The 72,089-nt window shown below is 39.7% G+C and overlaps 2 long non-coding RNA genes across 4 annotated transcripts; both read right to left on the minus strand.

The window, feature by feature from the left end:
• Positions 1 to 18,936: 18,936 nt before the first annotated feature.
• Positions 18,937 to 22,318, minus strand: LOC146693738 (uncharacterized). Of its 2 annotated transcripts, XR_014914796.1 has the most exons (4): positions 21,813 to 22,318; positions 21,284 to 21,436; positions 20,837 to 20,922; positions 18,939 to 20,263 (listed from the first exon to the last, which is right to left on the minus strand). It is a non-coding gene; the product is annotated as an uncharacterized LOC146693738 (long non-coding RNA). The 2 variants fall into 2 exon arrangements; XR_014914795.1 differs by having other exon boundaries at positions 18,937 to 20,263; positions 20,837 to 21,436.
• Positions 22,319 to 43,552: 21,234 nt separating this feature from the next.
• On the minus strand, positions 43,553 to 52,085 carry LOC146693739 (uncharacterized). Of its 2 annotated transcripts, none has more exons than XR_014923863.1 (4): positions 51,757 to 52,085; positions 50,498 to 50,605; positions 44,321 to 44,401; positions 43,553 to 44,139 (listed from the first exon to the last, which is right to left on the minus strand). It is a non-coding gene; the product is annotated as an uncharacterized LOC146693739 (long non-coding RNA). The 2 variants fall into 2 exon arrangements; XR_014923862.1 differs by having other exon boundaries at positions 50,498 to 50,609.
• Between the last annotated feature and the right edge of the window lie 20,004 nt (positions 52,086 to 72,089).

Here is a 72,089-nt window from a genome sequence, read left to right on the forward strand (position 1 = left end):
CCGAAACACAACAGTACATAGGCACACATTAAGAGATGGAAGTTTCCATCTGAAATGCACTTGCAGATTACAGAGTTAGTAGGGAAATGCCAGTCAATACTGCGTGCATGAGTGTGTACATGTACATACGTTTGTCTTTGCTTGTGTTTGCATGCACCATAGTGTTTAGGTGAACCCCATCTCTCATGCCTGGAGGCCTCTGTCATTGTCACTTCGGTCCATTCCATATTTCTCCTGCCTATGCACCTGGGACGTTTTATTTTATTTGCCTGCCATAGACCAAGGTCTGGATGATTGATGGACCCACATCAGCCACTCTCTGCCCATTTATCAAGTAGCCGGTGTTCAGGGCAGGTAAAAACCTTTCTCTCTCCCCCTCTCTCTCTCTCTCTCACACACACACACACACACACACACACACACACACACACACACACACACACACACACACACACACACACACACACACACACACGTGATACTTAATATTTACAAGTTCAGCCTAAACCAAATGAAGATTTAAATCGAATACTGAGGGTAACACTGAATGTATTTCTGGTTAAATCAGAATTAATCTTTTAACAGCTGAGCTAAAATACCATTTATTTGTTTGTGAGTATGCGTACTCATACACAACATTAACATTTCTTACGGTAGAATTCAGGTTCACTTGTGTATGAGCAGTCTGTCTGTCAGTGGCTGGCAGGGCTTGATTGGACAGGTAATCTGGCATCCCGGGCATTTTCCCGGTGGGCTGACTCACTTTTGGGCTGATGGGCCGGCCTGAAAGGCTGCTGTGCACTGACTGTACAAGCACTGACAGCAGCCCATTCGATAATTCTCATTACTGAGACTGGATTGTCCAATCAAATCTCTTAATGCGACCGGCCCCTCCCCTACCTTTGCTGTGTGCTCATGCAGCTCATAGAAAAAGCTTAATGTGGAAGAAGTGGAGAGAAGGTGGAGCTGAAAAGCCAAGAGAAAACTATGAACAGCTGTACCAGCAACAACTAGTAACCAGGCCTCACAGTCACAGGAGACAGCTGCTGCTAGCACCAGCTGTGGAGAAGTGAGTAAGAGACAGAGGACAATGAAATTAACCTGGTAAGAAAATAGATCAAGGAGTATAATTACAAGAGGAGAGATTCAAGTAAAACGAATGGCTACTTTGACAATGCGCTACTGCTAATAGCTAAAGTAAAATAGCTAAACCTTTTAACTGTCACATGCTGCAGTGTAACTAACCCAACAACAACTGTACTAACCTGATTAAAACCAGTTTCAATATCCAATACCAAGCAAAATGAAATATGTGTATGCATATGTATATATATATAATTTTTTTATTTTATTTTATTTTCCTTTTTGTCAAGGTAAATTATTATTATGCTGTGTGGGCCTAAATCTTGATTAGGGTTAGTCAAGTAGTAACCTGGTTATGGTTAACATTAAAGTAATTAGCCAGCAATTGAATCTAAATTAGTGTAATGCTTCTTGGAGACACTGGAATACCTCCTGTGCATGTTCATGTAAACTGGACAGACTGAATTTTACTGTGCTAGTGCCAAAATATGCTGCTTAATTTGGAGTCTTGCAGAGCTGGAATAGATAATAGCATCACTATTCTAAATGCCAAGTGTTTATCAGCCATTTATGCCTAATAACCTTGAGTTCATCACTATTAAATCTAAACTGAAAATCAAAGTGAGAGTGATAGTCGAATGGAAAATTCTTCCAAAAATTCTTCCCGTCATTTATTTATTCACTGATAAATAATAAATGGCCATTATCATCTAAGGTAAATTTAAGGAATGGAAAACCACACAAAATTTTAAAGAAAGCTACAGTGTGATATTTGTGAAGGAGATGAGGAGATGACAGTGTAGAATAAGGATACTGCTTCTCACCATCATGCCTCATCAACACTTTAGTATAGTGCTGTTAATGGAATTTGGTTTGTCCTGCAGGTTAAATGATATGATGCTTGTCATGTTCCATGAGTGTGTTTTGACATAAGAGGTGCAGATAAGGTGCCATGAAACAAATAGGAGTCAACGAAAACAGGGAAACAGACAGTGTTCGAGCAGCCACTTAGTGTGAAGAGTCATTAATAGGCAATGACAAGTCTGTGTGGAGTGGATCTCTCTGCCAGTGTCACTGGCCTGAAGGAACATCAAGCTGAGCATTTCAAATTACTTTTTACAGTGAGACAGGGAGACAGGAAGATTCTGCTTGGTGTTATTATGGTTTTGTCAATGTCAGAGTTCTCATAAGATGAAGTCTTTTACTTCAATAGAACTGCGTTTCACTATATAATTTACACCGGAAGGAAAATTGCATAAAAGTATGTTCGGGTTTGGAAATCTGATTTTTGAAGATCAGTGACTTCAGTAGTCATTTTTGCATATTGCCATCTGTTCTAAGAGATTGCAAGGAAGTTTGGTCATAAAATCATAATGTCAATGATTTTGTCAGTGTATTTTCTGAAATTTTATGATTCACTCTTTTTCATGTAGTCCCTCTTTTATGGTATCCTCTGCTCCACTAATAAGATGTCCTGCTCTGCAGAACTGGTCTAGTTAACTTTTATGTTTATGTAATTTCATACAAAATTCAATAAAAAATGGTTTAAAGAAGCAGAATTACAAAAAATAGTAAGTAAAAGTATATTTTAAGAATCTTAAATTGGCAAAATTTGGAAGGTAAGCTTCAATAAACTTAAGACATTTGACATTTGTGAACCACAGATGTTTAAGTGGCGTAAGCATCATTGTTTATATTCTGCATACTATGGTTATAAGTTTCGGCTATTTATATATTTGTTATTAGTTTGGGTTTTTTTAAATAAATTAAACCCCACTAAACAAAGTTACAGTGGTAACTCGGGCAACATTTGCACCCACAAATTATGAAAGGGCCTTCAATGAGCTTACCATGAGAATGCAATACGTGTAAGTGGGAGTTAGTCAAAATGTCAGTTTAATCCGAGTACCCAGGAGACATTGGTATATTTTGTTCACCTGGATGTACCCTTGAAAACCCAGCTGGCTACAAAGGATTCACAGGCAATCAATAGGCAGGTGGGCAGAGATTACTCTGGATAATGATGGCAATAAAAGGATTGAGGAAATAAAGACACGACAGAGAAAGCGAGGGAGTAAGAGAAATGGGATAAGACAGAAGGGGCAGGATGGGGGCACAAGATGCTTATACATTAACAGTCTGAAGCCAAAGTCACCTTCATTACAATATTGCATTCATAATATCGTTCTTGTATAAGTAAATTCTACCTTGCTCTATCTAGGGAGATCATGAGGACATTTTTGCCAAAACACCCTGAGTAGAGTTTTTTGCTAAAGAGTGAATGCACTATTAAAATCCGTGTCGATGTTAGAGATTTGTGACCTTTGCAAGCTCACAAGTGTGTCTATCCTTGTTAGAGGTCAACTGTGCTAGGAGTGGATAAGTTTCACAGTGGATTTTGGGGGATTTTCTGATGCCAGATACTTCTTAAACCTATTGCTTTACTACACATGATATTTGGACATGTATATGTAGGTGCTAATGTTATGCAACAAGTGTGTGCAGATGGTATATCAGTAACATGCACTTTACCCCAAGTGTGCACAACACAGTAATTACATCACAATAATTACATCACCTGTTATTGCTAGTAATTAGTTGGCAGTATTTTTCTATCAGCGAAATGGAAAAATCTAAAACATACAAAATCTACAGGATTTTGGTCATTTTACCTAGTTCTTATCAGCTCATAAGATTAGGTAAATGTGAGATGAACAACAACACATGTCATATTACAAAAGCCTCACATTTGACTCTAGAGAGGTAGGTAGTAGCTAGGGCATCCAGTACAGGGAAGATCAGTAACTCTTGAATGTTTTCAACTTGTGAATGATTTTTCTCAGAACGACAGACTTCATGTTATTTGACAATTGCCTTTGTGAAATGCCCCAGACTGGCAGTCAGCAATACCACTTTTTAAGATCATTGCTGATGTCTTTTCTCCTTGATATTGCATTAACACCTATCTGAATGCTCCAGAGCACCAAATTCACCAAACATTTGCTTTTATAGTGGTGGTCACACTTGGTGATTATCAATTAAACAATTGCATTTGATTAGCAACACCTTGCTACACCTAATTTTTAAGAGCTACTATTGATCATATTATATTATTTTTATTATATTATGATATATAAAATTTTGGACTGGAAAAAGGGTGTACTTTCTTTTTACCATGATTATATAGTGCCCACACGGTGGGATAATTTGCGCTTTAATTTCTCCATGTCATCCCTTACACCTTTGTAGAGGTCTTGTGTGGTTAAGGAACAGTATAAGCTTCAACTCCGACATAACAAGCAAACGCTTGCTAACTTCTAAATGCTGGCTATATAAATAAAATTGACTTTAACTGAACTGAATTGCCTACTGTCTTGTGACTGCATCATGTGGTTGGGGATAAAAAAATATGGTTTGTATACTGTATGGGACTAATTGCCATCTAGGTTTACAAGATGTTGAGGATGTTGAAGATGATAGGATTTAGATGGGAGCGACCAGGAGGGACAGGATTCAAATTTGAGCAGTTTGGAGAGAATGTTAGAGAGGCACATCCAAGTTAGTTTCAGTGTTTGCAGAGGAAGGACAGTGGATATAATGGGTGATCAATGATGAATATGGAGCTGCTAGGTAAGAGGAAAAGAGGAAGGCCACAGCAAAGGTTTGTGGATGCAGTGCGTAAGGACATGCAGAGAGTTGGTTTGACTAGAAGACTAGTCAGCTCATGCAGAGGGCAACAAGTCAAGCATGAAATGTGTGTGAAATAAAACAAAGTTTAAGCTGTAGTTCCTTGATGACTAGCAAATTGCTTAGACTTGGTCACTCTGATATTGCTGATATTGTCGAAGACAACTTTGAAGGTAATAGCGATTTATATGTAACTTATAAAAGCCGAGTTTTGTGTTTTACTTGGTAGAAGGAAGGCTGAAAAGCTTGTTAGAGGGCTAACTATGCTAATAAAACAAGTGCTGTAAGCAACACAACCATGTCATGAAGTACAGTGGAAAGAAATGAAGTGATAACAAATGTACCATTAAATATATTCTCGGGGGTGTCTTCCCCATCTCTCCTTCCTGTATTTTGCTTCTCTTTTTTTTTTTACTTTTTACCTCTCAGTGGCTCTGCAGTGGGACCAATCAGTGTACATTTGCTGACGTGCAAGACTCTGTATATTAGAGTTTGTATAGTTGACACTCCAACACAGAGTTGTTTCAGGTATCAGAGGCGGGAGTGTTCTGAGCCAAATCCTTTGAAGTAACTCATCTCAGTGTCAGAGGACACCATTAGATGTGTGTGTAAGATGTGTGTGTGTGTGTGTGTGTGTGTGTGTGGGGGGGGGGGGGGGGGGGGGGGTTGTATACTGCACATACATCACTAGTATACACATTTTTTGTCAGTGTGTTTACCTACATGTTTATGGGTCCTTGCTTAAATATGTAGAATGCATGCAAGAGGTGTTTCTTAAATGTCTGAAACACTGCAAACACAACGTACTTTGACAGTCCGCGTGATGTCAGTATATGTGTCTATGCACCCGCTCTATGGGCAGTTTTCCTGACCAAAGTAGCTTTTGAAGTTTCAGTAATTAATTAACGACTTTGTAACGCCTCTGTCAGTGCGCCCCAGGGTGGCTGTGGCTACAATGTAGCTTGCCATCACCAGTGTGTGAATGTGTGTGTGAATGGGTGGATGACTGGATATGTAAAGCGCTTTGAGGTCCTTAGGGACTAGTAAAGCGCTATATAAATACAGGCCATTTACCATTTACCATTTACTTCTCTGATCTCATACTAATTCTATCAGTAAAGGCCATTCTTTCATCCTTCTAAAAAAAATGAACAAAAAAACATCATTGATATTATTTGCATTGCAACATTACAACAGAAACATACTAATAAAGATGTTAAAGATGACCCATTCATGCTGGAAGAGTACTCTGCCATAGACTGCTTAAGAGTAAAACATTTGTCACTAAGTCCTGGACTACTTGCCATAGTTGATGGAACCATGAATAGTGCAGAAGGAGAATGTCCTGCCATCAGCGCATCCCCTGAAGCTCAAGCACACTTGGGTTATGCAGCAGGAAAATAATCTGAGAGCAAGTCCACCTCTGGATGGCTCAAAAAGTTGAAATAAAAATTAAATGTTAATGAGGTTTTGGAGTAGCCTAGGCAAAGTGTATCCATCCATTCGCTTCCACTTATCCTTCTCAGGGTCGCAGGGGGCACTGGAGTCTATCCCAACTGTTATAAGGCGAGAGGCGGGGTACACCCTAGAGGTCGCCAGTCTGTCGCAGGGCTAACACACAGAGACAGAAAACCATTCACGCTCACATTCACACCTATGGGCAATTTGGATTAATCAATTAACCCATCCCCACAAACTGCATGTCTTTGGACTGTGGGAGGAAGCCAGAGTACCTGGTGGGAACCCACGCAAACACAGGGAGAACATACAAACTCCACACAGAAAGACCCCGGCCTGATGGTGGAATTGAACCTATCCAAACCAAAATGCCAGGTTGGTTTGGATAGGTTTCCCCCCTTAATAAATGGAATCATAGTTTAAAAAATTTATTTGTATTTACTATGGTTCTCTTTGTCTAATAATTTTTGCTAATAACATCCTATATTGAGAGACTGAGTTACAGTAGGGTTTTGTGTAACATTATATAATGGTAGAGGCATTAAGTCAGACAACAGCAACTGTTTTCCATTTGTGCCCATATTGGATTCTTCATCCACCTGGGTCCAGAAGACAGGGTAACCCCATTATTTTAACCTTTATAGCCAATCTTAGCCAAACCACAGAGGGACACACATTTCCAAATGATTTAGATCTAATATACACAGATTATGAACTGTCATCTTCCTGGTGTTAAATATCTAGTTGAGTGCCAGTCAAAAGTTTGGAAACACCTTCTCATTTAATGTTTTTTTTTTATGACTATTTACATTGTTGATTCTCACTGAAGGCATCAAAACTATGAATGAACACATATGGAGTTATGTAGTAAACAAAAAAGTGTGAAATAACTCAAAATGTGTTTTATATTTTACATTATTCCAAATAGCCACGCCTTGCTTTGATTACTGCTTTTGCACACTCTTGGAGGCCAGGCCATCTGGCACAGCACTCCCTCACTCTCCTTCTTGGTCAAATAGCCCTTACAGAGCCTGAAGGTGTGCTTGGGGCCATTGTCATGTTGAAAAATAAATGATAGTACAACTAAAAACAAACCGGATGGGATGGCATGTCACTCTAGGATGCTTTTGTAGCAATGCTGTTTCAGTGTGCCTTCAATTTTGAGTAAATCCCCAACAGTGTCACCAGCAAAGCACCATCACACCACCTCCATACTTCATGATAGAAACCATGCATGTAGAGACCATTCATTCTCTGCGTTTTCTCCGTTGCAGAAAAACATGGCGAGTGAAACCAAAGATGGACAAATCAGACCAATGCACAGATTTCCACTCATCTAATGTCCATTCCTTGTGTTTCTTGGCCCTAACAAATCTCTTCTGCTCATTGCTTTTCCTTAGTAGTCGTTTCTTAGCAGCATTAAGGTCCGATTCACACAGTCTGCTCTGAACAGTTCATGTAGAGATGTGTCTGCTACTGGAACTCTGTGTGGCTCTAATCTGAGGTGCCGTTAACTTGGAATGTCTGAGGCTGGTGATTTAGATGAATTTATCCTCAGTAGCAGAGGTGACTCTTGGTCCTCCTTTCCTGGGACGGTCCTCATGTGAGCCAGTTTCGTTGTAGCACTTGATCATTTTTGTGACTTTACTTGGGGACACATTCAAAGTTTTAGCAATTTTCCGGACTCACTGACCTTCCATTCTTAAAGTAATGATGAACTGATGTATTTCTTTACTTAGTTGATTGGTTCCTGCCGTAATATGAATTCTAACAGGTGTCAAATAGGGCTTGTTATTGTTATATAATATTAGATTGTTTTAAGTTTGCAATTACCCCACCTTGATTTTTCATAAATAATCATTCTGCTTTAGATTTTAATAGTTAACAATTTGAAACAAAACTATTTTGCTCTAAACTTACATTTAGCAGTAGAGTGCGGTGGATGAAGTAGAAATGCTTTCAGGGCTGTGTTGAAATCACAAACAGTAAGCAGAAATGTAAATGTCAAGCATTATCATGGCAATTGTGTAATTTTCCATTCACAAACTTTTAGTTATTTAAATACTAATTTTGGAACCTATTTGGTAGCTAAATGTAGATGTTATAAATGGCTGATGTCTCACATAATCGTTGGATTTCCTTCTGCTTTAACTTGCAACGTTTTGGTTGTTTATAATCGAACTACTTATTTTCACCTTTCTTATTGTCATGACCACAAAAATTGGTTGGAGTCAAACGCAAGACTCCGAAGAAAAGGTTAACAAGTTAATTTACAACAGTAAAGTTCACAGGTGTTGCTAAGGCAAAAGGTTTGTGGTTAGTGGAGTCCAGGTTCCAAATAGCCAGGGAGCTCCACAACTTCTTTTTTCATTGAATCTCAAGGGTTTATGCACAGTGGAAACCAGCTTTACTAACTGTTTTCTGTTCTACTGTCCAATGAAGACTGAAGCCATTCTACAATTCTACAACAAGTACTGGCAGGAGAAGAGATGATCGCAAACAGGTGAGTTTGTTATCTCCAAGTGCCCTGAGTCAAACGGCAGGAGCCCAGGACAAGTCCCACCCCTCAAATACACAAAATACATTAACACGGACAGAGGAGAGCGAGGGAAAGAGCAATGAGAGAGAGCGAGTGGTGGTCCAGCACAGGAGAACTCAGGGACCATGACAGTTGTGGTCTTTTGCTCTGAGTATACATTTGATAGATTTTTTTTCTTCTTCTCAGATCAAAATATGTTTCTTTTTCTTAACTTCACCACTATGTTGTAGTTTAATATTTTGTTATTTTATTTTGATTTATTGGACATTACATTTTTTTATTGAAATGTCCAAAAAGCTAAGATGCAAAAGGCAGTTTTCTATGCAAGATGTGAGTGAAGTTTCAGAAGAATTACACACATAGTAGTTTTTAAATGTGAGTGATAGAGATTTTCTGCTTTTGTGATTGCACTTAATTTCAGTTCTGAGTTCAAACACACTATTATGCAGCAGGCCCCACATCATAAAGATAGTTAAGAAACAAGAGGGGCTGAGAGATATGTATCCAGAAGTCAAATGGGTTTTTTAAATGTAGGGAAGCAAGAAATTGGGCATTTCATCAAGTAGTACAGAGATCTAGAAAAAATAGAGACATAAAAAAAGAATAATTGTATAAATGTGAGGAACGTGTACTTTACAAGATACAGAAACTTTGGGGCAGATAAACAAACATGTGTAAAAGCACATTTGCAACATGAGCTGAATTGTGAACCTAGAGTGGTCATGTGCAGTCTACTGATCACTCTGAAAGCATCGTAAGGCTGAATTACATTTGAATAGAACCTATAGCCACTATAATTACTAACCAAATCCCATGGGGAAATTGGTTGAAGAGCACAGGAGAAGGGCAGGAGAAGAGATACTGTATTTGTGAGAGGGGACAATAGATGATAGAGGTTCTTAATAGCTTATATGCTATATAAGTAAAAGCTTAAGACTGAAATTAATAGTGATATGGTGATATGGTCGGGGTGACTTTAAAAGATTGACTACATAATTGACACTTTAACTGGTTAATTACTGCACTGAAAAAGATGATACATTTATATTATGTTTTATCAGTTTTAAAACTCACTTGATACTTTAATCAATATATATACTGGATTGTGAAAAATGGTAAACTTAAAAAGTGAACTGCAATTGTCTTTTTGACCAAGTTGGCACACACATATTTTTGCATGTTTTTGTTTTTTAGCAATTATAACCATGTATAATAATAATAATAATGAAATAATCTTGCTATGTTATGACATTGTTCTTATTAAGTTTTGAAATTTGATCTGTGTTTAATGTCCTCTTTATGTTAAACTAGAGATTGTTATTTGTCACGTTTGCAGTTACACCTTGTTTTTTATTATTTCCTATCCTTTCTAATCCTTGAAAATATTGTCTTCGTCAAAGTTTCGATCGTCAAAATCCTTTCCATACAAATTAAGCCAAACTTTATCATCTTTCACAAAGGGAACTGATCCTAATCCTAATTTAAGGACATCATATTATTGTGACATATCTATTCTGTCACTTTTTGAATCAACTTACTTTTTACTTTTTTATTCTTCATGTTTGCAAACTAATTTTTAAAAAAAATCACATTCAGATTTCAAAAATATAAGGTCTTGGGCCTTGTTTGCCTCACATATCCAACATCCTATATCACATTGCTCTGCTCTGACTGATCATGGTCTCAAACAAAGTGACAAACAAGACTGCTAGACCAGATCTGTGGCTTGTAAACTGTCAGTTCTCAGAGCGGTGTATCCTGGACAACTGTTTAACTCAGCTTGCACTATAGTATTACTATTTCATAAATACATAAATAATTCATTGTGACTTTGTGTTCATTTCAGGTTAGAAATATTTGATTAGCTTTCGTCTTGCCTTTTATCCACCACACTTGATATTTTTGAATCCAAGTCTTTTGTTGCACTGTTACATAAATAATTTACTTGTTAATATTACTTGTTTTTATTATTAAAGGATTCATTCTTTAATTATTTCCTTATATTATATCCTTTTTTAATGCACCCTTGTTTCAGTTGTATCTAAATCAACCTGAAATTAAACTGCCAAATAAGTAGGTCTTGGATCCAGAGAACTCTGTCCAACTCAAGCTTTCTGAATTGTGCTTGAATTTTTAAACCTTGAGCAAAGAAAACTGCTAATAAAAACTAGAAAGCTGCCTAAAAGAGCAATGGTGGACTGGCATTCAACCCAGACAATGTGTGAAAGGAAATAAAAAACAAAGGGAATCACAGACAAAAAAGATGTTCTGAAAAAAAAAAGTTGGTATGAAAGCCTGAGAGAGTCACAGGGAAGACGAAAGAAATGTCTTATCCTATTACACATCCTTCAGTAGTAAGTTCCTGAGGTTTGGCCTGTGAATTATGAATAGAAATGCATTAAATATGGATGGATCACTCCTTACTTCTCAGCAGGAATGTCTCTTGCTCGTATGTGTCCATACACAAACAATACTACATACATGCAAACACAGAAAATCAAGCACAAAAACATGCCAAGTCACTATAATAGATACAGTCCCAATCTGTATCTTTTATCCCAGTCACTTGAAAAATGGCAAAAAAAAAAAAAAGAAAATCATGTTTTGCATGGTTGGATCTTAACAATTCAATTCAATTCAATTTTATTTATATAGCGCCAAATTACAACAAATGTCGCCTCAAGGCGCTTCATAGATACAGAGAAAAACCCAACAATCATATGATTGAAGGTTCCAACATGCAACAAGAAGAAATGGGAGTGAGACAAAACACTTTTTGAGCATGCAAAACAATGCTTAAACTGAAACAGGCTGATCAAAAGTTTAGGACCACACCTCCCAAAAAAACCTGTACCTGTTCAATCTTTTTGGGTCTTCCACTTGAGTTTTTTGTTCCATAAACCTCAGGAAATTCAAAATGAATGTCTTACTGCATCCCACCTCAGCAGCGATGGCAGACCCTGCTTATACAGTTCAACAACTCAACCACGTTGAAAAAGGGAATTGTTTTATGCTTTTGCCATCAGAACGTCATGACAGTGAGACTACCTGACAGAAAATGACAATGAATCCACATTTTTGCACAGATTTGGCCTTTTAAAGGCATGTGGTCTTAAACTTTTAATCAGCTGTAAAAAAGCCAGTTTCAGTTTAAACATTGTTTGTAATAAATTGCATGCTCAAAAAATTGTTTTGACTGTATGTTTATGTATGCCACTCTGAACAACACAACACGCAGTTTTTTTGGAAAAAAGCCCTTCACAAGACACATTAATATAACACAAAAATACAGCCAAGAGGGGTTTTCTTTAAGGTAAAAGGGAAATATTCAAATAGTCAAAACTCTAGAAACATTTAGTGGGTACAGTATAATTGTATTGTTAGGCCAATCTGTTTTGAATAAAACAAAACAAAATGCGTAGGGAATATTTGTACCACACATCACATGATGAATTAAATATTAAAAAACATTCAAAGTTGAAATTGCTCAAGTGTTCCCTTAATTCAAACACTGTATATGCAAGAATAGAGAAAGCAAGAGAGACTTGAGACTAACCACCATACTGAAAAGCGCTGCTGATGTACCATATTGCTTCATGCAAACAAAGATTAACAATCCAAATGTACACTGAGGCATATGTTATCGGAAATCTAAAGCAGAAAACAATAACTGGAATAAGCCAGCCGTGAATGGTTTGTATTCATTGTAACAACTGCAAATGTTTCTGACTGGTATATAACTTATCCTATCCAAAATCAGAAGCACAAACTGTCACATGAAACTGAACACTTAACAAGAAAAAATTGCTTTGGTTTTCTAGGTATATGAGCAGTGATTATGGAATATTAAAAAAATGTTGAATAGATAATACAAAAAAATCTTCTTATTTAATTTTCTTCTTATTTAAATGTTATATTTAGATATTATAGCTGCCATCTTACCTCAGTTCTCAGTGATTCCTGAGATTATGGACAAAACAGGTTTTAATTTTCTAAAATATATTTTTTTATTTTTCAAAAACATATTTACATATAATTGTTACACAAAGTTTTGGCTGTCTCACCATGTTTTGGTACAATCTCCCACGTGTAACATTTTTTAATAATTTATGTTTTTGTTGGAGAAGTGCAAGGTTTTTGTCAACACCATCAGACAAAAGAAATACAAAAATATCTATTTTAAATGAAGTTGTTTCACCTATTTTGACTATTAGCAGCTTCCCTGTTCTACTGTTTATGCACATATGTTTTCAAACTAATTATACCACGTTTAAAAGTAAGATTGTTTTGGCTTTTTATTATTAGAGTTACAGTCATACATATTTAATCTCTATAAGAAACAATCATATTTAGCAGCATGCAAATGAAACATTTATTGAGAAAATTACGTATTTTTATTGGAAGATCATATATGGTTCTTCAAAAGAAAACAATTAACAAAAAAATCCATATTATGGAGTTGACAAATCTCACAGTGGTGACACACTAGTAGAAGACAAGATATTATTTCTTTCAAAATGACCATTAAACCTTAACAACCTTAACAACTTATGTTTTTGCACATGTCAAGTTCTACATCTTAATAGTTCACCAGCAAGTAGCTGCCTACTACTTCTTGATTCCTAAAGTACTCTGTGGTTGTGTGTTTAGACCCTGCTGGACTTTCTCTCCTTTTGTCTCTGTGCTTCTTTCCAAAACCTTCTCTTCTGCCTTTTTTCTCTTCAGTGATCTCTTCAGATCACTGATGTTCTTTATTTTTCCCTCTTTCACTCTATTTATAGATCTTTCCCTTTCCTTTATGAGAAACTCTTTTTTCAACTCAGGCTGGCTGTTAATTTTTTCTCTCCTTCCCTGTTCCTTCTCTTTCCTTCCTCTGACAGGTTCCCCTTTGCCATTCTAGCCTGAAATGTACCATTTTGTAATTACTATAATCTTTCTGAACCATATGCATTTATACAGATTAAGGATGAATATTCACAACACAGTTATGTATTAAGCAATAGAGATGCTATCTGGTCTTTAAGTCTGACATCATTAGCCGTTTCCAGGTCCAAACTCCCATCCCAAAGTCAAAGGAACTCTGCAGCATCAATGAGAGTTACAAACTGTCTAAATTCTTTCATCTTTAATAAAATGATCAGTGTGGCTCAGTTAGAAGTTAGCTAGCTGGTTTAACCTACATTCCAACATAAATGAAGACAGAAAACTAAACAGCAGTGACTTTTGTCGGGTTACTGAAGTTGGACTAGCTGGTATATAATGATGTGCTAGGCGATCGCTAGCGACACAGCTATGTTAGCATAACATAAACACAGTAAAGCTGGAGGATGAGGATGAACTTTTTTCAACTCGATAAAAGTTAATGCAAGGGTTTCTGATGGTTAGGCCAACAGTGATCACTCACTGTTTTTAGGGGCTTGTTCAGATTAAATAGAACAAGATAAAAAGCATTAAAACATTTTAACAGCACAACAGGCTTAATAAGCACAGAGTAGTTTGGGCCCGGAAGCAGGATTCATACATCATCACTGCTGGCTCTCGGGGCAGAGATAGCTCAGTAGATGCCACATGATCGGAAGGTTGGGCGTTCAAATCCAACAAACAGCGGCTATCCTGGATTTGTAGCGGCCCACTGCATCACTGAGTGAGTGGGTTAAATGCAGAGGACTAAGCAGAACACCATTAGAAAACAGGTCAACACCGTCAGACAAAAATCCTGATGGTGTTGACATCTGATGGTGTTGACAAAATACCCTACTTTCTTTCATAACACATCTTTTTCTGACAGAAGCCATTTTGTTTTTCATCAGTTGCTTATGGCCTCTACAGTCTACTTAAATGAAGCTCTTTTTACAAAAAGAATAAAATTAAATCTTGCATTTCATCGACTTTGGTGATGAAGCACTGTGGTTGTGAACACAGAGTTTTATCAGAAAGGTATGTCATAAATGAAATAAAAAAAATAAATAAATTATCACAGCAGTGACCTCATGGCCTGTGTATCAAACAGGAAGTGGTACAGGGGTCCTCAGAGTGTAAGCTACCCACAATAATTCCTGATTTTTTTGTACTTTTAAAAAAATCTGATGGTGTTGACAAAAAATCTGGACACGATTTTGATGACTTAAAAATATGTAAAAATAAAATTTCAATTGCATATTTTGATATTATATAAGTTATTGACTTAAATACTTAGTGACGAGAACCATGATGTTTAATTTTACATTAGTTTAAATCTTTTTTTTCTGTATTTTAATATTATCACACCTGTTTCTGGACAATGGATTTTTAAGGTACTGGTAATGTATTGTACCATTTAAAATAAATATATATGTATAAAAAATGCAAAATCATACTTTTGTTGTATAAACATTGCCTTGGTTTGTCTTTTAGTCGCTTGGGTTAACACTTGTATTCATATGTTTAACCCCAAAATTGGGTTTTATCTGGTGGAAATGTTTTGTCCCTTTTGTCAAGAATCACTGCTCTACTATGTGTACAAAAATAAAAAACATTTTAATTTTTTTTTTCAGTTGGAGTATCTATTCCACTCTTTCTTGATGATTTTGCTAGATCTTGGGGATGTTAACATGATTCACACATATTCCAAACATCATTCACAGTATTATTCTGTCAGTACTACAGCTGTATGGCCTTTATCTGTAGCACCTTAAATCATTTTTTTTCAATACTCCTGGATGCTCTGCAATGGTATCTGCAAGCACTGCAAAGATCACTGAACAGTGGAATCTCTATGGATTACCTGTTGGTTTCGCATAAAATCTTCTTACACTTGGCTTGTTCTGTTCATATCGTGCACAGATGTACAGGTAGTGTAACTTTCAGCTTTAAAGAAGTACACATACACATGCACACAAACTTATTTTTTCTTTATCAAATACAAAGAAAACAGAAAGGCAGAATACATGTACCTAAATGTATGTACTTAACCTATGTTTGCAATGATTTCTGGCTCTATTGTTGCAAGGTATTGTCCATTAGCTGCAAGCATTTGCATGTTATCAGAATTCTGTGCACCATCGCTGTCTTGGTTACACTCAGGATATGATATTTTGGTCTATATCAGAAACACAGTGGGATGTGGAAGATCATCTGGAAACCTGATGCTCATGCCACTGAATAAATAAATGAGGAAACAGAGTTCATTAATCTGCCCTGATTCTCACAATAATTAAATGGGAATTGGTGTGCATAGTTACCATTTCCATGGGATGAGATACAACCTACACTATATTGCAAAACGTTTTCGCTCACCCATTCAAATCATTGAATTCAGGTGTTCACTTCAATGGCCACAGGTGTATAAAATCAAACACCTAAGCATACAGACTACTTCTACAAAGATTTGTTAAAGAACGGGTCACTCTCACATGAAATCACACAACGGGGTCTGTGGATGCTGAGGAGCAAAGTACACAGAGGTTGCCAACTTTCGCTACAGACCTCCAAACTTCATGTGGCCTTTACATTTGCTCAGAAACAGTGCATCAAGACTTCCATGATATGTAACCCTTCGATTCTCCCACTGGTCCAAAAGTGCTTCAGCCACCCTTCACCCACAACCCCAGACAGTAGACGGCTACCCATTCCTTATTCTGCTGGAGGTTTCTTCCTGGTAAAAGGAAGTTTTTCCTTGCCGCTGTTGCCTCTGTGGTCTGCTTGAAATTTTTTTTTTGATTTTTTTGTATTCTTTTATTTTTCCATTTTTGATGTGTTAACAGTGGTGTTTATGGTTTTTCAAAATATCCAGGCATCATGTGTCTTGCAGATGTGAAACTGCAAAAACAGATTCTAAACAGATTTGATCAACTATTTCAAACTTCTCACCTTTCAGTGCTATTACTAAAAAAATGTATGTGTTGCCTAGATTACACATTAAGTATATGCTTTGACGTGGGTAAGCCTTTATATATAAGGTAACCGACTGGTTTTCAGGAACTTTGTGGTACCATAGCTGGAACAGCAGTGAGAGAAACAACTGCTCTTCTTTTAACATTAAAGGAATATTCTTAAGGTAAATTATTGCTAACAATTTTCCATAGGTTATGTATTAATTTTCTCAGCCCTGGCACTGAATGTGAAATATCCATCAAAGTTAACGAAGGAAGAGTTGCCATCTGTGCTTATTGTCTGCTGTCAAAGGCATGCACGCTTCAGCTACCAATGGCAAGCTGTTGCTCACACCTCATCTGTTTCTACCTTCTTTTCTTCTCTCTTAGTAACATGCTACCTGTCTCCTCTCTCTCTGTTGCTCTTCAGCCCCTTTTCTTTCTGCTTCTGCCAGGTAATCATTTCTCTCCTTTTGGAAAGAAATTATTACAAAATTATTGCTGGGCAGATGATTGAACGGCACAGCTGATATTTTTCTGCCACTGCTATACTGTAAAAGGAGAACAGCACAAAGGCCTTCAGTTTTGAAATGCTATATTTTGTGCGATGCTTGGGTAGGAATGTTTTGTAGACTCATTAAAGTTGATTTCAGTTCTTGCTGGGTGCACCTGGTTGTGGATTGGTGTAGTGTATGTGGAGTTATATACATTAACAGGGGGAGGTACAACCTTTGGTGGGTAATATTGTGTAGTGTAAAAAGAAAGCACTGAGATTAAATTGCATGTTTAAAAAGGTCTTTGAGCAACTGCAGTTTAACCTATTCTTCTTAGCACATACTCTCAAAGTTCATTAGATTGGAGAGATTGTTTTATTTATATTCATTCATTTATTTGTATTCAGTCTTGGTTTTTACCAGTTTTCTCTGCCACTGAGAAGCACCATCAGAACATAATGGTGCCACTACCATATTTCACTATAAGTAGAGATAATATTATCCATACCATCTTATTTTTGACTTGTTTTTGACAACAGTTTTTGACCCCATAGTTTACTTTAGCTTTTACACATAATTTAATAACATTTCCACAAGCAGGCTAGATTTAGGCACCATAGTTGCGTAACAAGCCAAAGATCCATCCAGTATAAAACATTCTGCCAAATCAAACATATAGAGTTGCCTGCTGTGGTGACCTCTTGCAAAAAATGGAGCAGTCAAAAGTAGCTTCTTCATATATACCTATATGAGCAAAGACAGTTTTGAATGATCTCTATGCAGTCCTGTGAAAATCAAAATATACCCTTCGAAAGCTTGTGGAACAACTTTTGGGAGCAATAAAAGAGGTAATTTTTTTCTTCTGCATGACTTTACCAATCTCTCACATCTTTGTAGAATAATTTTAGCCACTCTTCTTTACAATATTGCTTCAGATTATTGAAGTTTGCAAGCAATTATTTGTACACAGCTCTCTTAATGTCCCTCCACAACATTTCTTTTAGGATGAGGTCCTGACTTTTACTCAGCTATTACGACACTTTTTTTTTTCATCCATTCTGTTGTAGATTTGCTGCTGTGCTTAGGACTATTTGGACTGTTATCCTGTTGGATGACCCAATTTCATCTTCAGCTGTTGGACAGATTTCTTCACATTTCATTCCAGAAGGATTTGGTATACAGAATAGTACATGGTTAACGAAATGACTACAAGGTGCCCAGGTCCTGTGGCTTCAAAAAAGCCCAACTCATCAGCCCTCCACCACTGTTCTTGGAGATGTTGATATACCACTGTTATAAGTTGCTGATATTCTGTATTTAGTTTTAAGTAAATGTGACCATCAAGGTCTGACATTTCCACTTTGGTTTGGTTGTTCCAGAATTAATTTGAATGGCTCAAATAGAAATCAAACCCATTTGAAGAAGCTTTCACCTGGGTTTTGAATTGTACTACCATTAACTTTAAAATTTAACCTGCAGAGGCCTGAGATATTGGTCTTTAATTCTTGTCATTTCTCAGAGAATACAGTGTATTGTTAATATACTGTTAACATCTCAACACTGTCACATAAATGTTCTTTGTCCCCTAACCAAAGTGGATTAGAAATGGCCATGAACACTGAAAAAAATATGTTGTTGGATTTACTTAATTCAATGGTGGACATTTGTTGCACACAGATGTTTTGCTTTGGCAGCAACTTAAACAATTGAGTTAAATTAACACAATTTATTCATGTTCAATAAACCTGTGCAATTTGTGTTGATAAAATGTGACTTAAACATGTTTTGATGAAGTAATTTGAGCTCTTGAAATATTTTAATCCTTCACAATTTTCTCACTTTATCCCAACACCATTCAATAACTTTTACCCAATACTACTTGGTCACTTAAATACTACATGTTATCTTCAAATTACATTTTGCTATTATATTCTAGTATCAAATACACAATTTTCAAATGGAGGCCTTATAACAGATTATATTGTCCTCTTCCAAGATGGTTGCTGGCATCCACCAGTAACCTTTCAAAACAAAATGTCTAATTTCACTGCATTGACAGTAGGTAAAGAATTAAACTGACATTACTCCACTACTGAATCTACATAAATCAACAGTTAAATAATGTCAGTTCTTCCGTGTTCTCTGGAATCAATCACAGCAAAGAAATTAGACTCTTTCTTTTGAAAAATGTTGGGAAAGAACAAATCAAAACATTCTATTTAAGGCCTCTGACGTCAAGATTCAGTTAAACAACAATTATAACTAAACAATTTGAGGTAATGTTAGTTTCCATTAACATTAAATTAGGTTACTGAATTGGCAAACACCTTCCTATTAACATTACCCATTTTACCCCAATAACTAAAGAAATTAGCACTTGCAGGTCAAAACCTTTATTCAAGAGATGCAAAAATAACATTGATACAGTGACTGTCAAAAATTACAGCACTGATCATACTGTGACATCTTGGTTCAAAACAGCACACTTAGAAATATTCAACGTTCCTTACTTCAACTGAATGAAACTGAAAATACCATTTCACACGGCCCATATGGGATATTTAGACTGCATAACTGTTCATGCTACATCTCTTCACTAGTAAAAGAAAGAAAAAATACAAAGAGAAATTTAAAAATGCTGCCAAACAGAGAACTTGTACAGAGCAAAAGGAAAAACAAACAACAACAACAAAAAAACGGCTCGTCCTCATGGCAGTTGCAGTGTATATAAAAATGAACCCTGCGATCTGTTCCTGGAATTGAGCTTCAAAAATGCAGCAGAACAAGTGTGAGATTTAAATGTCTTCTCACCTAGAGCTGGTCACCTCACATGCATAACAGTGAGCTTTCCTTGCAGGAGCAGTTTTGTCTTAGTTGTGAACTTTTCTTGAGAGCTGAGTTGCTTCCAACTCCATTACCACCCTTTGAATCACCTCAAAAGTGTAGCAGAGTTGTGATGGGTAACTCATATTGAAGGAATAAAAAAGGTCCAAACAGCATGGCTACTGCAAAGGTCACGTTATCCAGATCTTGAAGAACTACTATACCCTCGATGATGATGCCAACATCAGAAAAGTCATTGCCTGGTGCATCCTCTGGAGACAGATGTTCATTGTGGTTTTCTCAATCTGTGCAGTGGCCTCAGTCAAGTCCTGGTTAAACACAAAACATTTTTTTAAGATTCCCTTTTAAACTCATCTCTTTTGAATCTACCAGTTCTAATGTTAGAGTAATTTAAACCAATGCAAGCAACATAGTAAATAGCTATAGCCAAAGAGTGGCCTGCCATGCTGCCATTCATGGTCTAACAGAGTTTCTAAGAGAGGGTGAAAAACACAATTTTACATTAGTTTTTGTTAGAAAGACACCGGCCCATCAGAAATCCAGGTTTTGTCACTCAGAAGATGTTAGAATTTAGACTTTCAGCCCCACAATTTGGTTAGCTGTTGGTCTTTTTTTTTTTTCAAACAAAAGCTAATGTAAATATTGGTGGGATTTTCCTTTGTTCACTAGAATGACAAATTTAACGTTTTTTCACACTGATGTGACCCCTAATACAGGGGTGGGGCCTCAAGGGCCGGTGGCCGAGTTCACTACCAGGCCTCATGTGAACTTCAAATTATTAAAGAGGACTACTGGTCCTAACCAGTCCAATGAGGATCAAGTGGATAACTGAATGCATTTTTAAATGTTGCAAAGCCACAATCTACTCATAAAACACTCACCATGAACTCCTGCACCAAGATGTTGCAATTGTCTTTCACACAGATGCGGAGCACTTTGATGAGGGACTTCAAGCATTAATGTCATCCTAAAGTATTATAACAAAGAAAACAGAGATTTGTGAACTTTTCAGTAGCACAGAAGAAAATGATCCCAGACAAAAACTTAAACCAGTCAACATGCAACACCAGCATCTACAAAGCAATATCAAAAGTTCCTGTTTGACATCAACTTTATGGATATATAGTTTCCAGAACATTTATTTTTTTAAAAAGATCAATTTTTCTCAGTGGGCCAGTAAATGCATGACGAAAATTATGGCATCCTTTCGGTGGAATCAGTACTCACAGGTAATAGTTGACTGTTTCAATGGATGCAGCATAAAAATCTTTTACTGACCTAATGCAATACATATACACTTTGTAGTTAAAGAATTTTAAAGTTCTTACTGTCATTATGGCAGCTACATCCTTTAGCTTTGTGCCCTGTTCCCCCGATCACTTTGCAAACACTTTCAGCAGACTGTCAGAGAGAAACTCAGCTCCGTCAGAAACCTTGACTGTAAAGGCATGGTTGGGATGCACTGGAATGCTGCATTTCATCTGAAATGACATAAAATTATTTTGAAATAACAGCAGGCACTGTGCTTGGTTAATAATCAGTAATGTTTTGTTGAATAAAAACTGTGTTTCCAGATCTTATGGGATTAAAAAAATCCAAAGATGTTTATTTCTGATTTGCAACCCAAGAACCCACAAGTTACAACCTCATTTTAGTTCAAGTGTGCATTAATGTGAGTCCAGTAATCACCTTTCTGACAATACATACAGGTATAAGTTAAACCTATGGCAGATTTTGGATTTCTCAGTTGTATTAATAGGGTGGTCTATTTGAGTATGCATGCACCTAATAATTATAAAAAACCTATTATAATTAAGTTACAGAAACCTTAAGAGAAAATAGAATATACTTTCTTACCATAACACCTTGAACCCACAATCCATCAGCTGACTCCTGGTGAAATGCAGAATAGATGTGGTCTCTCAATGTGCATCAACAAAAACAAAAACAAAAACAAAAGGACAGCAGGTGAGGGCAGGAGGGGTAGGGATGTAAGCTAGCATAATACCGCTGATGATATTAGCTAAAGCTGTTCAATGTCCAAAATCTCACTAACACCACGGTGCAGTAAATACACAATGTAACTGAAGAGTCAGTTGACAAATCTATTCACACAGAAAACCAAATTATGTTATGAGTGCCTCGCAATTAGGTTTAATGTGATATTACGGCTCTTGTGCCAAAAACAAATTCAAATGAAAAAGCGCCAATTCTTTGACAACAGATAAAACAGCAAATAAGCTAACGGCTCTTTTTTAGCATGTTACATGGCGGCACTTTAGACGTTTAACTACATTTGGCTGAAATATGGTAAACATTAATTCAAAAAATCAAGACATACCAAAAAACGTAGAGTTGGCTTGACTTGACTGAGATGGATGCATTTTTTTAAACCACGATCCAAAGCCCGCGAGATGAAATCACGCGTGGTTTCACGAGATTTAACGTTGCTATCTTATTGACTTACTTCACCTGAACATGATATGAACAATTTAATACACCCTTTCTGCATATCATGTAGTTTTTACACTATATCGTTACATTTATCTTTAAAACATGAGGCAATTGTGTTAAATACATGCAAGATGCTTACATAAATCCAAGAGATGGCCAGTCCCTTTTTTTCAGTGAATAGAATTGTCCTTCTTTGCTTCATTTTATTTACACACTGGAGGCCAAGATGTTAAATTTATTTTTCAAGTTTAAAGGACAGAAAGTTCTGTGACCATTGTGATAAACAGACTTTTAAACTGTAGAGAAGTTCTTATTGTACTTTCAAGGTACTATGGGAGAGTTATTCTATTGCAGATTGTGTGGTTTGTATGTACAAGACAAATCCCAGCCAGTGATTGTTCCAACCCTGAAACAAAATCCAAGGTTATTTATTTTCCTTATGCTAGGTGAAATAAAAGCAAAGATATACTGCAAACAAAGCGCGATAAAAACACAAAAGAAAAACATTTATAGCTTTGAATGAAATGTCTGCATGATCCTTAGTGCGCATGCGCCAACCAGCGTGCAGCCTGTTACAGTCGCTCCTGCTTTTCTCTTAGTTTAGCTCTTTTTTCTTACGTATTCTTTTTTTTTCTGACTTGTATTTTCCTCCGTTTTCTATCTCTTACTCAATCATGTGGATTGAGAGAGTTTTTGTTCTTCTGGTGGCCGTGGAACTGTTACTTTTATCATGGAACGGGACCGCGGCACATCTCCTACACGCACGGACTGTTTACTCCAGAGATCAGCTGATCGCCCTGATGCCGGCCGGCTCGCTGGCCAGGCCCGCAGAAGTGCCCGCAGAAGTACCAGCTGAAATTTGGAGTAAAACACATCGGGGATGCAGAGGTCAAGGACAGAAGAGAAGAAAAAAGGTGACGGTGAGACAGCGGAGGCTCGAAGCGAGGAGGAGGTTTAAACCGTGTCTGCCGTCTATCGTGATGGGAAATGTGCGATCGTTGGCAAGTAAAATCGACGAGCTCTCAGCACTGGTACGGAGTCAGAGGGAATACCGAGAGTGTAGCCTGATGTGTTTCACCGAATCATGGCTGCACCAGGTCATTCCCGATGAGAATGCTTCCGTGGAAGGCTTCCACACTGTTCGGGCGGACAGGGACAGCATCGCTAGCGGTAAGCGGAAAGGAGGTGGGCTTGCTGTTTTAGTTAACAACCGGTGGTGTAACCCTGCCAACATAACAATCAAAGAAAGGATTTGTTGCCCGGACACTGAACTGTGTGCTGTTGGACTCAGGCCGTATTATTTACCCAGGGAATTCTCTCACGTCATCTTGGTGGTTGTTTATGTTCCCCCCTCTGCTAACCCCACAGCTGCATGTGACACTATCCACTCTGCCATAGCTCTGCTACAGACTCAGCACCCGAGTGCCTTTATTGTGATCTCGGGTGACTTCAACCATGTATCACTGGACAATACACTACCAACATTCAAACAATATGTGGACTGTCCCACCAGGGGAGAGAAAACTTTAGACTTACTGTATGCTAACGTCAAGGATGCATACAGCTCCTCCTCCCTCCCCCCACTTGGTAGGTCAGATCATAACCTGATTCACCTCACCCCCCGCTATGTGCCAATTGTGAGGAGGGAACCTGTGACCACCAGGACTGTTAGGAGGTGGTCAGAGGAGGCAATAGCGGAACTACAGGGCTGTTTCGAGGTGACCGACTGGGAAACACTCTGTGAGCCTCACGCCGAGGACATCAATGGGCTTACTGAGTGTATCACAGATTACATAACTTTCTGCACCGACTCCATTGTTCCAGCTCAGACTGTTCATTGTTACCCAAATAACAAGCCGTGGGTGACTAAGGACATCAAAGCCCTCCTCAACAACAAGAAGAGGGCTTTCAGAGGGGGCAACAAAGAGGAGGTGAGGAAGGTCCAGGTGTTACTAAAGGACAAGATCAGAGAGGCTAAGGACAATTACAGGAGGAAGCTGGAGTGGAAACTCCAGCAGAACAGCATGAGAGAGGTGTGGAGGGGCATGAAGACCATCACTGGATTCAGGCCAACCAACAGCAGGGGAGCTGAGGGAGGTGAGAATAGAGCCGACGAGTTGAATCTGTTTTTCAATAGATTCGACACCACAGTGTCTGCTCACACCCCCACAACCTCACCTGCAGTCAGCCTGGAATCCAGAGCCACACCACTGTGCCAGCCTCTCTTTTCACATGTTGCCTCCTGTGAGATTCCTGACACCCCTCCCCCACCCATCACCTTCACTCAATACCAGGTTGAGATGCAAATGAGGAGACTTCACTCAGGCAAGTCTGCTGGACCAGACGGAGTGAGTCCCCTTGTCCTCAAGGCCTGTGCCCCCCAGCTGTGTGGAGTCTTTCATAAACTGTTTATGCTGAGTCTGAGTCTGCAGAGGGTCCCGGTGATGTGGAAGACATCATGCCTCGTCCCTGTACCAAAGACGCCTCGTCCCAGTGGCCCCCAGGATTATAGGCCCGTGGCACTGACCTCCCACATCATGAAGACCCTGGAAAGGCTCATCCTGGACCAGCTGCGACCCATAGTAAGACCACATCTGGATCCCCTTCAGTTCGCTTATCAGCCTCGTCTCGGAACAGAGGACGCCATCATCTACCTGCTCAATCGTGTCTACACCCATCTGGACCAGCCGGCGAGCACTGTGAGGGTCATGTTTTTTGACTTTTCCAGTGCTTTCAACACCATCAGGCCGACCCTCCTGGGTGATAAGTTAGCAGCGATGCAGGTGGATGCTTCTCTGGTGTCCTGGATTGTTGATTACCTGACAGGAAGACCACAATATGTACGTCTCCCACAGTGTGTGTCTGACAAGGTGATTAGCAACACAGGGGCACCACAGGGGACTGTCCTCTCCCCCTTCCTCTTCACCCTCTACACCACAGACTTTGGCCACTGCACAGAGACCTGCCATCTTCAGAAGTTTTCTGATGACTCTGCGGTGGTTGGATGCATCAGCAGGGATGATGAGACAGAGTACCGGGCTGTGGTCGACTCCTTTGTCACGTGGTGTGAGCAGAATCATCTGCAGCTCAACGTGGCAAAGACCAAGGAACTGATCGTGGACTTCAGGAAGACCAGGAAACACTTGACCCCTGTTTCAATCCAGGGGGTCAGTGTTGACATTGTGGAGGACTATAAATACCTTGGAGTACACATTGACAATAAACTGGACTGGGCTAAAAACACCACAGCACTTTACAGGAAGGGCCAGAGTCGTCTCTATTTTTTGAGGCGACTGAGGTCCTTCAACATCTGCCAGAAAATGCTGAGGATTTTCTATGAGTCTGTTGTGGCCAGTGCGATCCTCTATGCTGTTGCATGCTGGGGGAGCAGGCTGAGGGTCGCAGATGTCAACAGACTTAATAAACTGATCCGTAAGGCCAGCAATGTTGTGGGGATGGAGCTGGACTCCCTCAAGGTGGTGTCGGAGAGGCGGATGCTGTCCAAGATAAAGACAATGTTGGATAACACCTCCCACCCACTCCATGACATGTTGGTCAGTCACAGGAGCTCGTTCAGCGAGAGACTGAGATTACCGAAAAGCACCACTGAACGACACAGGAAATCATTCCTGCCTGTGGCCATCTCCCTGTACAACGCATCCACTTAACACACTGTTTGCTGCTACAACTACACATGTTTCTTTTCCAAATATTTATTTATAAGTGACTTATGTATGTATGTATGTATATATATGTATATATTGTACTATTCTTAGTTAGTGTATTGTCTGTCTTGTCTTAATGTTGGTTTAAAATGGAGCACTGTAACAAAAAATAATTTCCCCCAGGGATCAATAAAGTATTCTGATTCTGATTCTGATTCTGATAATCACTTGTTTACTCAAAAAGTCTATACAGCACATCAAAGAGTTTTTCTGTCATCTTCTTTAAATATTTTCAGTAATGTACGCTAATTGTGAAATCCTACCACTCTAACGCTCTAACCTGTGCAGTGCTCTCTCAACTTCAGATATTCGTTAATTTCTAGTCAATTTAAATCATCCAGTCTGAGGCAAAGTCTAAGTCTCTGTCTACTCTGGAAAAAAGACGGACAGCTATTTTCTTAATTTTGATAAACATACATTTCTAACTTTTCTTAAAATGCACCTCACTTCACAAAAACGTAAACTTTTCTTAGCTGTGGGATGTTTTATTGTTCAATTCATCTCCTCTCCACAAAATATGGGAAACTATGTATATTAATTGCAGTTTGTAAATAAAGCTGTAATCTATCTCTTAAATGAGCAGCTGGAATGCGTCCAAGTGAATTTGCTTTTTGTCTCCTACTGCTAGCAGTAATACTCCACCGCTTGCCGCTACTACTTGATGGCAGCAGTGGCTGCTATGCTTACTGGCGTGAGAATGTTGTCTGATATTAAACCGGTCAGTGGCACAAAAAAGGGTTGGGGAACTGCTGGTCTACGGGACTAACAGGTAATCAGTAAGGTGGGGGTTCTGTGTATTACAATTCATGAGACTTATTTGACCAAATACCAGTGCATATTTTGAAGTATTCTTACTGTACCAAGAGTTTGTTTGTGTGCATACATATTTTATGTTTTGATGTTTGGTGTTTTCATCTGTCTGACAGGATTTCTATATATCTTTCTGTCATTTAGTATTCTAGCTTGAGTATGTCTTCTCCCTTCCTTTTGTTTCCTTCCCAGCACTGCCATATTTATTGTATCTGAGGAAGCAGCCAATTCTCCAGCTTTATAAATCTACTCCAAAGAAATCCTGACACCTTGCCATCATATATAGCATGCAGACCAGCTATAGCCCATAGTATAGTGTCCATAATATCTAGGAGCAGACCACAAAATACTGAGAGAAAGTAGGATGAAAATGAGGGATGCAGAATTGAGTTATGCCAATAAGAAAGAGGGAAGGAGAGAGATAGAAAAGGAAAGAGTGTGCTGTTTCACACTTCCATTTAGGGATACACATTTAGCCTTCACACGGTGCCCTGGAGGGATTTCAATGCCTGGCTTTTGTCTCCACTGCCTGTGTGTTTGCCAGCATCTTGGCTTTCTTCTTTGTCTTTTGTCTTTTTTTCCATTTCCAAACTAACCTTCACAGTTTCTCTTGTTTTTTTCTCCTTTAATTTCTGTAATCTTTGGACACACGATTTAAGGGCTATCTAGCTACAGTATTTTTTTCACAAGTAAATGCAACAGATTATTCTATTTCAAACTGCCCTTATACTTGGTTATAATGAATTAAATTCTATGTAAATAGCCAGCTTGAGTTTGCAGACTCAAGTATTTTTTGTGTCTGCAAAAAAATACTTGCTGTTATTTTTTTCCATCATACTGCATAATTTTTCTAAATTTGTCCTACTTTATCTTTGTAATGCATGTGCTGCTTTCTTTATGGTCCAATTTGGTGACCATCTGTCTTTTTGTGAGGAGGCTATATTGGCTCTTCACATTGATTATGATTGAATGATACCAGATCAGTTTTCAGTCATCTTATCTGTCATTGGAATCCAGAACATCATTGGAGGGAAAAATGCTCTTCTACTATTGCAATCTCTGATTTTACCAATACATCTGACAAAATATCACAGTCACCACATACAACTCCTCATCTGCTTGACTCTCCAGAGAAGTGTGTCATTTTCGCAACAACAGTGTTTTTGATTGCATGTTTTTCACCTTTCATTACTCAGTAAATGAGAGGGAGAGTTTTATTATTATTATTAGTATTATTATTATTATTATTATTACATAGTTACTAATTCTACCACTAGATATCCAATTGTGTACTCAGCCTACATTTAACCCTCCCCCATTATACATCAACTAAACAACCTATTTACCAATATTTTAAGGCCAATTAAACGTTCTTAAACATGAGAAGTGCCACTAGTGGACCCATCTTTAAAAATAAAGCCCCGATTAAAGTCATACAAGAAGGAAGGCTCTCTACAAATGCAGGGGTGTAAAACATAAGGGGAAAAGACCCGAGAAAAATATTAGCCAAATATGAGGATAACTGCACCACCTCCATGTGTGATTTTCTTTGCTTCTGGTCACTTAAGACTCGTGTTAGGCCTGGTGTTTCTGTAAACCACTGCTATGGTCCCTGCTACTGCAGCAAAGAGAGCTGAAAAAAAGAGAAAAAACAGAAAAGAGAAACAGAGGCTGTAGTATTGTAACAATTAAAGAAAGAGGTAGTACTACACAAGGAAAAGACAGTGAGAGACGGTTATATAGTAAATGAAGAGAGGAAGGGCATCCCCAATTAGTGACAAAGCAGAATGCTACAGATACAAACATAAGTACTGCTTCCATCCCCTGACTGTCAGCTTTTTTTACCACCTCAAACTCTTTTTACAGTCACTGTCATTGCTTTTGTTTCACCCTGCTTTGATGTCAGTTCTCTTCATTTCATTTCTGGTGGAAGTAAGCGCCTCTCCCTGTCTACCAACTACAAAAGCTGCTCGAAACAATCTCCTCATTCTTTCTACACTCTTGTGCCGTCTTTGGTTTTGTGTGTCTCTTTTAATGGGGTTAATCAGTAAAACTCAAAGTAATATCCCAGCTAGAAGTAATTAAGTTGTCAAAACAGGGTTCTTTAAACTTCTCTCCACGTCTGATGGTGGAACACTCATTGTCTACCTCCTGCTGGCCCATTAGCATATTTTTTATTATCCATCATTAACTCAGCGTTGACACATTGTTCTCAAAATCGTACGTGTGTCCTCAGGCTCGTGTGCTTCTTTGACCCATGTAGTTCCTGAAACCTGATGTCGTCAGTGAAAAACAATCAAAATCTCACAAACAGATGCATGTGTAACACTAGAGCACATAGCTAATGAACAGAAAGTCCAAAGATGAGAAGAGAAGGAAGGAACTAAAGAGACAGAGGGATGAGAAAAGGAGCTAGAGCTGGTATAGCACAGGAAAATTGAGCTGTATTAAACCGTAATCCGGTTAGCAACGGCTGGTTGTAATCTCGCTCATTAATAACATACTCCCGGTCTAATCTACAAACCATCAAAAGAGAGAAAAATGTCCATAGATGAGCGGCTTTTAGCAATTTTATGAGGACTCTTGATGCTTCATTTTTACAGATGTCAAACGTCAGATGAGTTGACAGTCTGGCAGGCAGAGAAGAAAAAATTCACATTGGAATTACAAATACCTCCAAATCCTGAATCTCAGTAATTAGTGGGGATAAACAACGTGATAAACAGCACCAAATAAATCACCAAAAAGGGAAGGACTGTGAATGAGCATACACTGTAAAAATGTTGGTCTAATAATGTCGTGTTATTTTGTTTGACCCAGAGGAAGGGGTAGCGGAATTAAATGTAAATTGTGTAGTTCAAAGGCATTCCGAGTTTTGAAATGTGAAAATTGACATTAAAATTAAATTAAGCTATAAAGTTAAACCAAACAGACACATTTGTTCTTTCCAACTTTCCAAATGTTTTAAAAAGTATTATAAAATTACTACACACACACACATATGTATATATGGACAATTTAAGTATGTGTATGTGTTTTTCAGTTAGTAATTTATAGCAATTTTAACAAGGGTAAAGTCTGGCAAAAAAAAAACAGTGACATTTTCTTTCCCTCTTACGCAAGCAGGTATGCAGACACATACAAACACAAATTGGACTTGTCTGTAACGAAAGCAGTAAAGATGCAAGCAGCATAAGACATTTGGTTGGCTGTAGGCATTAGGAAATCCAATATGGATGCATTAAATGAACGTGGCCAGAGACCGCACAAGCAAGCAGGCATCGGTTCAGAGAGGAGACAGAAAGCGAGGGACACAGACAGGAAGGCAGGCAGCTTGTTGATTACTCTGGTGTTTAACATTAGGAAATGCCAGAATGAAAATGGTGCTCATATTGCCCTGTCAATTGCCTTGTTAGCTGCAGCCAGAGAGAGTGAGAACAGGCAACGGGGTAGAAAAATCAGCTTTCTGAAGTGGTTGGTCTAAATTTCCATTTGTCTCAGCGGGGTTTGGGAGGCAGGGGGTTTAAATGTGGTTATAATATGAAAAACCGTTTGCATAGCCTTCACTTCACACAAACTCTGACACACATCCATCAGCATTTCACACTTTGCAACATACACGTAAGCCCACACATATAGACCTCTAGAAACACCACAAGCATATACACCACCCCCACTGGGTACGCTTTGACACTATTTGTATCCACACTCACACAGCTGCAGTCCTTCCATCTCTGTCCCACCAATCTCTGGACTCAATTCCCTGCAGTTCATTGTGATGTGACACCTGTTGGTGAGGAGAGGTGAATTGAGCATCAGAACATTCCACAATAAGAAGAGAGGAAAGAGATAACTGCCGATTGTGAGCAGAAGCGGAAACGTCTGAGCGTCTGCGGTCACGATGAGGTCAGTGAATAGTTGCCGAAGCAAATCTAGTAGACTCAATGTACCAGGGGAAGAATGGCAGAATCAGAATCAGAATACTTTATTGATCCCTGGGGGAAATAATTTTTTGTTACAGTGCTCCATTATAAACCAACATAAACCAACATTAACAAGACAGACAATACGCTAACTAAGAATAGTACAATATATATATACATATATATATATATATATATATATATATATATATATACACACACATATAAGTCACTCATTAATAAATAGCTGGAAAAGAAACGTGTGTAGTTGTAGCAGTAACCAGTGTGTTAAGTGGATGCGTTGTACAGGGAGATGGCCACAGGCAGGAAAGATTTCCTGTGTCGTTCAGTGGTGCTTTTCGGTAATCTCAGTCTCTCGCTGAACGTGCTCCTGTGACTGACCAGCATGTCATGGAGTGGGTGGGAGGTGTTATCCAACATTGTCTTTATCTTGGACAGCATCCGCCTCTCCGACACCACCTTGAGGGAGTCCAGCTCCATCCCCACAACATTGCTGGCCTTACGGATTAGTTTATTGAGTCTGTTGGCATCTGCTACCCTCAGCCTGCTCCCCCAGCATGCAACAGCATATAGAATCGCACTGGCCACAACAGACTCGTAGAAAATCCTGAGCATTTTCTGGCAGATGTTGAAGGACCTCAGTCGCCTCAAAAAATAGAGACGACTCTGGCCCTTCCTGTAAAGTGCTGTGGTGTTTTTAGCCCAGTCCAGTTTATTGTCAATGTGTACTCCAAGGTATTTATAGTCCTCCACAATGTCAACATTGACCCCCTGGATTGAAACAGGGGTCAAGTGTTTCCTGGTCTTCCTGAAGTCCACGATCAGTTCCTTGGTCTTTGCCACGTTGAGCTGCAGATGATTCTGCTCACACCACGTGACAAAGGAGTCGACCACAGCCCGGTACTCTGTCTCATCATCCCTGCTGATGCATCCAACCACCGCAGAGTCATCAGAAACCTTCTGAAGATGGCAGGTCTCTGTGCAGTGGCCAAAGTCTGTGGTGTAGAGGGTGAAGAGGAAGGGGGAGAGGACAGTCCCCTGTGGTGCCCTTGTGTTGCTGATCACCTTGTCAGACACACACTGTGGGAGACGTACATATTGTGGTTTTCCTGTCAGGTAATCAACAATCCAGGACACCAGAGAAGCATCCACCTGCATTGCTGCTAACTTATCACCCAGGAGGGTCGGCCTGATGGTATTGAAAGCACTGGAAAAGTCAAAAAACATGACCCTCACAGTGCTCGCCGGCTGGTCCAGATGGGTGTAGACACGATTGAGCAGGTAGATGATGGCATCCTCAGTTCCGAGACGAGGCTGATAAGTGAACTGAAGGGGATTCAGATGTGGTCTTACTATGGGTCGCAGCTGGTCCAGGATGAGCCTTTCCAGGGTCTTCATGATGTGGGAGGTCAGTGCCACGGGCCTGTAATCCTGGGGGCCACTGGGACGTGGCGTCTTTGGTACAGGGACGAGGCATGATGTCTTCCACATCACCGGGACCCTCTGCAGACTCAGACTCAGCATAAACAGCTTATGAAAGACTCCACACAGCTGGGGGGCACAGGTCTTGAGGACGAGGGGACTCACTCCGTCTGGTCCAGCAAACTTGCCTGAGTGAAGTCTCCTCATTTGCATCTCAACCTGGTATTGAGTGAAGGTGATGGGTGGGGGAGGGGTGTCAGGAATCTCACAGGAGGCAACAGGGCCATGTGAAAAGAGAGGCTGGCACAGTGGTGTGGCTCTGGATTCCAGGCTGACTACAGGTGAGGTTGTGGGGGTGGGAGCAGACACTGTGGTGTCGAATCTATTGAAAAACAGATTCAACTCGTTAGCTCTATTCTCACCTCCCTCAGCTCCCCTGCTGTTGGTTGGCCTGAATCCAGTGATGGTCTTCATGCCCCTCCACACCTCTCTCATGCTGTTCTGCTGGAGTTTCCATTCCAGCTTCCTCCTGTAATTGTCCTTAGCCTCTCTGATCTTGTCCTTTAGTAACACCTGGACCTTCCTCACCTCCTCTTTGTTGCCCCCTCTGAAAGCCCTCTTCTTGTTGTTGAGGAGGGCTTTGATGTCCTTAGTCACCCACGGCTTGTTATTTGGGTAGCAATGAACAGTCTGAGCTGGAACAATGGAGTCGGTGCAGAAAGTTATGTAATCTGTGATACACTCAGTAAGCCCATTGATGTCCTCGGCGTGAGGCTCACAGAGTGTTTCCCAGTTGGTCACCTTGAAACAGCCCTGCAGTTCCGCTAAGGCCTCCTCTGACCACCTCCTAACAGTCCTCGTGGTCACAGGTTCCCTCCTCACAATTGGCACATAGCGGGGGGTGAGGTGAATCAGGTTATGATCTGACCTACCAAGTGGGGGGAGGGAGGAGGAGCTGTATGCATCCTTGACATTAGCATACAGTAGGTCTAGAATTTTTTCTCCCCTGGTGGGACAGTCCACATATTGTTTGAATGTTGGTAGTGTACTGTCCAGTGATACATGGTTGAAGTCACCCGAGATCACAATAAAGGCACTCGGGTGCTGAGTCTGTAACCGAGCTATGGCAGAGTGGATAGTGTCACATGCAGCTGTGGGGTTAGCAGAGGGAGGAACATAAACAACCACCAAGATGACGTGAGAGAATTCCCTGGGTAAATAATACGGCCTGAGTCCAACAGCACACAGTTCAGTGTCCGGGCAACATATCCTTTCTTTGATTGTTAAGTTGGCAGGGTTACACCACCGGTTGTTAACTAAAACAGCAAGCCCACCTCCTTTCCGGTTACCGCTAGCGATGCTGTCCCTGTCTGCCCAAACAGTGTGGAAGCCTTCCACGGAAGCATTCTCATCGGGAATGTCCTGGTGCATCCATGATTCGGTGAAACACATCAGGCTACACTCTTGGTATTCCCTCTGACTCCGTACCAGTGCTGAGAGCTCGTCGATTTTATTCGATAACGATCGCACATTTCCCATTACGATAGACGGCAGACACGGTTTATACCTCCTCCTCGCTTCGAGCCTCCGCTGTCTCCCCGTCTTCTTCTTTCTTCTCTTCTGTCCTTGACCTCTGCATCCCCGATGTGTTTTACTCCAAATTTCAGCTGGTACTTCTGCGGGCCTGGCCAGCGAGCCGGCCGGCATCAGGGCGATCAGCTGATCTCTGGAGTAAACAGTCCGTGAGTGTAGGAGATGTGCTGCGGTCCCGTTCCTTGATAAAAGTAACAGTTCCACGGCCACCAGAAGAACAAAAACTCTCTCAATCCACATGATTGAGTAAAAGATAATGAACGGATGAAAATACAAGTCAGAAAAAAAGAATACGTAAGAAAAAAGAGCTAAACTAAGAGAAAAAGCAGGAGCGACTGTAACAGGCTGCACGCTGGTTGGCGCATACGCACTGGATGTGTAAAAATGGCAGAGTGAGGTAAGAATATGTTTCTTTTATTTTAAAGCAGGCGTTGATATTTTAAATAAATCCTTGGCAAACTGGTAACATTGTTCTATGCATATACCCAATTAAATATAAAATGTGAAGATAATGTTTCAGAAGAAATGGATGTAAAGACTGCTATCCCTTAATAATAACTTATATAGTATTCTACATATTAATTTCAACTCTCTCAGAAGAGGAGGTTTTCTATTACCTGAATGCATTATGAACTTTATGTAGTGAGATACTTCATCAGTGGCCTCAGGGGACAAGTATTAACAAAAACCACAAGGACAACGGTCTATAATAATGATAACGTAGTAGGCGCAATCTACCCCAAGGACCATCTTTCCATGACAAACTTTAGCCACTAATTATACTCTGGAGATAAAATCATAGCCTGGAGCAACGTGTAAATATTTCCCTGGCATTGCTGCCTGTGACTGGGATGCTAATAGCCCCTTAAGTAATAATCATAGCAACAAGATTAGACCTCCAAACATCAAGGGGGCAGTAATCTTGTTGGCTTAGCGCTAGAACTGCCAAAATGTCCAACCCCCTAGAACCACCAGAAGACGTGGCACCATCCTGCATCAGGGGGAATGATATTAATTCTTGTGAAGTGGTTGTTTTCTTGTGGGTTTTTTTCTAAATATGAGTACTAATGAATAAAATAACTATTTAACATTCAGTTTTAGTTTTATGAAGGATTTAGACTATTTCAACATAGATCTTAAAGGTAGGATATTTTTTAGAATCCACCAAAAAAACAACACAATTAATAACACATCTTAATTTAATACAGCATTTTGGTCGTCCAGTCCATACCTCCCCTAGTGTCAAAGTCTTGGAATTATCTTGCCTTTTAATGATCACACGAACAGTGTCTCATGTTCAGCCTACTTCCATCTACGTAATATTTTAAGACTATGTCCTTTTCTTACTCAACGCAGCATCCAAGTTCTGGTTCATGCCCTGGTCTTGACACTTCATGTTTAGATTACTGTAATGCCATTCTTTCTGGTTTCCCAAAAGATCTTCTTAATCGGCTCTGAATTTTACAGATCTCTGCAGCACGGATCATCACCCGCTCTAAGTCTACCGATCATATTACACCTCTTGTCATCCAGTATCACTGACTTTCCATTCTCCTGTGCATCCAGTACAAGCTTCTGCTTCTCACTATCTCTCAAGTCTCCTTCGTTCTCACACCCTTTCCTATGCTCTGCTTTCCACAAGGACAGCTACTCTCCTGACTGCTCCTCATTTCAGAGGGTGCCAGAGACTTCAACCGCTGTACACCTCATCTCTGAGACTTCTGACCACTTTAGCTGTGTTAACTAGACACCGTTTAAATCTCAGCTCAAAGCCGAGCTGTTCACATCAGCATATCAACCATAACCATCTTGTTTTGTACAGCATGTCTAGAGTTAAAATCTTTCTTACTATTATGTTGAATTCCTTGTTCATTTTGTGGGTTTTTTCCCCTTGAGTGTGTTCAAAGATTCCAATTTTTTATTTATTTTTTTTAAATTATACTTATTTATTATCATTGCAGAGGTGAAACATGAAGGATAATGTTTTGTTTTGGCTGTGCTGAGGTGTAACAAAAAGAAAAGTGTGCTCACTACAACAGATCAGTAACCATGAGGATTTAAATGCAAACCCAGAAGCAAGCCAAAGTTTAAGGTAATTTATTTCACACAAAGAATTTGCTGAGTTACATACAAAACACTCTAGGCTTCTTTTTACAGGGAGCTGGTGAGTAACAATAATGGAAAATATGGTGGCGAGGGGGGAGGCAGGCGAGCTCTCTTTCCAAAGCATGAATCTGAGAGTGAAAACAAGCAGAGAGAATCCAATGCATCCAAATGGGAGTCCAGAGATGCACCACAAGGAAACAAGGAGTCGGAGACAGAGAGGCAAGATAATTATGACAGGAAACACACTAAGGTTAAGGCTGCCATTATCAGTTGCAAGAACTTGGCAAATGATCAGCAGGTGCGTGCAGGTGGAGCAAACAGCAGCTGGTTGGCAAGGCGGACCTCACCGGATAAGGGAGTTTTGTTCACCTAAGAGAAGGCAGGAGAAAGGGAGAGGGTAAGAGAAGAATGGAGTCTAAAGAAAGGAAGATGAAGGCAACCACTGCCAGGCCATGACATGAACATGTTATTTTCTAAATTTTGAAACCGATCACACAGTTGGCTACAACAACATAAGGAACACATTTTAAGAAAAGAAAAGTGAAAGTCATTAACCTCTGCCTTTTCATTACAGGACCTGCAGCCTGTCTTTTATCCAGTGTCCAGGGGCAGAGCAGATCATACTTTTAATGGGCAATCATAAAGTTCAGTGATCCAGCCCATAAAAACCAACAGCTATACCTGCTTTCAATTTTACCACTTTTAATACAGGGCCTTCTTGTTGTGCACCTACAGATCACTTTCTGTGAATCTGCTGCACTTGCCCCCTGGAAGTTCCATTCAGATCACTTACACGTGTGTGTCTATAAACCTGAGACTTGCACACAAAAAACAAACAAAAAATAACTTCTCTTTGAAACTGATAAAGTTTTATGTTGAACATAATCAGTGGTGATGAGAGCTGGGTTTCCAATTACAACCAAGTCATTGTGTGCTGGAATGCAGCGCATTCAAAACGCGCATTTTGTTTTTTTGGCCACATCAACACAATTGTTCCTTTACCATCAGCCCTGCTTGGCAGATTTGGCTCTTACAACTTTGCCCTCTTCTCCAAATTGAAATTCAAGTTGAACGCTCGCTGTTCTGACACACTGGAAGTGATCCAGCACACAGTGCAGATGCTGAAGTGCTTGGGTCAGAACAGGACTTCCAGGGAGTATCATAAAAATGTCAGTGGCGCTACTGGAATGAGCTGCAATATATAGTTTGATGTTAGCGACAGTCATTCCTCAGATAGACTTATGGGTCTTTTAATTAGAGTAGAAGCTCTGTGTTTGCATTGGTTGTTTTAAGTGAAAAAAAAAAGTATTCCTATGTTTGTGTTTAGATGTGTTTTCTTCTCAGTTCTGTCTTGCAAACAGATGTTTATCTAAATGAGTTTTCATACAAAATAAAAAATAAAAAAATCTGACAACTAACTTTTGCATACTCACTGTTTCCTTTCACATACAGAAACTTACACACACAGCCACAAACACAGTAAATGATACACAGAGTCAGTCACTTGGCACCCATTGCCAAAGTGGTAAACACAGTCCACTAATTATGGATGTGGTTTGCTGTGGATGTGACACCTGTGTCCCGCCTCTTGTGTCTCTTTGGATTGGACAGCTGTGCTAACACTGACTACTGTGCCAGAGTTCACACACACACACACACACACAAATGCACTGGCCAAGAAAAAGCATGCATACATACAGATTGAAATAAACAGTTGAACGTGAACAGAGATACTTAGAAAAAAAAAAACCTGGAATATTCAGAATTTCATTTCCTTTATTATGTGCTGGAAAAAGACACAAGTTGAATGGAAGTATTCATGTTAGCTGAATAATAATTTAGACACACAAGCACACATGTGCACTTTTCTCCCTTACCAAGTTTATTGCAGATTAAACTTCTCCAGAACCTTTAGTTATCCATTATTTTGTTTGAAGGCCTTATTGGTTTTGAGCTACAAGTGGGATAACATGCATCTAATCAGCACCACAGTCAAAATAACTTGCTGATCTAGATAAATCCTCTGTGGATTAATTCGGGAGTTCAACAGAACAGTTATAGGTAATATTTCACTTTCTTTCTGTCACTGTACTTGGAACATATTCTAAAGATATTTATTTGTTTGCATAATGCTGAGTGTCTTTCCATTTAATGCTATATTTTACTGGGTATAGCTGTCTGTTTTTGTTGAAAATCATTTGCTTCCACAGAAAATGACAGATGTGAAAATAAAATGTCAAATAAAATGTAGCATAGAGTATATTGTCTCTTAAATTTGAAGTGTTTGACATATAGTTTCCTGTTGCTAGATCCCCACATGCCTATTTAGACAAGAAAAGAATTGCTTTTTGAATTGAATTTGCAAGAGCATTTTTTGTGCCAAGTTATGCTATAATTTCTTATACCAGATGTCTAACTATTCAACAGTACAGTGTTCCCATTGCCTAGGCATGTTGAATCACATTCAAGATGTCACAGGTTTTCATTTGACTGACTGGCATAGCTTTTTCTAACTGCGGGAGTGGAGTTACGCTGAGTTATCTATAGCATTTTCAGGGCCACACAAGCATGGGGGGAAAGGAGAGATACGAAAGAAAAAGAAAGCCATGCACTTATTGAATCCCTGCATGCTCCAGTGGTGCTGTTTTCTGTAACTGAATCTGACCTTTGATGGAGGATATTCATTCATTTCATTGGACAAGAAAGAAAAAAGTGTCAGCGCTATATTTGTTAAATGTCAAAACTACCAATGTGTCCATTACTCACTATGTTTAATTTTCACTTGGGGCAATTACAAGTTTCAAATTATGCACATATTTTAGGCGCCTAAATGAGTATGAGCTGAAAATGTCATTATCTATTTATCAGAGCAACAGAGCAACTCCAGTCATCAAAAAGTGGGGTTATTACATTTTGGATTGATATCTGACATAATGAAATCTTTCCATGTGGTGCAAAGTGAGGTTAGACAAGATTAACTGAAGTAAAGTTTTCTCAAACTGCAGTACTTTTTTCTAGAATAATTTAATTATTATATATTTTTCTGTATCTCAAGTCTTTTTTCTGTATCTCAGAAAAACTGTTGGTCAGCTTTCCACACCCATGACCTGCATATATTCCTTTAAATGAAGAAACAAGAAGAGGCCCAAAGCAGTGAGACAGCAATTAAAGAGTTAAAAGTTACATCACCACCATCATACAGTACACTCAGCAAAACCACACAATGTGCTAAGTTGAACCCGTGTAACGCTCCCATTGAGCATCTTATTCACTTTACAGTGTTTCTGATGAGACCCTTACAAAGTCAGTCTTGAGAGTTAAAGTAAGTGAATGTAATGAAAGATGAATCACATATAAATCTTAAAGGCCTTGAAGCAATCTTCTATTTGATGGTTTTGGTAACTAAAACTTTATTTGCGATTTAGCATGATTTCTCCTTCAGAATAAGGTCAAAGTGGATTCAGAGACCACTGAGGAATATAAACATAAAGAGAAAGTAAATTTCCATTTGAAAAAGTAAACCTGAAGAGGGTGAGAAAACAAAGAAGCAGGCTCAAAATCTGAAAAACAGCACAGGCTAGAAAGTAGTTATTAAAGATAAAAACAAGATTTTTTTTTTAAGAGAGACTGAAGAAAAGGGAACAACTACCTTGAGAATCCAGCAAGTACTTTAACAGTTTGGTCAAAGAGAAGTTTGAATATATATTATAGTATAGTACAGGCGTACTAGACAAGTAAAAAAAAAATCCCTGTTTGGCACAGTGTTTGGCAACATAAGTTAACTAAAAGAGCATGCACCTGCACCAGTTTGTGTCCTCACACTCACCTGAAGACATATTTAATCCCTCAAGAGATATAAATCTTTGGCAAAGTCGGGTAGCTATCCCCAAAGTTTTAAAACAGCAACAATGATAAATGATTTAGGAGGCAAAACTTCTCTTTTAGGACTACAATAAAGTCCAAGTGTTATTTCCATCAAGCAGTCTGGCTGTAGATTGACAGTCTCCCAACTCCATTTAGCATTATAAAGTACATCACTCTAACGCACACTTTTCCTGACTCAGTCCTTCCATCTGTGTTTTTGTCTCCTCGTCAGGCCTCCTACAGCCTTTACGTCTGCCTTTGCATCTGAACACTTGTCATTTAAAAGATTTTACTAACAGATAAAATGGTAATAAACCAATTAGCAAGTTGTATAGATTTTGCAAGACGGTTGTCTAGAGATTGTGATATTCTGCTGTTGACATCAATAATATTGATTCAATGACACACTGTGCTTTGAGTATAAAAAATTACAGCAGGGCAATCAAAAGTAGACAGACAAAAAAAAGATTGAATGTTCTACTGAAAATGTTATTATCGGTGGTAATCATCAACTGCGCATTAACTGCTTGATGGGGTCAGACAAAAGCAATTGACTGTTCATTTTAAAAACCCTGTCATACAGTCTACATATAGCAGCAGGCCACGTAGGCATATTGAACTCTTCAAAACAATATCTTCATGCTCTACAGGGAGGATGCACATTATTAAGAATCTATTTTATGTACTGGTCTTCCTTATTGAAGCCAGGGACTAACATTTTTTGTTATTGGATTGTCACGGACGTAGAATATCACATGCTGTTTTTCTACCATGAAGTGCAATGTTCATAAACAGACAATGACAAAGTTAAGCAGTTCCCTATTTCTGATCATAAATTATATTTGGATAAATTTTTTGATTCTATATGAAGGCAAAAAGCTGCTGTTTTCTTAATCTTAACCACTATGTTTTAGTGTTGTTCATACTTTTGATTCAGCTTCTGGGGGTGGCAAAATGACTCAGTGACAGCTTGACTTTCCACATATTTGACTATATAAAGGTCTGCTAGGTCATACTAATGTGAATTAACTATAAAGCTTTGCACCCTGCAGTTTCAGGTAAGCACAGGGACTTGTTCACCAAGCCACTGGGTTAGAACTGTGTGTAGGTTCTCCATGTGGGCTCTACTGTATGGCACAGATACTAGTCATAGATAACTAGTATCACGGTCACGATGGGTTTCTTTATAAACCCAGGCCTTATGCTTAAGGCCCTGTGTGCACTCACATAAAAGGGGGTGTTTGATGCATGATTTGACCCGCCTACTCTAATCAGAGACATTATCAGAAAAACAGGTGATAAGAGATCTGTAAGGATGATAAAAATTAAATGGTAAATGCACTGCTGGTCCTGCAAATAAGACGAGAGTAATTCTACAGACGTTTGCGAATCTTGTGAATCCACGATCATCACATAGGCACACAGAGTGGAAAGAAGAATATTTTCCCAATTTATATTTATTTTACTGTTCAGTGCACTCTTGCTGCTGCTGTTTATTTCTGCTATGACAGCTGCACAGTAGAGCTCTTAGACTACAGATACATTTAAAACATGAAGTGTTATTCAGTGTCTTCTGGTTTATTGTAGGATGTTAATGTACACATATAACTGAAACCTTATGCATTCTTAGCAAGTTTATGTCTCATCAATACTGGAATGAAGATTAAAATAATTTAGAACAATGGCATTGGTGTTCTGTTTCAATAAGATATACCCCAATAACCACCATCATGCTTATAATATTACCCATTTACAGTGCCTCTAAATCCCTTACACACACACTCCCTTTTGGTCTGTGGCTAGACTCCAAATTATTTCTCTGACAGTGACAGCAGGGACAATGGGAGCAGTATGTGGTTTTGTCTAATTTTGGGCCATCCTCCAAAGATGGAGAGCTATTAATTAAAGTGGATCACACTCCCTGGCTGCCTTGGTTTTTACTCATATCTGTACAAATAGCCTGATGCTCTCTGTACGCCTCTTAGCAAACCTGACAAGTTATTACTTTTTTATTTCACTTTGATATTTCAAACAAGGCTGTCATATGCTGGAAAATGGCATTCACTATTCTAGCAACTAAGAAGTAGCTTTCGTATAAATAAGTACTCATAGTGCTTTATTTAGTGCTACCGTGCCCTGAATAATTCTAATCTGATGCAATTAAGAAGAGAGAAAGAAGGGAAAAAACACTGCTAAAAAATATGCCTGTAAAACACCTCATACTTATTTATCATTTTATGCACAATCTAATTATATTTGGTATCGCAGTGCATTTCACCATCTCATTCCCTTTAGCTCCCCTTCTTGAATGAAGTGGATCTGATACTGCGCTCATCCTGCTGTAGGAGAAATCTTGATCAGACGCTAGGTTGTGATTGTCAGCCCAGATTATCTGGCGATGTGGACATTTTGTAAACTGAGCCATCCTGATTACATCACTGTTCAATTTCAGTTTAGATACCCCACTGTCACAATTCACCAATTTGCCCCATGGGGCTTTATAATCCAAATAGCATAGCAACATATGGATGATATTTATAGAATGACATTTACAATGGTTGTGTAGTTTATGATGATTTACACCAAGACAGTAAAGGGAGATTGGAGGGATGATGATTCTGCTACAGGCTGAAGGGTGATTCAGACTCTCAAATCGATGGTGAGTTTAGACATTTATTAACAAGCTGAACTCATGACGACTGATTCCCAGTAGAAATGACAAGGCAAGAATGGCAAATATGTGAAAGAATGTGAAACTCCTCATATGTCTTGAGCTAACATTTCCTTCATCTCTTTTTCATTCTTTGGACAAAGACCTTGAAGGGAGAGTTTACTCTAAAATCAGGGAAATAGTTTCCTACGTGGAACTGCTTATGGCAAAGAATAAGTGAATAATTTCTAGAAGGAGTTGCTAGAAGAATGTGCAGATATTTCTGCAAAACATATCCCCATAATACCTTATTTTATTGTAAAATATTTCTTTAATATTCTTATATTTACATTTGTTTTACCCAACATTGTAAAAACATCACCATATTGGAGATCCCCCTATTAATGAAACTTCCAGATGCTTCCAGAAATTATTTTTCCCCACAAAAATGTCTTCTCTAATATAGAACCTATATCACTATATATACGCACACACAACTACCATGAAATAATATAGAATGATTTCAGTCAGTCATCATTGCATGCATTGTTACTTGAGTGTGTTTTGCTGATTTTCTTTTTTTTTTTTTTTTGGTGTTTACATTTATTTTCACACGTTATTTGGGAGCCAAACTCTTTCTTGCCAAAGGGTTAACCAGCTGTAATAAGGGAGAAACATCTATTGTGGACATGGATCACAAACTTAGGTCTTCTAATTTGTATCCAAGATTACACCTGTGTTTACTTGCTTTGTCTTTATCAGAGAAAGAACAGCTGCTGTAAATGTTTGCCCACACCTCCTCTATTTCTCAGCAAACACAGGATAAGTAAACTGTTTGGCAGATGGCTACATCAAAATTCAGAGCAATGATGTTTCTCTTTTATCAATAGACTTTCACAGCAGCATTCCAAACTTTTTATGCTACGTTTTGTTTTAAAATGGCTGTAAATTTAAAATTGACTTTGAGTCTGACTGGCATATTTGCTTGTCGCATGTCGCATGCTTAAATACATGAGTATGGCATTAAAGTTGAATATTGGAGCCTACTTACATACAAAAGAGATGTGAAGAGAAAAAAATTATTCCTCAGACATGAAATAGATAGATAGATCTTTTTTGATACATGTCTTCTTTGCAAACCAATTTCCTCAAAAGTCAAAGTGATACCAGAGAAAACAGAAAACATTTCCCCTTCAAGTGGTCTTGCATGGATTTATGAGAGGCACAGAGCAATTTACAGCACCACATGACAAAAGGAGAAATGTGTATATATAACCACACAGCTTTACCTGTTTGATGGAGGTGAATGTAAACAGCTTGGATTGTGCATATTCATTCAAGGGACACACACACACACAGAGCAAAGTATTTATCTGTCTGGCAGACCACTGAGTAGATATCAACTCCCCTTGTTTTATCATCTGTGGTACATCTTGTCTTGAGGCAGTCTCTCCCTCCCTCTCTCTCTCTCTTTAAAGTTCTGTCGTCATTCCAAGCCGGAATTGTCTGTGGCCGATGGAAGTGCCTCTATCTGATCCAGATCATCGGAATGAGTTTTCTCACTGCAAGTGTTCCTGAGACAATTCCCTGGCCAAAGAATGGAAATAAACCATTGGCTGAAACATCAGATAAGAGAAGAACAATCAGTCATTGTATGTGTGTACACATGCATTTGTGTGTATTTGCGTGCATGCATTTGTTTGCGCCTGCTTGTTCATGCAGCGTTACGTGCAAGTGTCAGTGTGTGTGTAGTTGTTTGTGTGTGATGGAAGACTACAGATCCTATCGGGCTAATACCTCTGTTGGGCCTTTGGCTAGGCATGCATGCTCCATGGTAATTCTGCCCTCCGTATGTTTGTCCTCCCAATAACTGAGGGACTGAAAAAATAACAGGGATAAGAGAAAGCACACACACACAAACACACACTTGGGGGAAGGGAAAGAATATTGACTGGGTGTTATTATTATCGGATGTTGTTGAGTGCAGGTGATCAAGCCCAGAGGTGTCAGTGGGAGTCCAAGCAGATTGTGTTGTGGTTATCTGTGTGTGCTTGTGTTTTATCAGTGCCATAGCAGTGAGGATGTGGATTACACAATCATTATATTCAACTTCTGCCCCTGGACACACGTTTCAAAAACATACACTCAAAGTGCAGATATTTAAACAGATTTCACAGTTGTAAAGTAACAGAATAATTTGATATTGCCATAAGTATTCACTCATCTATGGAAATGATTGAATACAAATATTCTGAAAGAAAACCAAGCACCTAGGCATGCCGACTGCTTCTACAAACTTGTGTGAAAGAATGCGTCGCTCGCAGGTGCTAAGTGAATTCTAGTGAATTCAGTGAATCCTCACTACTAAATATTTCACAGTCAATGTGTTTCAGAACAAAGGGGAAGTGACTGAGAATGACAGCACCTCAGCTATGAAATCTATATATCTATATCTATAGATATAGATCTATCTCTATAGATATATATCCATATCTCTATAGATATATATCCATATCTCTATACAGATAGATAGATAGATAGATAGATAGATAGATAGATAGATCTAGGTGTGTGTGTGTGTGTGTGTGTGTGTGTGTGTGTGTGTGTGTGTGTGTGTGTGTGTGTGTGTGTGTGTGTGTGTTTGTTTGTTAACAGAACAAAGGCATTGACAAACCAAAGTGATCCATAACAATTCTTTGCTGTCTGTGTGTAATGTAGGTAAAACTGACTGAACTGATCATTTCTCACAATAAAATAAAGGCTGTGTTCTCTGAACCAGAGGTACCTATTTCAGTCACCCCAGATTGTCACTACAACAGTGCTGTTGTGCTTTTATTAAATGGCAAAGTGGTGGGCATCTTTGTTGGCAAGAAAGATGTAAAAGCAACAGCATATCATTGCATTCTGTTTCCATTTACCCTTTTACTAGACCATCCATTCTCAACTGGTTCTCCTATTTGGGGATATTTTTGCAAGTGTACCTGATTTTTGTATCTGTAGAATTACCACAAGAGGCTTTTGGATGTGCTGCCTCTTCTCCCATCCAGATTGTTCAGAGCTGAATGGATAATGTGTGACTGACATTGCAAATTATGAAATTTGAATTGGAACAGTCATTGCCACCAAGCTCTTATCATGCAGACACAAGAGCAGAGCTACTCCTGAAAAGTGACTCTTAAACAGAAGAGCTCTCAATCTACCCGAAAGCACGTGCAGACATAATATAGGTGCAATTTAGAGAAGCATATCATCGATGTAATTTACTAATCTTACAGCTCCCATTTAACCATTTTCTAAGTGAAAGGAGATCAAGCCCACACAATTGTCATGGAAAATATCAGGTCAAGCACTTTTGCTATATTTCAGTTACAAATTTAAACTTCCAAACACCTATTTTTCATCAATTTTCATGACTGTCTATCAAATAAGGGTTAAAGGGGGATGAGGGGCAGAAAAGAAATACATTAATTTTCATTTGTTCAGCCGTCTATCCAACTGCTGTTCAGAAATTTTGTACTTACTCTGTACATCTACATTTCACAAAAGTTTTTGGATAAAGACACTTTTTTGTTTTTGTAGTTTTGCCTCTATACACATCCACAAATGGATTTTAAATGAGACAATCGGGATGTTATTAAAGTGCGCAATTTAGTTTTAGTTCAAAGGGTTTAACAAACTTCTCCCATCAAGTGTTTAGGAAATACATAAAGCATGGACACATTTCCAACTTATAACAACAATACATCCCTTGATAATAGAATGCAGTCATGAAACACAATATTCCAAGTGTGCTTGAGAGTACTGTCAAGGGTCAGTTGGACTTTTAATTGCAGAAGCTTGCAGTCAGTATTTGTGGTGATAGGCGCTGCATCTTAACATATCACATACAGGCATTCTGTATCAGGAGACAGATACAAGATTTGTTGGCTGAAGAAATGAACTATACTGGCAAAAGTATTGGGCCACAATTCTTAATCTTTGAATAGAGGCGTTTTTAATACAGTTGCCACAGGTGGATAAAAATCAAGCATCTGCCTTTAGAAACATCTGTGAAAGAGCCTAAAGAGCCGACTGAAGCATGGCGCTGTAATAGGATGGCACCATTGCAACAAGTCAGTTTATGATGGTTTTTTTCCCTCCTAGATATTTGACAATCAACTCTAAGTAGTATTATTGTTAAGTTGAAGCATTTACTAATCAACTCAGCCAAATAGACCTTGTAAAATTACAGAGCGGGTTGGCCAAGTGATGAGGCGCATAGTGTAAGAAAGTTGCTAATACTCTGCGAGACTGGAGAACTACTACTCAAGACACCCTTTTAAAAAAATTACAATGAAATCTGGTTCCTGGGAAGCCAGATTTGAAGAAAACAAAAGGGATGGCTCAAGACTTTTGCAGAGTACTGTATCCCCCAGTTTCAGAAGCTCAAAAGTATCTGGACAAAGTTTTCTACTTGGATGAAAGTCCTTTAGCTGTACATTGACTTGCATTGGGTATGGAGGAGGAATGAGTTATGTTTTGCTGTTTGCACAATGTTCAAATTGCTACCCAAATTAGACAAAGGTTAGTTGGTGACAGTTAGGTGACAGTAACTTGACATATTGGTGGAAAGAGATACAGTTCCATCTATTTTATTGGCTGCTGAAATTGCATTCTTACATTTCCAGTGATGTTTGTGGCCACAAGTCAATGAAGAAGAAAGAAGAACAGTAGTACAAAGTAAACTACTGTGTAAACCAAGTTTTATTCAATTCATCTAACAATGATTTATTTATCAGTGCGGACATTTAAAAAAATGCTAAGTTTTATTGAGATGATCATTTTGTGTTTGGTGCTCAAGCAATTCATAGTTCCATCACTCAAAGTGTCAGGAAAGCAGAATTTGATTCACCAGAAGTCCCGTAATTAGAACTTGTGGCAATAGAGGCCAAACAAATAATAAATAGAGTGGCTCTCTAGATTTATGTATAATGTTTTCTGTCACAGATCAATGCTTTGATTCAAGTGTTCTTTTTAGGGGTCGCCTAAATCATCTGCCTCCATCTCACTCTATCCCCAGCATCCTCCTTTGTCACACCAACGCTTCGCATGTCGTCCTTTACTCCTCTGTGCGGTCTATCTCTTTTTCATCTATCACATTAAATTACCGTCAAATGAAGGCAAAGCTGTCATTTAAATCCGGTATTCATTAGAGCTGTTAAGGCATAATCCAGCGAGTCACCATTCCAATCCAAGAAGCCATGGATTACTGTGGCTAAAAATCAGACAGCTGCTATATCAGGCTACTAGACACAGAGTGTTTTGACAAAACAAAAAATAAAGAAATAAATTCCACTGCATAGTATGTCATTTTACAATGCACTTTTCTAGTCAGCTGTGGCCAGCTACAGATACAGATGTTGAGATTACCTGCCGTTTGACAAATACAGATGTGTGCGCACAGTAATTCAGACATCAAACTGACAGCTTGACGGTTGAGGTGCTCAACCAACTGTGCTGCTGTCATGGGTTCAGGCCTGGCTGCCTCTATGCAGCATATATGGCTGATGTTTTAAAAAAATGAGGGGGGGGAATCACAAAGCTGTTGCAATTGAAAAGATCTGATCTGTCTCCAGACATGTCTCCCAGAATTGCAGGTTCAATTATCAGAATGTAAGCAACTGTGAAAGACACCTCAAGATGTTCCATGTCAAGGATTTAATTGCTTATATGTTACACTCAATGATCTCTCTCTTTGTGTGTGTGTGTGTGTGTGTGTGTGTGTGTGTGTGTGTGTGTGTGTGTGTCAGTTTTTGTACATTTACAAATAAGACAGTTAAATATGCAAAAGACGTGACAGGATTTAATTGTTCACTGTGATGCTCTCATCTTCAAGCTGATTTGATTCCACTTCAGCAGTGAATGTGCTTTGATGGAAATTCTGTATGACAGTCATGAAAATTAATTTTGTTTCTTTAAAGGTTGGAACAGGTTAGTTTAAGTTAATGTACCAAATGTTGCTGAGTCCATTTGAAGTAAACTGTTATTGTATGAAATAATTTTCTTGAGGTGAAAAATGCAATTGAATTGACAGTTGTCCTCTCAAGCAACAAAAAAGGTATTTCTGCCTTGATGATGTCTAGAATGATACGTACTGACAGATTTTATATAATAGGTGCATTCACACTTTAGTAGAATAGTTAAACTCAAGAAAGGTAAACAGCGAAAAGTTCTTTTTTCCTGTGTTGGGATAGTTCATTTTAGCTCAATGTTGGTTGCCTTGTGACTACAGCTGACTTTAGCATTTATAAAAAGCATGTAAACATGGAATTAATAGTTTACCATGAATACCTGATAATCAATAAGTTTATATTAACAAACATAATATAGATAAAAAAAAATTCACCTTTAGTCTGTAGATACTAGATACTAAATAGTTGACACAGGCAAATGTCAGGTCATGCACCTCCTGTTTCTGGCCATCTCAGATATTACATCGTTATATTTTTGTGCCTACTGTATTGCTAATTTAACATTATTTATGCAATGCTACAACCTACATGTTTTGGAGAAGCTACTTTGGTCTCTCTCATATGTTGTAAGCCAGAAATCCATCAATAGGAAATGGGCTCAAACTCCTAATAAAGACATGCTGCACTGAAGCATTAATACAGTAGTTGAAGTCAAGCTAGCAGTCCTTTACACCAACACACTAAGTTTTTAATATTTATACAAACTATTTATATTTTGAATGTATTTATTGCTTATACAGTCCAAATTTGGAATAGGAAGAAGGTCATTGGTTTAAATCCAAAATCTGGCCAGGGCTTCCAATGTGGAGTTGCCATTTTCTCTTTGTGTCTGCATGGGTTCTTTCCAGGTACTCGAGCTTCATCCCACAGTGGAAAGACATACAGCTAGTGAGGTTAGATTAACTGGTCATTCTACATTTCTCACAGGTGTGAATGTGAGTGTGAACTGTTGTTTCTCTGTGTCCTGTGACACAATTACGATCTGTTCGGGGTGTACCCCACCTTTTGCCCTGTGGCAGCTGGGAGAGGCTCCAGCTGTCATGGTGGGGAATGCTGGGGTATTTATGAAACGGACCCAGCTGATATTGCAGCTGATACAAAAAACAGATAAACAAGGCGAGGCAAACAAGGGTGAAACTAAATTGAAACCTAAACTCGAAAAACTATGACTAACTATGAAAACTAAGGCTTGGAAAACTATGGAACTGAACAGGAACATGCAACAACGTAACTATGAAATAAACCAAAAATGAACATGAACCTGAACAGTGGGAAGCAAAACCTCTGACTTGGCGTGACTTGAAATGAACACAAACAGACAACCCAACAAGAAAAAAGGAAAGAGACAGAGGACTTAAATACATAAGAGGGTAATGAGGGAAGTGGAAACACCTGGGGAGACGCAGCTGACACAAATGAACACGACGCTACAGGGAAAGCAAAACTGAATACATTAAACATGGAGACACGACTTTCAAAATAAAACAGGAAGCATGTAGAGACATAGACATGACACCTGAGCTTGACAACGTGGAGACAACACAGACATGAAACACGTGACATATTGGACAGGAAACATGACACAAACCAGGGGGCTTGAATGAAAATAATGGCTAAACTAAAACTCAATTAGACCCTAAATAAGAATAACACAAAAACTTACAATCACAAACTTAACATAAGAAACTCAAAAATACAAAATAACTCAAAACGCTGGGTCATAGACCCAGCCCCTGACACCAGCACCACATGCAGATGAATTAAAAAGAAAAACATATATATATATATATATATATATTGAATATATAATCTATTTAAAGTTTGAAAACATGCCAAAATTCTAGATCCACCAAGTAAACATAAAAGTGTCCCTGTTATGTAAGTCCGTCCCTCTCTCTTGGTCTTTTACCATTTCCTCTGCCCCCCCCCCCCCACACACACACACACACACACACATTCCTACCTTGAGGGTGTGTGATGCATGCAGTCAGGCCTGATAAATGGAAGTGTCTAGGAAGAGGAATGAGTTGGTGCCTTGACCTCCCTCCTGGCATGGGCATCCTTCTCCAGACTGCCTTATCACGAGACGAATGGTCACAATGGTACACACATCACTCCCTTAAAAAAGTGCATTTCTAAAGTAGCCCCTCCAAGTATTTAAGTCGTCAACCTAAAAAAAACATCCAAGATCATACACGAAGGACGTGCAGCTTTCAATGAAAACAACTTTTTCTTTCTTAGCACAGCTGAAAGGTACATTATTAAGTATTCCACTGAATTGCACGTGACTACAAGAGAGTTTTCAGTTACTGCAGCTGAATTGGTTTATACAAATATGATTGACCATTTATGTGCAATAAGACAGTAAAATGTTCATGATCACTGTGGCAGAAACATACTATTTCAATCAAAAACCATTCAACTTTTGAATCTTAAACCAATTACGTGTTAACAACGTCCATATCTGCAGCTTTTGAATGTTATAGTTTCTCATTAATACCAAAAAAATATGTTATATCAAAGAACATTTTATATTCATTTAAAAACCAAGAGACACCAAAATATGCAAAAACAAAAAACAAAAACGTTGTAATTTCTAGAGTGACAGCCGGCTTATGTGTTAAACAGAGGGATGGCAGTGATAGCAGTAGGGTCACTTCTCACAATAATTCATCATTCCAATAGATAAATAAAAAGATGAGTTCACTGAAATGCTGTTCTCGGTTCTGCACGTTGTTAGAGCCACATTTATATGCTCTACACGTACTAAAGTGCGGTCATCTTAAATGAATCAAAATGCCTCGCAACACATTAAAATGACTAAACTGTATGACTTGTTTGTCTTTCATGTGTGTGTACTGAATATCTATCCCCCCCTACCCTCGATTTGAGGACTCGTCCATCTTTGTCAGAATGCTCAGTATGGCACATTAAAAATGTTCCCCCTGGCTAAAACTCAAATTTGGAAAGGTTTCTGTTCTTCTCTGGCCTCATCAGTAAATTGAAGGGGGCCATATGAGACACCATTACGTAAATACTTTGTGTGTCTGTGTGTGTGCGTGTGTGTGTGTGTGTGGCTTGTATGGAAGTCTGTAGAATGCTTTACAGACAGAAATGATAAGAGAATGCATTTTGGATTATTGGAAGGAAAACAACAATTATTTTTTCTAATAGTTTTAAGAAGCCTGTCTGATACAACACAAAATTAAATGTAAGTGTTACCTGATTTTTTTTCTTTGAAGATGGGTGTCATCAGCTGGACTGGATACTTTGCCGGAGACAGAAAAAGAAAGAGCAGGGGCTGAAGGGCAGAAAAGGTCCAGTTTAATCTTAGCATCTGATTATGACTGGATAAACATGTAATTAAGGAGAGCTACAATATTATATGTTGTTAGACCTCTGGACCAGTAACTTTTGAAGGAGTCAGATCCTTCTTGCAGTATCAAATCAAATTGCATATCATCTTGCCAAACTTCAAACCATGCGCTTGCATCAGAGCTAGAGTTCTACGAGACCATTCAGCATCCTATGAGAAACTCATATCTGACCACATGAAAATGATATAGGTAGCTACAGTGACTGTGTGCAAGCATGCTGTAAAAATGATAGCTTGACAGGCTGACAGAGGCACACAAATATGAGTTGGAAACTGTATCATTTTACATGACAAATGGCAAAAAGAATTAAAAACAAAAAATAAAGACATGCAGCTGTTGATCATGACTCATACTTACACAACATGAATTGATTTGAAAAATTGAAAAGAATAGTTTTTTCTTTTTATCTATATATTATTTGACAGGAGTATAAAGGGCAACCAAGGGGAACATTAAAAAGAGCGGAGATAAGTTTTGACATGTATTGCCGACATTAAAACAATGCTATGACTGGATTGCATCCACTGTATACACCTCCGAACATACTTTTGCAATTCACTTATCTCTCTTATCCACTCTCTTGGAAACTTTATCTTTTTCTGACTGTTTTTTTTTCTTGCGATAGCTCAAGGCATGAATTTTTAAGAGCCAAAAAGGCCTTACAGAAATATTCTGTAAAAATCCAATTTCTTTTTGTATTTAAACCAAGCAATGGAAAATGATTGTCAGTAAACAAACATGTTCGATAATTTAATAATTTAAACAAGTTCATTATAACTGTGCTAATACGAGATAGAATTCTTCTGAATGCAGTTTGAGAAAAAAATAGAGGGTTTATTTCTTTTTTAATTTCCTTCGTGCAAAAATAATCTATGAACCGCAGTGCTGCTATGCTGCTGAACTAATGTAGCATTTTAAATCATTTAACATGCCATAATTAAATCCTCCTTCCATTTCATGTTATTTGTCCAGCTGTACCATTAAACCTCAATATTTAATTTGAAATAATGAAAATTTTTCAATTTAAAAGTCAGTTTAAAAATTTAAATTAAAAAACAGTCTACTTTTCCCCTACGTTTTCCATTATCTCTTCTTCCATAGTGGATGGTTCTTGGCAGTGTTGGGATTGAAGTGTTGGTGAAGAATGTGTACGTGTGTACATGCATCCATATAAATAATAATAATACTTTAAAAAATGAGGGGACTAAAAAGAAATCAGAATAGAACAAAGTACTTTCCTGAAACCCTCCCAAATGAAAAACAATTAAGAAAAGAAAACAGTCTACTTTACAGGGTTAGAGGGTGGTTGGTAAGTGGTTTTTTGTGTCTGGTGAAAGTTTGCAAGTAGCTGCAGCGAGCAACTTTTGGTCGTGAGGCAATTGCACAAATCTCCCGGTGGGTGGAAACCTTAGTCCAACTCAGACTGACAACATCCCTTCTCAAACAGATTGATAAGGTTCAAAATTAATCACCAGCTAATTTACAAATGGAGACAGGCTGCTAGCACATTGCAATCAGTCAGTCTGTGCCAATGAGAGTAACTTGCCTGCGCCATCAAATGAAGCACATATAACAGTTTGTAGAGACAATTTACTACAATTTCCACTAAATATGAGACTGAAAGGCATTTCTTATTCTAAGCCCATTATGTCTTTGATAGTTGTTGCTAGGAGTGTTTATTATTTGGAATGAGAGGGGGAAATGTTAACAGAACAAGTGCGTAATTGGCTCAGCTGGACAGCTCAAAGCTGTGAGTGCAGTGCCAAAACTTTGGCTCTGTCCTCTCACTCTTTACTTTCTGTGGTATTTTATTTAAACTGAGCAGAACTCAGCTGACGTATCACAGCAAAACGTGTAATAGACACCGTGTCCATTTCAGTGTTGCCAACTCCTCAGTAAGGAAAATCACTATTGGTTGTCCTAAAAGTCGTTAGAAGTCGCTAAATGATATCATCGCCTAATTTGCATAATTGGTCATACTTGTGTAATTGTAACCTACGTTGTAGGAGAGAGAAATAACATTGTGGAAGAGACATAAAGTGTAAAAAAACACCCTAAATGCATTTAGAATATGTTTAGAACTACAAATTCCTGGCTGCCCCTGATTGGATCCGGGGCAGGCGTGGGGGTTTGGGGTTCGGGGGTGCTTCGCCTCGTGCTGGGGCTCTGGCTGGGCCTTGGGGGCTTCGGTCCTCGTCGGTGTGTCGCCGAGGTTGTGGGCGGGTGGGTGCACGGGGCCTAACTGGGGGACTCTTGAACTGGCAGGGATGTTGTTCCATCCTTGCAGGAGTCCACTCTGCAGGTGGGGGAGAGACATAGGAGAGGTGGAGAATAAACTTAACTTAACTGGGTGTCTGTTGTTTTGTGTAGTCTGGGAGATGATTGAATGTTGGGGTGGGTACACTTTCCTCTGCGGTGGGGTCGGGTGGGTTGACCCGGGTCCTGTGGGGCCTGGCAGTGCTGTGCTGCCGTAGGCCCCAGTCTGGATGGGCCTGGGCTCCCTTGCCTTGGTGGGTACCAGAGGACGGGGGTGCCTACTGGGGTCAGCGGGGGAGCTGGCCCTAGGATCCTCAGCCCTTCCCATGAGGGTGGCATGGATGCCCCTCCAGTGGTCCTCCTTGGGCTCTCGCACTCTGGGGCCTCTGGATGTCTGGGGCCTGGATCTCCTCCATGCCTGCTTCATGCCCTGGGGGACAGGGCTATGGCTCTCTACATCCTCTTGCAGACCATTACATGTGGAAACCATTTGAATACAAGCGCGCTGATCCACACAGGTGTGCACACGGGTGTTCACTGTTCGTAGACTTAAATTACACCCTTCTTGGCTGCTACTTCAAAGCACATTGTGCGCTGTCTGTCCTGCGTGCTGCACAACAACACTGAATATTTAGTATTTACTGCTGTTTACACTTAGCTAGATTAATGCGATGGTGTTGTGTTTAGTATGTTGCTTTGGGGTTTTTTTTTTGCTTGTTTTCTATTCTTTCTCTCTCAACAGGTGATCCAGGAGATTTTTTTTTTCCCTTTCTCACTGTCCGTCTCCCCTTCTGTTTTTCTTTTCCTTCCTCTTTCTTTCTCCCTTTCCTATCCCTCACTCATGTCTGTCCCGTCTGTAACAACTGAAAATAAAATAAAATAAATAATAAAAACAAAGGTCGATCAAATGGACCAATACGGCAATGCCACGAGGATCCATTTGGCAAAATAAATCCATTGGGTATCCTTGATACCCAATGGATATCACCCTATCAGAGCGCTCCGCTCTCGCTCTGCAGGCCTACTTGTTGTTCCTAGAGTATTTAAAAGTAGAATGGGAGGGAGAGCCTTCAGTTTTCAGGCCCCTCTTCTGTGGAACCAGCTTCCAGTTTGGATTCGGGAGACAGACACTATCTCTACTTTTAAGATTAGGCTTAAAACTTTCCTTTTTTCTAAAGCATATAGTTAGGGCTGGACCAGGTGACCCTGAATCCTCCCTTTGTTATGCTGCAATAGATGTAGGCTGCCGGGGGATTCCCATGATGCATTGAGTTTTTCCTTTCCAGTCACCTTTCTCACTCACTATGTATTAATAGACCTCTCTGCATTGAATCATATCTGTTATTAACCTCTGTCTCTCTTCCACAGCATGTCTTTATCCTGTCTTCCTTCTCTCACCCCAACCGGTCGCAGCAGATGGCCGCCCCTCCCTGAGCCTGGTTCTGCCGGAGGTTTCTTCCTGTTAAAAGGGAGTTTTTCCTTCCCACTGTCGCCAAAGTGCTTGCTCATAGGGGGTCATATGATTGTTGGGTTTTTCTCTGTATCTATGAAGCGCCTTGAGGCGACTTTTGTTGTGATTTGGCGCTATATAAATAAAATTGAATTGAATTGAATTGAACCGTAACGCTGCCGCCTGGAACAACAGAACGTAGCTGTCAAACAAAACCCAAACAGTCCTGACCCGCGACAATATGAAACAGGAAAGTACCACAGTGTAATCCATTTATTTCAACAAAGTAACTGTATTCTGAACACCACCTTTTTAAACGGTAACTGTAACGGAATACAGTTACTCATATTTTGTATTTTAAATACGTAACGGCGGTACATGTATTCCGTTACTCCCCAACACTGATTTTGGGTGATTAATTTCTCCTAAATTTACTACATGAGTGTACACAGAAAACATACTGATACCCTTATATCACATTGCTGCCCATGAGACAACAAACCAATTTCTGGTGAGGAGAGGTCAAATTTGTTGATTGATATATCAACAGGGGCCCGAGCTGTCAAACAGAAGTGTAAAATATTTTATTCTCAAAAAAAGAAAAAAAAATCATGCTATTGAGGGTTTAAGGGCACATTAGAGAGAAGGACAAAGTGAATCCTGTCGTGAACTTCCTCAAGAGGTGCTATAAAAATAGCATTAATTTCGGAATGTTACAGCTTGTTAGGACTATTTAAATCAATATATGCAATATTCTCAGTCACACACTTTCCTCTTCAGACACTTGCAATCAAAAACAACAATACAAACATTGTAACGTGCCAAGAATAAATATCCAGTTCACTTAGTTCAATTTGACCTGCTGTGGCACATCAGTATTTAATGTCAAAAGAATCTGGAAAGAGTTAAAAGTAGCCAGTTAGTTGTGAGTATGAAATATAGAGTAATGATTAAAGGGGACTCATGGATCAGAACATCAAAATGTTAAAGAGCATAACTGCTAGCGTAATACCATCTCTTTTGCTAAAATGTTGGAGAAATCTGAGGATAGCCAAGGCATCAGAACACGCTCAAAAGATGTCACAATCTGGCTGAGAGCAGACTGTGTGGAGTGAGGAGGTGGACCCAAGAGCAGACACACGAAGAGGCAAAACAAAACTTGAGCGTGACAAAAACGAGCCATTTATTAAGGCTGGCAAAATAAATGCAAACAAAAGGCAAGTGCAAAACTAAACAATCTAAACTGGGTGAACTAAGATTAAAACATGAAAAAAATTTGAACATGAAAAACATGAAAATATGACGTGAACATAGCAGACGACCAGATGAGGAATGAATGAAAACACACAGACTAAATACACACAGGAAAGTGGAAACACACAGGGAAACAGCTGACACAAATGAACATAATGATGTCACAAGGGAAGGGTAAAGCTAAATACACTGAAACACAAGACCTTTTCAAATTAAAGAGGTCAATTTCCAATTTAAAACAGGAAACATAATGAGACGCAGGCATGACAACACGAACTTGATAACATAAGACACGAAGACATGAAACACAAGAGGGGCGAGAGAGACTTAAACACAGGGGTTGAAGACACAAGGGGAATCTCATAAACACTAAACTATAACGGCAACCTAGGCAAAATAGAAATGAACTTAGACAACCTAGAGAACTTAAACATAAGCCATATACATCAAAATATATTAAAACTCAAAACGCTGGGTCAAAAGACCCAGGGTCGTGAAAAAAAACACCTCCCTGGTCGGTCCAACTTCCCAGTAATTCATCTCTGAGGCCATTTTATAAATCTATTCATAGAAAGTGTTTAAAGTTTGGTTAGTTTTCTGATCATTCATTCCATCTTTTAAAAATCAAAATATACACTTTTTTGTGCATTTCAGAACCAGGATATTCAACTAAAGTTATATATACAGAAAAAAATGTAAGCAGAATATCCACAGATTTTGTGCTTAATATTCAACTCGGAGCAATGCATGTTAGTAGAACTCCCTGATTAGTTTTGTGCCAATTAAATTATCAACTACTTTACAAATAACTACAGAATAACTACACATAGCATATTGCAAAGGTAGCAATACAGCACGTCGGCCCATTTAACAGTTATAGAAATACATGGAGAGCAGAATTGTTAGGCAAGTTGTATTTTTGAGGAATAATTGTATTATTGAACAACAACCATGTTCTCAATGAACCCAAAAAACTCATTAATATCAAAGCTGAATGTTTTTGGAAGTAGTTTTTAGTTTGTTTTTAGTTTTAGCTATTTTAGGGGGATATCTGTGTGTGCAGGTGACTATTACTGTGCATAATTATTAGGCAACTAAACAAAAAACAAATATATACCCATTTCAATTATTTATTTTCACCAGTGACACCAATATAACATCTCCACATTCACAAATATACATTTCTGACATTCAAAAACAAAACAAAAACAAATCAGCGACCAATATAGCCACCTTTCTTTGCAAGGACACTCAAAAGCCTGCCATCCATGGATTCTGTCAGTGTTTTGATCTGTTCACCATCAACATTGCGTGCAGCAGCAACCACAGCCTCCCAGACACTGTTCAGAGAGGTGTACTGTTTTCCCTCCTTGTAAATCTCACATTTGATGATGGACCACAGGTTCTCAATGGGGTTCAGATCAGGTGAACAAGGAGGCCATGTCATTAGTTTTTCTTCTTTTTTACCCTTTCTTGCCAGCCACGCTGTGGAGTACTTGGACGCGTGTGATGGAGCATTGTCCTGCATGAAAATCATGGGCCCATCCATCTGGCCCATCAAGACTCACTCTCATTTCATCAGTCCATAAAACCTTAGAAAAATCAGTCTTGAGATATTTCTTGGCCCAGTCTTGACGTTTCAGCTTGTGTGTCTTGTTCAGTGGTGGTCGTGTTTCAGCCTTTCTTACCTTGGCCATGTCTCTGAGTATTGCACACCTTGTGCTTTTGGGCACTCCAGTGATGTTGCAGCTCTGAAATATGGCCAAACTAGTGGCAAGTGGCATCTTGGCAGCTGCACGCTTGACTTTTCTCAGTTCATGGGCAGTTATTTTGCGCCTTGGTTTTTCCACACGCTTCTTGCGACCCTGTTGACTATTTTGAATGAAACGCTTCATTGTCCGATGATCACGCTTCAGAAGCTTTGCAATTTTGAGACTGCTGCATCCCTCTGCAAGATATCTCACTATTTTTGACTTTTCTGAGCCTGTCAAGTCCTTCTTTTGACCCATTTTGCCAAAGGAAAGGAAGTTGCCTAATAATTATGCACACCTGATATAGGGTGTTGATGTCATTAGACCACACCCCTTCTCATTACAGAGATGCACATCACCTAATATGCTTAATTGGTAGTAGGCTTTTGAGCTTATACAGCTTGGAGTAAGACAACATGCATGAAGAGGATGATGTGGACAAAATACTCATTTGCCTAATAATTCTGCACTCCCTGTATTCATTTTCAGCTTAGCTGTTAACTAGAAAATGTCACAGTTTTCTCTCAATTATTGGTCAAGGAATAGGTTTGGTTTTGCAGTACAATGCAACATACCAAGGCCATTTAAAAATATATATTCATTTAGCTTTGCCCATCTCCAGCTTCTTCAACAAAAATAGATGAAAAGCAGCAGGTGGTGACCAGGAAAAATGGACGGAAACAAATTTTGCCTTGTCACAACAAGCCTCAGTCACACAGCGTTGACAAAGATGACAAATCCATACTCATGACATTTTCTTAACACAAAGAGTCTGCCAGAAACGCTCTGCATTCACAGACAGAAACGCACATGTACAAATTCCAGACGAAATTCTAAATAGATCCAAAAACTAAATAAAATCCCCACTTATTACTCTGTCTAAAAGCTGAGAGGCTACATAGTGACTGGTATACACACATAGAAGCACAGACATACTCTTATAACTCCACACACACTCATGATTGCACACACACACACACACACACACACACACACAAAGTGGATGACAGATTGGCCTGGAGCCGTCATGGGAGAATGGGTTGTCATTTGAAGAGGTGAACGAGAGGACTAGAAGACAGGGATGGTGGGATAAAGAAAATTCTAACTTAAAGGTAGAAAGAAATAGCTAAGAAATATAATAGTAATCAAATAGGAAACAACATAGGATTATCCTAAACAATGTCAAAAGTAGAATATTGAAATATAAATAATGTAAATAATAATTGCACACAGCTGGATAGTGTAGTGTTACCACTACTCCCCTGTGGAACTTGTTGGGGTTCAACTTCCTGGAACAAGAAGGCATAAGTGGACAAGGGATGAGAACGTCAGGCTGATGGAATGCAACCAGGCAAGTAATCCTAGCAGAAATGGTTAAGGGGTTACAACATCTAGACTAACAGCAAAACAACTAGTAGCTCAGTGTTTCAACATCGAGAAGAAGCAACTGCTATCACAACTATAGATTGATGAGTGTTACGAACTTGTATGTCCGTGTGTTTGTTTGTGCAGGTGCTGTGTTTTTGTCTATGTTAATTTAGTTGTGCCAGGGCCCTGTTCCGATTGGTGCGTGGACTTACTGCCCCGGCGTGATTGGATCCAGCTGGAGGACCCGCCCAATAAAAGGAGGCTGGAGTGCTACAGCGGGAGAGGTCCTCGCATTTCTCCTCATCACCCAGCAGTAGTCCTGTGGTAGCCGCTGGCTGCAGTATACGTGCGAAAATTGTGGAAGTGGAGTGGGTAGGGGTGAGCTGCCGTTTATTTTGATCACCCGTTTTCTCCTGTTTTTGAGTTGGTTAAGGAGGTCAGACTCTGTCTTTATTTTGACTTTATTTTGGTGAGGTCAGGGGTGCGGGATTTGTGTAGGTTTGTTTTTTGTTTTGGCCTTGGCTCACCCTGAAGTGTTGACACTCCCGTTTTGGTTCTCTTTATTCACCTTGTAAATAAATCACTTCACATCTAACGAATTTGTTGCGTGTGACTGCTTGGGTCTTGGGGAGGGAAGCGAGTGCCTCGCTCATGTTATGGCCTGGCCCTAGACGGGTCGTAACATGAATTGGGGGCTCGTCCTCTGCCTTTTTCTGTGGGTTTTTGCGTGTGTTTGGTCTGTTGGCGGTTTTCTTGGGTGTGGGGGTGGTAGGTGTGTGGAATTATGGAGTTTTCTTTGGATGATTTTGTTACTTCGCCTTCGTGGCATAGAATTGTGAAGTGCAGGAAAGCGGATTTGCTTATCATTGCTAGTTGTTATGACGTTCAAGTGTCCTATGGTGCCCGCAAAGCGGTGGTTAGGGACGCTTTGTGTGCCGAGTTGGTGGAGCGAGGCGTTCTTCCTGCCCCGCAGGCAGCTGTAGAGCAGCCTGATGGCGGGGGTGTGAAGGTGGCTCCGGAGGCTGAGCCGGGGTCGGATGCCAAAGGGCCTGTTAACGTGCTACCAGCCGAGGCGGACTCTGATGCGGCTGAGGCGGGCTCTGACACAGCCGAGGCGGACCTTGATGCTGCTGGGGCGAAGCCTGAAGCAGCTGAGTCTGGTACGGCCGGGGAACCCCTGGCGGGGCGGTCTACGGAAGATCTCCGTTTGACCCTCCGTATTAGGGAGGTGGAAGCCCGTGCTAAAGAGCTTGAGGTACAAGCAATGCACCTCCGTGTCAGAGCTTTGGAGCTGGAGCGAAAGCCCTCCACATCTGCCTCTAGTCATCCTAGTACGTCCACCGCGGTCCCGACAGGTTTTGACATCACCAAACACGTTAAACTGGTTCCCCCGTTTCGTGAGGCCGAAGTGGATTCCTATTTTAACGCTTTTGAGCGTATAGCGGCCACGTTAAGTTGGCCGAAGGAATTTTGGCCGCTGCTGTTACAATGCAAATTGGTTGGCAAAGCCCAGGAGGTGTGTACCAGTTTATCAATTGAAGATAGCCTGGATTATGACGTCATGAAGAAGACTGTGTTGCAGGCATATGAGCTCGTCCCAGAAGCCTACCGTCAAAAATTTAGGAAGTGTGAAAAAACCGCCAATCAGACATTTGTGGAGTTTGCCCGTGAAAAAAGTCGCCTGTTTGAACGATGGTTGCAGGCCAGTAAAGCACAGGATTTCGAGGGGCTGAAAGAGCTTCTTTTGTTAGAGGAATTCAAAAAATGTTTGCCGGACCAAGTAGTTATTTATCTGAATGAGCAAAAGGTGCCCTCACTTGCTAAAGCGGCAGTGATGGCTGATGAGTTTACTCTCACCCACAAAACTATATTTTCAGCCGCTGTCTCACAGAATATTAGGGTGGGACAGGAAAGGAAGATAAAGTCACCAAAGATAGGACTGAAAGATAGACAGGAGGATGGTGTTAATCGCGACTGTTTTTATTGTCGCGGACCCGGACATCTAATCGCTGTCTGTCCTGCGCTCCGGAGGAAAGAGCAGCGCAAAGGCTCTAGAAATCCAGCGGGCGTAGGTCTCATCAAAGTTGTCCCTTTGCCTAAATCGCATTCCACTCTCACCCGTGATTTGCACCATGTGGATGCAGAAATAGAGCCACGTTTTAAACCGTTCATCACGAAAGGCTTTGTTTCTGTGACGGGAGAAGAGGGGGACAAAGTGCCTGTTACTATTCTTCGGGACACAGGTGCGCATCAGTCGTTTATGTTGGATAGTGTACTACCATTGTCAGATAAAACTGCTTGTGATTCGGATGTGTTGGTTTGGGGAATTAAGATGAGCGTTCTTCGGGCGCCGTTACACAAAGTCCATTTACATTCGCCCGTGAAAACGGGGCATGTCAAAGTTGCGGTGAGTTCCCAGTTGCCGATTAAAGGGGTTTCGTTTATTTTAGGAAATGACTTGGCTGGTGGGACAGTTTTCCCACCGCCTGAAGTGGTGGAAACGCCTATTTCTTCTGTCACTGAGGTTGCCGCCCCTTTGTTAAATGTGTTTCCTGTTTGTGCAATCACTCGTGCGCAGTCACGCAAATTTGATGACGTTATGGATGTTGCTGACACGTTTATGGCGACGCCAGATGGGAGAATATCTTCCAGCCGTGAGAGTGACAGAACAAAAAGCGATGTGATGAAACTGATGCCAGAGCTGGATGAGAAATTGAATAGGGATGCATTGATAACCGCTCAGCAGAATGACTCATCACTGGCTCCCTGTTTTCTATCTGCAGCTAAGAGTGCAGGAAGTGAATCACCCACTTCTTATTTTTTGCAAGATGGAGTTCTTATGAGGAGGTGGTCCTCTGACCGGTGTGGTTTGCCTGGTGCTACGCAGGTGGTGGTGCCGAAGCCACATCGAGGGCAGGTGCTTAGCTTAGCGCATGATGCCAGCATGGCTGGACATCTTGGGGTGAACAAAACATATCATCGGGTGTTGCGCAACTTCTTTTGGCCAGGGTTGAAAGCTGATGTGGTGGCATATTGCCGTACCTGTACCACATGTCAGATGGCGGGGAAACCTAACAGACCCATTCCACCTGCTCCGTTACATCCTATTCCAGTAATAGGTGAGCCGTTTGAAAAAGTAATATTGGATTGTGTGGGTCCCCTGCCAAAAACCAAATCCGGACACCAATACATACTTACAATAATGTGTTCAGCAACAAGGTACCCAGAGGCAATTCCACTACGCACGCTGAAAGCAAAACCGGTGCTAAAAGCACTACTTAAATTTTTTTCTACTTTCGGGCTTCCAAAGGTTGTTCAAACAGACCAAGGAACGAATTTCACCTCAAAAATGTTTGCACAGGTTGTGGAGGAGTTGCACATAAAACATGTAAAATCCAGTCCATACCACCCGGAAAGTCAAGGTGTTCTGGAAAGATTCCATCAAACCCTCAAAGCTATGCTGCGCAAGTTCTGCGCGGGGTCGGATAGAGAATGGGATGAGGGTCTGCCGTTATTGTTGTTTGCAGTCAGAGAAACCACTCAGGAATCCTTGGGATTCAGTCCGATGGATCTGGTGTTTGGACACGTGGTCCGCAGTCCCCTCCGCCTTCTGAAGGAGAGGTGGTTGTCAGAAACTTCTGAAACTCAGCATAATGTGCTGGATTATGTTAGCGGACTTCGGGAAAAGCTTCACCTTGCATGTCAGTTAGCTCGAGAGAATCTGTCACATACGCAAGCTAAAATGAAAACTCGCTATGATAAAAAAGCTGTTTGCAGAAGTTTTCAGCCGGGAGAGAAAGTGTTGGTGTTGTTGCCTGTGGTAGGGTCCAGCTTATCAGCTCAGTTCGCTGGCCCATATGTGGTGGAACAAAAACTCAGTGACAACAATTATGTGATCCAGACCCCAGACCGCCAGAGAAAGTCTAGGGTTTGTCATATTAATCTGTTAAAATCGTTTCACTCGAGGAGTCCTTCGGGTGCGCCGTCTCCAGTGTGCGCCGCTAGTACTGTTTCTCCCTATGAACCCTCTGATGACGGGCTACTCCAGAAAAGTGAAGCGCTGGGTAGCGGCCGGTTGAAAAATTCAGAGATCTTAAATGATTTAGACACATATTTAGTCCACCTGTCTGAACCCGCTCGAGCTGACATCACTGATCTGATAGAAAACAACTTATCACTTTTTTCTGATCACCCTCGTCAAACTGCGGTCCTGTGCCACGATATTGATGTGGAAGGACATAAACCGATTAAGCAACATGCTTACCGAGTGAACCCAGTGAAAAGGGCGATAATGCAGAAGGAAGTTGACTATCTCTTAGAACACGGTTTAGCCTTTCCGAGCGCCAGCGCATGGAGTTCGCCGTGTGTGCTAGTACCAAAATCCGACAACACTCCTCGGTTTTGTAATGATTACAGGAAAGTTAACGCTGTTACCAAACCTGATTCATTTCCTCTTCCTAGAATGGAGGATTGTATTGATAGAGTGGGATCGGCATCGTTTGTAACCAAACTTGATTTGTTAAAAGGTTACTGGCAAGTACCTTTAACTCCCCGAGCCTCTGAAATATCTGCTTTTGTTACACCAGACCATTTTCTCCAGTATACGGTTATGCCGTTTGGGTTGCGTAATGCACCCGCTACTTTCCAGCGCCTTATGGCCAAAGTACTGGCGGGCGTGAATAACTGCGATGCCTACCTGGACGATGTTGTCATTTACTCATCCACCTGGTCTGACCACTTACAAACACTCTCTCTTGTTTTCAGCCGTTTTCAGGAGGCCTCGCTTACGTTGAACCAGAGGTGGGACCAAGTCATTGTTTTGCAAGTCTCAAGTAAGTCTCAAGTCTTTATCCTCAAGTCTCAAGTGAAGTCTCAAGTAATGTCAGGCAAGTCCGAGTCGAGTCTCAAGTCACTGGTGTAAAAGTCCGAGTCAAGTCACAAGTCTTAAACTTTGAATTTCAAGTCCTTTCGAGTCTTTAAAAAACCCCGAAAAAAAGCATGTTGCAGTTATATGCTAAATGTAAATATTAGACCATGTAATTTTAAAACCTGTGTTTTTCTCAACACATGACAAAATAGTGAACTTAGAAAATATACACAAATTGTGAAATTGCACCTCTTTAAAATGCAGCTCAATTAAACCTAGCTCCAAGAATAATTTTCACCGACAGTTCTGAGATAAGCTGCATGTTATTCTTGGATGCGGTTGTAGGACCAGCTTTAAAATCGCATGACAAAAATATCATACACATTAAAAAAAACTGCATCACCAACGTAGCCTGGACAACATTTGCTAGTTAGATGAAGTCAGCTATCTCATCGTAGCATATTTATATGCATATTTATAATCATACGGTTCTTGGAGTGAGTGCATACACTCATGAAGTTTAGTAACTTCAGGTCACTGCAACAAGCCCAGGTACAGTTTACCGACGGATGGGTACAGGACCTTGAAATGCACCGTGTAGAACGAAAGACCATCGTACGTATCATAAGTTTACCAATCTCACAAATCGTCTTCATAAATACACATTCGTTAACCGTTTATTAATAGGACCTTTGAGCTCAACGGTAATTAGTCAGTAGTGGAAATAATTTCTGGTACCCATCACAGAAATGTAGCAGTGACAATAATACTGTATGCTGTAATCGTACTGGGCAATTAGTGATACAAAAACCTGTTTTATCCTGTGAATAAAAGTATATGTTTTTGTCAATGTACCATAATAACAGAGGCGAAACACAATATTGTGTCAGGACAATTCACTATTTATGCACAATAAACAAAGGAGCATAGCGCGACAATTTCTGTTCAGCGCCAGACTTGCTTGTAACCTATATCACCAATTATGTTATGAAAATGACGCATTAACTACTAAAAAACACTGACCTTCGTGTAAATGCTTGGAGCAGACTAACCTGTGAGCTGGAGTGTTCTGGGACGTTATATTTGATCTTTGAATGGCTGAAATCCAGGCCATCCGTCGCGTCTTTGTTACTTCGGAAACATGGCTGAACAATTTCTCTTCAACGTCGTAATCCGATAACAACCGATCTCTTTACCCGTCGGCTTCCCGTGGCTGTCATGCGACCGGCTATTGCAGTTAATAATACAACAGCTTCTTGACATTTTTGTGTTTCTTTTTATCGCTGTGTGACTGATTTCAATTGAAAGCCTGCGTGCGCTAGTACCTCTTGCCACGAGTTCCCAGAATCCTTTGCGGTTTTACCCCTGAATGACATCACATTTTCAATCTCTATATAATATGCATGTTAAGTTTTATATTTGGGGTGAAATATCAAGTCTTTTCAAGTAAACCGGTTCAAGTCCAATTCAAGTCCCAGGTCATTGGTGTAAAAGTCCAAGTCAAGTCACAAGTCTTAGAACATTTTTTCAAGTCAAGTCTAAAGTCATAAAATTAATGACTCGAGTCTGACTCGAGTCCAAGTCATGTGACTCGAGTCCACACCTCTGCGTTGAACCTAGCCAAATGTGAATTTGGCAGAGCCACCATCACATATCTGGGAAAACAGGTGGGTCAGGGACAGATACTGCCGGTGACCGCGAAAATACAGGCGATCGTTGAGTTTCCAGTCCCACAAACGAGAAGGGCGCTGCGCCGATTTCTAGGAATGTGTGGTTATTATAGAGGGTTTTGTAAGAACTTTGCCACTGTCGTCGTTCCTCTCACCGATTTGATCAGTCCGAAGAAGCCTTTTGTGTGGACGCCTGTTTGTCAGACTGCTTTCGAGTCTGCGAAAGCATTACTGTGCAGTTCCCCTGTTCTTACGGCCCCGAATTTCATGTCCCCTTTCAAGCTCGAGGTTGACGCTAGTGCGGTTGGTGCAGGAGCTGTCCTTATGCAGGAAGACCATTGCGGCGTGGATCGCCCAATTTGTTACTTTTCAAAAAAATTCAACAAACATCAGATGAACTACAGTACCATTGAAAAGGAAGCCCTTGCCTTGTTGTTAGCCCTACAACATTTCGAGGTGTATATCGGATCCAGCTCTATCCCTGTTCAAGTGTTCACTGACCATAACCCATTGGTTTTTCTCTCACAGATGCAGAACTCAAATCAGAGACTTATCCGTTGGTCCCTTCTCTTGCAAGACTTCAACCTGCAGATCAGGCATAAGAAAGGGTCGGAAAATGTCATCGCGGACGCCCTGTCGAGAGCAATTTTGTAGTCTAGGATTAAACACTAGAAGGATTGTTTAATTCTTATGGAAGGGGGTGTTACGAACTTGTATGTCCGTGTGTTTGTTTGTGCAGGTGCTGTGTTTTTGTCTATGTTAATTTAGTTGTGCCAGGGCCCTGTTCCGATTGGTGCGTGGACTTACTGCCCCGGCGTGATTGGATCCAGCTGGAGGACCCGCCCAATAAAAGGAGGCTGGAGTGCTACAGCGGGAGAGGTCCTCGCATTTCTCCTCATCACCCAGCAGTAGTCCTGTGGTAGCCGCTGGCTGCAGTATACGTGCGAAAATTGTGGAAGTGGAGTGGGTAGGGGTGAGCTGCCGTTTATTTTGATCACCCGTTTTCTCCTGTTTTTGAGTTGGTTAAGGAGGTCAGACTCTGTCTTTATTTTGACTTTATTTTGGTGAGGTCAGGGGTGCGGGATTTGTGTAGGTTTGTTTTTTGTTTTGGCCTTGGCTCACCCTGAAGTGTTGACACTCCCGTTTTGGTTCTCTTTATTCACCTTGTAAATAAATCACTTCACATCTAACGGATTTGTTGCGTGTGACTGCTTGGGTCTTGGGGAGGGAAGCGAGTGCCTCGCTCATGTTATGGCCTGGCCCTAGACGGGTCGTAACATGAATACAAATGCTATGACAAGGGGAAACCAGGATGTCAGGTCAGGGTTGAGATATCACCCCCACCCTCTGAGATCGGGTACCAAGAACCAATAACAACTGGTGCTGAGTGAGACAGTTGTTGACCTAAGAGATAGAATCATGGCTAAGCGAAATGGAAACCTGGACCCTACATGGCTGAAAACCAAGGCAATTTGAAGTACCCTCGGAAGGTGAATGCAGCATTATGGACAATTTCCACTGCGACTTTGACCTAAAAAACAACCAGCTGATCTACACCATGCCATCAGTCATCACTGAGATACTTGGATACAAAAGGAGCAGTTCCCTGGATGGATAAGGAGAATAGAGGCCAAGATCAAGGCAACATGGAGGGAAGTTAGTTAACTTTTAGAGCTACAGAAAAGTATGATGAAGAAAGGGTTGCCAAAAAGTACAACAAGTCATCCATACCTGACACATTAAAAAATGCTAAGCAAAGACTCAGAGCCTTGGCCAGCCGCTTGAAGAGGTATACCATAGAGATAGAAGCCACTGAATACTGTATTGTCAGTGGCCCCACCTAGAATGCAACCTAGAACAACAATGCACATTGGCTAAAGAACCTAAGTGCACTCCACCCAGAAGGGACCTGTCCCATCTAACTACCAGCCAATAACTGGCTCAGCACAACATGGAAGCTTCTATCAGGCATCATAGTGGTTTAGATAAGCAGGCACATTGCTCAGTAAATGAGCGGGGAACAGAATATTTATTTTTTTGTTCACATTAAGTCACATATGGCAAACAGAGTGAACTTCAGGCCTTCATTACAAGTAATAAAAATATTCATCTTCATAATTATAAAATCAAAAGTGCAAACAAAGTTTTGAATGTCCCGTTTCTCTTCATATTTTCTTCTTTCCTTTCCTAATCCAGTTAACACAACTGTTAACTGGATTAGGAAATACTTTAGCTAATTTTCAATCAGCTAAAGAGGAATTTGAGGCCAACCATTCAAGAAACAAATCACATCATGTGCAACTGGAAGCTTAATTCCAAGTAACATTAGAGTGAAACTTTTATACAACATAAAACAAAAATGGTCCTCTTTAAAACAAGTGCCCACTAACCCATTAACATATTTTTTTTACATTCTTTTGTAACATTACATTTCTTTTTCCTCAGTGAGAGAAATGCCCATGTGATCTGGGTTTGAACGTGGTTAGTGCCATTTTCATGCACATATGAAGGTGTGCGTTGGTGAGCCTGGAACGGTGCTTGTTTTTTATATTGTTCATAACACAAAATGCTGCCTCACAGCACCCATTGTTTTACAGCTTACTGATAAAATGGTGTTCTGGGTTTATGTATTACGGGGAATTTCTTTGTGGCTCTGATTACTGGTCCGGACAGAACCAACACTTGGTCCGGATCCACAGAGGGGTAACAAAGATAGGAACCGTAGTCAGAACCGAGGGGACTGCACAACCAGAAGGCAATATTACAGACACTGAGAGGCTAGTGAAGAAGTCACTAGGAAAGCCGTAACCACCAAATACCTGCAGAAAGTAAGGCAAGTCCTGAGGACCCCAATGAATGGGAAGGAACAGCAAATATACTGTGCAGAACCCTCAAGCTTTTAGGTCCTCTGGCAGAGGACCTAGAAGCTGGAAGGACAGAAACCAAAATTGTATTCCAGTTCCTCACACACTAAGAAAATGTAATGTGTTACCAATGAATTTAAGCTGGAAATGTGCCCTAATGCATCATCTCAGCCATGGAGACAGTTTCAGGTAATTAAATAAGCTCGAACTGAACTGTGTGTTTAACACTTAATGTTGACTTAGGAAAAATAACACTGTGGGTCATCATGCCATCAATGCCAAAGTTAACAGAACTTTTATTAAGATGTGGCTCTAAATCTCCATTTAGGCTCTTCACATTGCATGAGGCTCTGTTTAACACATTATTTTTGCTTATTGCCGTTGGTCAAAGTTGTGCTGAAATTATTAATAAAGATAAAGCATAGTTTGGGGCTATGCAAGCTCTAATACAAAAAGGGGGGGGAAGCAATTTCTTTGAGAGAGCAGTGTGCATGCAGTCTTATTTGCAGTGTCAATAAGAGTTTTGTTACAAAAAAATAGTAATAATGGACCATTTCAAAGTATTTATTTCAGGTCATTGTGTCATGGGTAAGGTTAAAGTGAAAGTAATAAAGAAACCAAGCTTTATTTGAATCTAACTGAGAATAATGCATGCCTTTACAGCATCTCTCACAAGCATGAAGTGTGCAGTATCATGGAATGTGCATCTCTTGAACTTGAAAGCGGTTACACATTGACAATTTTCACTGTCTTCTGTGGTAGTAAAAGTAACAATTATCAGAGATTGAATTGGTGTCATACCTCTAAGAGAGCGTTAAGTTGCTTTTCATCAGTGTGACTGATATGACATTTAGCCATGAAAGTGGATGCCAATTTTAAAGATTACAAATGGGAAACTTCAAACTGACATTAAGAGGCTCTGATGTGACACCAGCTATGGGAATTTATTTGTTTCATATCTGTTGGCTTGCTTGTGTGTATACAGCTGTTTCTCTCTTTTTTTTTTTACATGTGCAGGTAGTGTGCACAGCATCTAATCTATTGCGTGTCTAGAGCTTAAATCTAGAATGACCTTTCATTTGTAAAAGCTGGGGCTCTTGTGGATTTTTTTTTACTTCAAATGATGGGTTGCACACAAAGCCTTGAGCAACTTGAGTCCCCAGTTAACTCCATTTACCCACACAGTGAGTAAATACTCTGAGATTTTATGCAGTTTTACTCACTTCTTGTATGTGTATCAATGAGTTTCTAAGGCATCTTGGAGAGTCAAAATGACAAATCTTGTTTTTCTATGCAAATGCTGTGCAAAAACCTACAACAAATACAGAAAGACAAAATATACAAATCCACAAAGACAAAGATAAAATAAATTGCAGTGTTAGATTAAAAGGGAAAGGGAGGACATCAAAGAGAAGATAAAAGAGATGGACCTATCTGACTGAGTGTATCTAATCCCTCTGTTTTGGTTATGTAGAATCATTGCTCATAGGTCAAATAAAATATCTTCTTTTCTGACTTGTTTTGTGCTCCTGTATACACCTTTAAACATCAACCCTATTTGAACCTAAATGGAGAGGGAAAATAGCACATAAAAGATGAAAAAGTCAACAGTTATATAATCTATGGATCATTTATAGCTTGGTAGTCATGGGTTAAAGTCAGTGGGAACAATTGGGAATAACGTTTTTGGTGCAGGTGTTAATAAGCTATAGTTGCTTACGTCAGTATATAGCTAGCACTACAGTAGAGCAGCGAGTATAAAGGGAGTAACATTGTAACATGTCATTCAGGTCATTTCAAATGCAACATTTCTAACAGATCACCAAATATTAGTCAACACACAAACTGCTTCGGTGCAATTTGTCACACAATGTGCCTGCTAGCTAAAAGCACAGTGGCTGTTATTTCCCAGGAATAGAAAAGACTAAGATAACTTCAAAGATGTAAGAAAGACAAACCAGAAGAAAAAAGATTATTTTTAAAACTTTAAGTATGTAAAGTTTAAATATGTTAAATGTATTCATTTTAGAGTTTTTTGAACAGGTATTGAAGATATGTGATGTAGTGCTAAAGTATATTTTTCTGTGTACAGTACTTATTTTTGTACTGGAGAAAGTGTGCATTAAAATACCAGGCAGTTTGTTTACAGTACTGTGGTAAAGTTGGACAGGTGTCGAGCAGGCTGCGGTGTTCCACAGCATTCCATCATTTCGCTAGTTTTATATTGCTTTATATTGCTATAGCTGGAAATAAGCTATGATAGCTTATACGACATCTTATTTCTTATTGAATTCAGTTGTGGAAATCCACAAAAGCAACACAGGTCAACTGATCACAGCCTGCACACAGAAAATCCACTGAAGCACACCATAGAAATTATGTGACTTATTTCTACATGATTTTGTTATACTGGTATAATGGTTTTCTATTTAGGCAAAGAGTAACATTTGTGTTCTAAATGACATAATGTATGTTCAAGCTCTACATTCATTAGAGTTAAAGTTTAAGTTGAAAGAAAGATATAAATATTCCCATAATATTCCATAACTTGCCACTCAGTTGACCCAAACAACTAAAAACAAATAAGCCTAAAATCTCTCTAGGGAAGAAGTATAAAAGTGTCAGTGTTCATTTCTAGCATAAATAATCAAAAGTGTGGGCACTGGTGGTCAAACCCAAGGGTCAGCCGAGGAATTAT

This window comes from Copadichromis virginalis, linkage group LG14 (genome assembly GCF_057382275.1).
Source record: "Copadichromis virginalis isolate Kocher_CV1m ecotype Utaka linkage group LG14, C_Virginalis_male_GT1.1, whole genome shotgun sequence".
Classification (NCBI taxonomy): domain Eukaryota; kingdom Metazoa; phylum Chordata; class Actinopteri; order Cichliformes; family Cichlidae; genus Copadichromis; species Copadichromis virginalis.